Here is a 72,089-nt window from a genome sequence, read left to right as displayed (position 1 = left end):
CAATTCAGCTTCCTGAGTAGTTAGGATTATAGGCCTGAGCCATCAGTATTTAGCTCATCTCTCACTTTTGGAAGATTTTTTTTGTTTGTTTTAGAAAACTTGGTTTTAGCAATGTCTTTTTCTTTTATCACTTTGTATTTGTTTCCCTTGCTGTCTAATACTTATTCTTTTTCTAATGAGAAATTGCTCATGGTATCATTGAAGATCACTTTTGTGTGAGGAGTTGTGTCTCTGTGCTTTGGGAGGTTTGTTGTCTTTGAGTGTTTAATTAGAATGTGTCTTAGTGTGGACCTGTGGGATTATCCTAATTGACTTTTGTTGAGCTGCTAGATTCCTGCATATAAGGGTTCATACTTTCAATCAAACTTGGGAAGATTTTGGTCAGTATTCATTCAAATACAATGTATTTTTTCTCTCTTGTACATTTTATATATATACATATATATATATATATATATATAATACATACAAACATTATATACATATTCACATTGTATATGTGAATATACTAATATATACATATATCTCTAGATATTTATATTAAATATATAAATATTTACATTTACATACATATATTTATTTTTACATAGCTTCCATTTTGTGATTGTTTTTGGAAGTCTAGATTGGTACCAGCTACTTTGTCAGAGATAGAGGTAGAAGTTTCCTCTTTATAGCTTGGTGAAAATAAGCATTTCTTGGCAAGGATATTGAAACATATACAATCTAGCCCCCCCACATCACTCTCTGATTTACTACCTCTGTCAGGTCTCTAAGCACAGGGCCATTGCTTGTCAGGTTCTTCTACTGTGTGCTGTGATCTTTTCAGTGTCATGTTCAGCTTCAATGGCTACCAGTCCTGAAACTGGAAGAGGAGATTCTCCAAAGTCAGCCTGTATGGGAGTGGTCTTAGCAGATACCCCTATGCCAGGATTGCTGACTGCTGACTGTGGGCTGCCCAAGCACAGCTCTTTTTGGACCCAAGTCAGAGGACTGCAGAGGAGTGTGGGAGTGGTGCCTTGATAGTCGTTGCACTAGGAGCAAGGCTGGGGACACAGAGCTTCACTGTGACCTGATTTCTGGGGCAAAGGAGGTGCAATGGCAACTTCAGGCTTTTTCCAGAAGACATGGGCACATGGAGGGAGCAGAAGCTAAGCCCAAGAGGCTCCTGAGCACATGATGGGAAATCGAGCTTGGAGGGCCAGGCTGTCCTGGTTGGTAGGGAGGCAGGTTATGAGCCTATATTTGTAGTCTGCCGGCTTCCAAATGAAAAGCTAGACTTGATTGCTGTCCAGAAATATCTCATGATTGTGTGGGTCAAACTGCCAAGGACCACAATGAAGGAACCTGCTCATGGCTGGCAATGAAATGGTGAAACTGGAGTGTGAAGACATCATAGTGGGCTCTGAGGATTCCTTAACACTGCAGACCAGGGAGGCCAGAACAAAAGGAGATACCAGGCTCTGCTGGCTGGGTAGTAGATAGACTGATGGAAGAAGCCTTGCTGGATGGCTTAGTGGAGTCTGTGCCTACAGGCACATGAAGCTGCCTAGGATCTCCCCAGCAGAAACTTGGGGACAGCAGCTTTCCCAACATGGACAAAGAGTGTCCTGCTGGCTAGAGGCTGTGGTGAATGCTGTTCCTAGAGGGGAAATAGGCCTGCTGCTGGAGGGAGCCAATGCCCCTTCCAAGGCTCCTGGAGTAAGGGGAGCCCTCAGGAATAGGCTCATGGAAAGGCTGGTCTCCCCACACAATGAGAACCTCTCTAGTTGGTTTGATTCTTTGTTTGAGAGTGGGTCACTTCTTCGGAGGCAGTGATATTGAAAGAGGAGTGCCATTACCTTTCCTGTTCAACCTTATATGAACCTTGATTCTTACATCTAAGCCTCCTTAGTAGCTAAGATTATGGGTGAGAGCCGCCGGTGGCTGACTCCATCAAGGTTTTTAAGGCCATGGCTCTTCAGGGAAATCATAGCCCTGTGTTCCTAGGAAGAAAGATGCATGCAGGTAGTAAAGACCTCTGAGCTTCACGTCAGAACAGAGAGACCCCCATATCACTGGGTGTTGAATTGGTACAATTGTTGGTATGCACATCTGGCTTTTCTGAGACCAGAAGACAGTTCAAACTTGCTAGATAGGCAAAGATCCAGAAAAAGGAAGAATCAGAATGCTGGGTTTAAACCACAATTTCTGTGAAATGAAAGTTCAGATGAGACAAGTGACTTCTGACCGTCCCAATGGTGGCAGTGGAATAAAGGAGAAGCTTTAGTGCTCTGCACCCTAGGACATGGTATGCCTACAGTCAGATGGTAAGGAACCTAGGAGACCTCCAAGAAGGCGGTGGTATTAAAAGAAAGCCCTGGGATCATTCACCCTGTGACAGATGCAAGAAGCCGCAGGCTTGGACACCATCCTGTTTATCCCAGGCTTATTGCCTTATGTTTAGCCTAGATGTCATAACAGCATTTCTATAGATTCCTGGGACCAGAGACTGAATGACTCAGGAAACTAAGCCCAATTGAAATCTAAAAGGAGGACAACACCAATAATATCAAAGGAATGAAGAGCAGAGGCTTGAAGCTAGGGACCAAGGTAGACCCAGGCACTGGTGGCCCACACCAGCTACTCAGGAGGTGGAGATTTTAGGGTGGAAGTAAAATCCAACCCAGGCATGAAAGTTCATGACATTCTTCTCACTAATTAACCAGGGAAAAAAGCCAGGAGTGGAACTGTGACTCAAGTGGTAGATCACGAACACTAGTCTTGAACCAAACGGTCAGGCACAAACTCTATCTGACCCTCAGTAGTAAGGACTATATAGGAGATTGAGATTTGAGGATTAAGGTTTGCAGCCATCCAGGGCAAAAAATCCATGAGTCATCTCTAGTAAAAACTGAGGAGTGGAACTGTGGCTCTCCCAATAAAGTACTAGTCTTGAACAAAATCTCCAAACTCAATTCTGACTCTGAGTAGTAAGGATTACTTAGGAGAATGAGATGTGAGGATTAAGTTTTGCATCCAGCCAGGGAAAAGAATACATGAGTTATCTCTATAAGGAGCCAGATGTTTAACTACTTCTGTTATTAAACATCTTGCAATAGCTCAGTGACTTTTATCTAGAACTTCTCTGGGATTTTCAGAACTGACTGTTTATTTTCCTTAATTCTGCATTCGATGCATGTATAATACACAAATAAGGCCTCAGTGTCAGGCTTGACATAACTCTTGCAGACTTGAGTAACATGAAGTGCCAATGAAAGCATTCGAGCTCATTTTCAATGGGGAGACAATTGAAACAGAAGACGCTGACATTTTAATGAACAGTGATATTCTGCAACTTTATAAAACAATTCAATTTCTTTCACATGTGCCCAAATTGGAGGGCTTTTCCAAGAAGATAAAACAGAAAGAATAGGAAGCTTTTGGGCAGACTTCTAGGAACAAAAGAACATCTCAATGAGGAGGATATTCTTCAAAACAAAGCCTTCAGGGAAAGCTTGAATAAAGGAAAAAATGTAACAGAAGAGATTAATTTTTGCAATCCAATTCTAGGTTTATTCAGTACAATATCTTTATTGTACCCGGCAAAGCATAAACACAACCTTACCTAAAATACTACAGTTATAAAACTCAAAATTAATAATAGTATATATACAACACTATATAGTAGATATAGTAGATATACACAATAAAGGCAAAAGAGAGAAAGAGAGGGAGGAAGGGAGAGAGAGAGAGAGAGAGAGAGAGAGAGAGAGAGAGAGAGAGAGAGAGAGAAAGAGGGAGGGAGGGAGGAGAGTGGGAAGGAGGGAGGGAGCAATATACATATTGCCAAGGCAAACCTGCAAGAACACCATGAATGGCAGGCAAAATGTGGTGGGGGCAGTCTTTGGTAAACAGACCCATTCACAGCAAGGAACACGGTGTAGTATTCTCTCAGGGTAGAACGGGGCTTAGTCAGGGTCAAGGGCCAGGCCTAACAGGAACAGCAGCTTCATCCGTTTTCCCTGAAAGCCTATGCCTTGGACAAACAAGGGAACCCCTATGTTGCCAGACTATCCCCAGTAATCAGTGGCAAGCCTGGAAGCGCCAAACACTCTAGGAATGGAGAAGGAATGAACTTTCTAGCCAGAAAATTACAGGCCACACATATGAAGAGATCCTCAAATCCACAAATCCAGCCATAACTGGGCTGCAGATGAATTGTCTCAATAAGGGATCCTTTGTTACAGCCACTCGTGGACTAATGAAGTGACAAAACTGAGTTGTATTAGAAGGGGGGAGCATCAGGTACCTGCTTATCAGGTGGAGATGGAGCTGAATCAGGGGCTGTGGTCCAGGGACTAGAAGCCTTGTCTGGGGAATCCTGGGCTCCAGGGGCATGACCTCCTGGGTGTTGGATTTGTAGGGGACCATGGTCTGGTGTGATGTCTGAGCAGTTAAGGGCTGGGGGCTAGGGAGCTGGGGCACTGCTGGAAGCAGATCTGCAGCTGCAGGACTATGCTGGAGCTTCTTGAGAAAGAGCTGGAGCAGCTCCAGGAGCCAAAGCTGGAGGCTGAGCCAGAGCAGGACTCAGGGCCCTGGCTCATGCTAGAATCACTGCTTCATTCCTGAGTCTTAGCCCTGCTAAGGTCCTTCCTACTTGGCTCCTTAGTGGACATTTTATTTGTAGAGGGATCCTCTTACTTCTTCTCAGAGTGTCCTTGCCTGTATTAGAAGGAACCTTCTTCCTGCCGTCCCCAACTCCTCCCTCTCTCCTCATCCTATGAGGCTGAGGTAGTGCTCAATGGAACAGAATTTTGACCCTATTTCAAGACAATTCCTCATAGCACTATCACACAGCAAGAGTATAGATCTCCTAGAAGTTGAAAAGCTCCACATCTGTGAAGAGAATTGGCATGCAAAAAAAAGGAGACCTTTGAAGGCACAATTGACATGAGTCAAGAATTTCCCTTAGGTAGTGAGTTTTTTAATATTCTAGAAGTGATTGCTCCCTTCAAGCCCTTTATCAACTTTAGAGAATTTGTTCAAAGGAAGATTTCCCCAGGCTTTCCTGTAAACTTAGATAGACCTGGGTTTCCTAGGATCACAGCCACTGTGACTTTCAGGAGTTTTGAGATGATGTAGATGATGGCGTTATCTTTACCATGTCAGATAACTACAAAGAAGACACCCCAACCATTGTCCTGGCCTTTAACATAGTCACCAAGAACAAGAAGCACAGAGACTCCTAGAAGTAAATCCAAAATGAAGGGACAAATGTTTTCTGGGAATTACACATTGAAATGACACATCAGTAATAAGATTGGAAGAAATGGGCCTCTAATATGAATTTTATCAAGTATTCTGATGAGCCATTTCCAGTCTTTTAAAAACCTATACTTTATGTGTAATTGTTTGATCTGCAGCTACCAGAGATATGATTTTTTTTTTGTCTTTTCTTTTTTAGTACTGGGGATCAAACCCAGGACGTTGTACTTGCTAGGCAAGCACTTTGCCACTGAGGTACATCCCAGCCTGGTATAATTTGTTTTTAAAGATTTTTATACTACTTGTTGAAATATACATGCATATGCTTGTGTGTGTGTGTGTGTGTGTGTGTGTGTGTGTGTGTGTGTGTGTGTGTGTGTGTGTGTGTAATCTACATATCCACATATATTAAATCTCCGGACCATTAATGTAAGTCAAATGTCTTAAGAGATATGAAGACCTTTAAAACTCATCATCTTACATTCATTGGGAACAAATATTGCTTCAGTTGGTTTTCATAAAATGTAAACATTGAAACATTGTGTATAGTTTAGTAATTGGAATGTTTATTCAATATTATGAAATAGAAGGAATGACATTTTCTGGAGATGAATGAACCAAATAGTACTCATTATATAATAGTATTTATCTGTCACAATTTTAGAGTGTTTATTCACAATCCAGGGAATGAGGTACCTTTTTCAGCCCCTAAGAGCACTCCATTGGGGTGCTATTTGATTTTACCTGAATTCTTTCTACAATTGTAAATATAACTAATCTTCCTTTCATAGAAACTCTATCTTTTTGCTTTCTACATTAGGTTAAGTATCCCTGTTTATGATTAGATACATTGAGCATGCCGAAGGTTTCCTTCCAAGTCTCAGCACATCAAATAAATTCTAAATTTTAAATTTGCTTCTTCAAAGGTGCATATATAGTACGTTATTCAAGGAATATGAGTTCATTGATATCAATTTTTTAAAATAACATATTTTAGGCAGCATGGAATATTTAATCTTTTCACTTTTTAAAAACATCTAATTTGCTAAAAATATATTTTACAAATTATAAAGTTCAGAAATGCATATAAGATTAATAGTCCCTGGATTTCCGGGAAGATGGCAGAGGAAAAGCTGGAGGCTAAACAAGTTCTCACATAGAGAGCAGTTTTAGTGTTCCAGTGAACAGTCCTAGGCCAGAAAATCACACCAAGTGTGCCATTACAGAACAGAGAGTTGTGCCAGAGAGGGAAAATCCAGGCTAGGAGACAGATCTGAGCACTGCCTGTACCCACATCTGCGGCAGCTGCGGTGGCCATAGCCACCATATCTACAACACAGAGAGCCTGGGACAAAGGTGCCAGATGAAGCAGGCCAGAGGATTCTACTCAACACAGCAAGAACTTACAAGGAGCAGATATCTTCATCCTGCATATTGCAGACCACAGACAATCTAAGAAGCAATACTCTGGCATGAGTAGAACCCTGACATCCTCACTCCTTCTCAGGGACTAGAGGAGGGAAGGCTGCCCCCCCCCACCACAGATCTCCATCTTTGATACAGACAAAGGCCAAGCTGAGCAGCTAGTTCCAACTCAGGCCCTATCAATGCTTGATAAGAAAGGTACTCATCATCTTGCCCATGTAAATGTAACCCCTCTGTATGGTATATTTACAATATATATAAATAAATATTAAAATAGAACAAAAGACTCACTTAGCAGGTCACAGGAACCTGACCTGACCTTCCAGGCTCTACTCCACCCAGGGGAAAGTCACCCAGACCAGGAAAAGAAAGCTCCGCCCCTAGAGAAGTGTCTTTTGTCACTGGGTAAACAGAACCAGAGGCTGCCCCTCACTACAGCAGCCTAGTCAATCAACTGAAATTCAGTAAACATAAACCCTGAGAATGGGTCCAGGCTGGGCTCTGTGAGTGTCTCAAAAGCTAGCCCTTCAGGGAAAAGCTATTGTTTGCTGAAAGGCCTTATCACTACCCAGAACCTAGCCTCCTCACAGCATCTCCAAACTAGAGGAAACAGCCATCTCCCTCTTTTGTGATATTCAAAGCAGATCTCCCTCCCACTGAACTAGCCTGAGAGAAGGATCTGGATAATGCAGAGAATTTTTCTTCCTGCTCAAACAAACTGACTTAAGAAACCAATCAATCACAAGAAAGAACAAACATTTGAATCCTTATCTTTGTTCTTTTAGCCTAAAATCAACTTATCTGACCATTTCTGCTTGACTCAGACATATACTAGTTATTGCAAATAGGGGAAACAATGGGGCCTGGTTTCTTTGGGCCTGGCTTATTTTACTTAATACAATTTTTTCCAAGTCTTTCCATTTCCTAACAAATAGGGCAATATCATTCTTTCTCATGGAGATATAGAATTCCATTGTGTATATACCGCATTTTCTTGATCCATTCATCTACTGAGGGGCATCTGGGTTGGTTCCATATAATTTGTAGAGGGGAAGGAAAAAACAAATCGTTTACATAGGGATACAGGTAGACCCATTGCAACAATGAGATGTACAAGTCGTTATGTCAAAAACGAACTTTACAACTTTGGAGGGGGGGAAGGAGGATTGGGTGGGGGTGGCGGGGGGAAGATGGGAAGGGATGGGAAGCAGAAACAAAGGAGGAGGCTACCATGATTGATAAGAAATCTACTCAATATCTTGCCCATGTAATTACACCTCTGTACAATATTTTTACAATAAAATAAAATAATAAAAAGGAACCAATCAAGGGCCAGGAACATGGCTCAGTGGTAGAGCGCTTGCTTTGCATGCATGAGGTCCTGGGTTCGATTCCCCAGCACCACATAAGCAAAAAGAAAATAAAAGCCTGAAGTGGCACAGTGGCTCAAGTTGTAGTGTGCTAGCCTTGAGCTAAAGAGATGAGGGACAGTACACAGGCCCAGAGTTCACACCCCACGACAGGAACCCCCACAAAAAAAATAAATAAAAGAAACCAATCAAGCCACAGGAAAACCAAACGTTTCAAGCAGACCAAAGACTCCACAAAGAGACTGGTTTTGAACACAAGGGAGATACAGGATCTTCCCATGTCCCCCCTCAAAAAAATTAAAAGATTTTTCTAATTTTTAATTTTTTAAAAATTGTTTCTTATTAATCTTGTTTTTTCCTCTTATAATTTTTACTTTAGGTGTATATATGTGTGTGTGCTTTTTTTTTTTATCTCTATTGACCTTTTGGTGCTTTCTTTCTTCATTTTCTTCATTCTTTTCTCTTTCTTTTTTGTGTGACTTAATTGCTTTTCTGTTCATCCGCAGATATATTCCATCGTCGATTATTAGACCTTATCCCCCTTTGTGTACACATTTAATCCAGAAATTTATTATTCAACCTCTTTGGCTTAAATTCTTCAATAGCAGTATTGATAATAGAGACAATAGAGATAATAGCAGTATTATCTCTTTATATATAATATTTTAAGAATTTTTGTTTTTCCATTTTTTTCTTGTTTTTTTCTTCCCTTTTTTAATCTCTCTCCTAACATTCTGTCCAATTCATTTCCCTCTCTGAGATTAGGAGTTGGTTAAATCACTCTACTTTTACCTCTCCATATCCCTCTAATCCTATTTTTCCTCATATTTCTCCCAAAACCTAATAATTTCTGGCTTGCCAAATTCTTCATTGCTGTTCTTAGCCCATTAATCCATAGTTGTTTGATGTTGAATAGATTGTGTCTGTTGAACTAGATTATATCAACTGGCTTTTGACTGTGCAACTACAGGACTTTGGTTGATGTTTGCCTTAAAATAGTCTTCTAGCACAAAATTGGTGTTACTTTCATACCAAATGGGCAGAACAAGCCAGAAAAGAACAAGAAAAATGGTAAGTCCGGGTATTTCAACTCCCACTCATGATAATCAGGTGACAGAACAGTTAATGAATAATCCAGTGTACAGTTCCCAAAGAGCTCTACAAACACTTCTGGTAAACATTGTGAATGAAAAGATTAAAGACCTGTAAGGGACTCAGGGAGAGAGAGGAGGTAAACCAAAGATTAATACAGGAATCTCGTGAGTGTGAGGAAGCTACTCAAAGATTGATACAGGAATTGTGTGAGCAGGTTGAGAACAGTCAAAGAGAAATAAAGGAATTGTGTGAGCAGGCTGAGAACAGTCAAAACAAAGACATGAATTGCATGAACAGGCTGAGAACAAAGAGAGACACGGGAATTTTGTGAGCAGGCTTAGAACAGTCAAAGAGGTCTACAGGAATTGTGAGAACATGAGGAAGTTAATCAAAGAGTAATACAGGAATTGAGAGAGCAGGATGAGAATACACAAAGATCAGTAGAAGCATTCATGGAATCCATAAACAGAGAGCTGAAAGAAGTCAAGGAGACCACAAAGGGAATGCTGAAGGGAGACCAACAGAAGGAATGGGAGTCCAAGGAAACTATAACCAATCAACTAAGTGATTTGAGAATAAACACTGAACAACAAATTAAGGAAGTAAAAAAGTTCATACAAGATCTAAAACAAAGCTCCAACTAAGAATTTGAAGCCATCAAAGACGACGAATTAGAAGGAAAAGAAATAAAAACAAAGTGGAAAGTCTTGACAGTAGGTTAAACCATGCAGAAGATAGAATCTCAATTAATGAAGACATCCTAGATATTATAGAGAAAGAACATACAGCCATCCAAGACAAATCCAAGGAATATTATAGATCAATACAAGATTTAAGAGACACCTAATCTGAGGATAATGAGTGTAGAGGAGCACCTAGAGACAGAAGTTAATGGTCTAGGAAATTTGATTAACAGGATCCTAGAAGAGAACATCCCAAACATGCAGAAAGATAGGCCTATTCAGATACAAGAAGCTTTTCGAACTCCAAATAGACGAGACCAGAACAGGACATCCCACTGTCACATTATAACCCACACAGGATCAATTCACACCAAGGAAAATATCCTTAAAGCTGTTAAGGAGAAAAGATCAATTACCTATAAAGGCAAAACAATTAGAATCATCTCAGATTTCTCAGCAGATTCAACCAAAGCAAGAAGAGCCTGGAATGATGTATGCCATGCCTAAAGACAAACAATTATCAACCAAGAATACTGTACCCAGCTAAACTCTCCTTCATAACCTAAGGTCAAATAAAAACATTCCATAGCAAAGAAAAATTGAAACAAGATATCTCCACCAAACCAGCCCTAAAAAAGATTCTTAAAGATGTCCTACACATAGAAAACCAACAAAACCACAATAAAGACCAAGAAACCACACCCAAACTGAGAATCCAAGAACCATAGGAAGAATTCAGCTCTCGCAGCCACCAAGGTGGATAACATGACAGGAACTCCCAAATACCTCTCAGTCCTATCTCTCAACATTAAGGGAGCTAGCTCTCCAATTATGTGAAATAGACTGTCTAGTTGGATTAAAAAGCAAGATCCTTCTATCTGCTGCCTTCAGGAGACACCGTTCCCATAAAAACAAACACATTTTTAATGTGAAAGGCTGGAACAAAATCTACCAAGCGAACAGCCGCCATAAACAGGCGGGAGTTGCAATCCTAATATCAGATAAAATAGACTTCAAATTAAAATTAGTAAGAAGAGATAAAGAAGGTTGCTATATACTAATTAGCATATCTCTACTCCAGGAGGATGTTACAATTCAAAATATCTATTCACCAAACAACGGAGCACAAAATTTATGCAAGAAACACTACTTTCCCTCAAATCTCACATAGATCCAAAGCATTAATTGTTTGGGACTTTAACACACCACTATCTCCACTAGACAGATCAATTGAGCAAAAATTCAAGACAAACCGCAGATCTAAACAACTTCATAGATCACTAGATTTAACAGATATCTACTGAATATTTCACCCAGCAGCATCAGAACACATGTTTTTCTCAACAGCACATGGAACATTTTCCAAAACAGACCACATTTTATTTCACAAAGCCAACTTGTCTTAATTCAGAAACATTGAAGATATACCTTGCATTCTCTCAGACCACAATGGAATAAAATTAGAAGCCAACACCAAAAGCCACCTTAGAGAGTCCTGAAATACATAGAGGCTGAACAACACACTGTTGAGTCACCAGTAGGTCATGGAAGAGATTAGAAAGGAAAATCAAATGTTCATGATATTCAACAAAAATGAACACACAAATTACCAGCATCTCTGGGACACGGCAAAGGCAATACTCAGAGGCAAGAATATAGTTCTGAGTTCCTACATCAACAAATTGGAGAGATCAGAAACCAAATATTGAATGAGACATCTGAACATCCTTGAAAAAGAGCAGCAAGATAAACCCCAATCCAGTAGACAGAAAGAAAATTAAAATTATGAAATTAAAGCAGAATTAAACGAATTAGAATCCAAAAAAACATAGAAAGAATTAACAAAGAGTTGGTTTTTCGAACAAAATTTACAAAATTGACAGACCCTTAGAAAATCTTATCAGAAAAAGAAGAGAACATACCCAAATAAATAAAATCAAGGATTAGAATGGAAACATCAACACAGAAACAACCAAGATTCAGAACATTATAAGAAAATACTTCTCAAACCTTTATGCTAATAAGTTTGAGAAATTGGCAGAAATGGACCTTTTCCTAGTAGATATTGACATCCCAAACTAAACCAAGATGAATTAAACCATCTTGACAGGCCCATATCAAGCATTGAAACACAAACAGCAATAAGAGACCTTCCATCTAAGAAAAACCCAGGACTAGATAGATTTACAGCAGAATTATACAAGGCCTTCAAAGCAGAGCTCACACCAATAATCCTTCAACTCTTCAATGAAATTGAAAGGGATTTCAAAAGTTCACTACCGAACTCATTCTATGAAGCCATCATAACCCAAAACCAGGCAGGGACTCATCAAAGCCAGAGATCTATAGGCCCATTTCTTTGATGAACATTGATGCAAAACTTCTCAACAAAATTTTGGCCAATCGTCTTCAACAATGCATCCAAAAAATCATACACCCCGATCAAACAGGATTCATTTCAGGGATGCAAAGCTGGTTCTATATATGCAAATCAATTAATATAATTCATCACATCAACACATGGTTATCTCAATAGATGCAGAAAAAGCATTTGACATGATCCAACACCCCTTGATGATGAAGGTTCTGGAAAAATTAGGCAACCAGGGAACATTCCTCAATACAATAAAGGCTGCATATGACAACCCTACAGCCAGCATTATACTTAATGTTGAAAAACTAACCCCATTTCCTCTAAACTCAGGAATGAGACAAAGATGTCCACTCTGTACACGTCTCTTCAATTTAGTATTAGAATGCCTACCTACAGCAATAAGACAAGATGAAAACATAAAAGGGATCCAAATAGGGAAAGATGAAGTAAAACTCTCCATCTTTGCAGATAACATGATCTTTTATTTAAAGAATCACGGACACCACTCGAAAATATTCAAGCTGATTCAAAACTTTAGCAAAGTAGCAGGGTATTAAATTAACCCTCAAACATCAACAATGAGAAAAGTGTGGCTGAAATCAGAAAAGCAACTCTGTTCATAATAGCCCCACAAAAAATAAAATACCTAGGAATTAACTTTACGAAAGAAGTGAAGGACCTCTATGATGAAATCATTAAAAATCTGAAAAAGGAAATCAAAACAGAACTTAGAAAGTGGCAAAACCTCCCATGCTCATGGATTGGAAGGATCAACATCGTAAAAATGGCAACACTTCCCAAGGATATCTACAATTCAATGCAATACCTATCAATATTCCATCCTCATTCTTCAAGGAAATAGAAGAGGCAATCCAAAAATTCATGTGGAACAATAAAAGACCCAGAATAGCAAAAACGATCCTTAACAGAATAAAACAGTGCTGGAGGAATATCAATACCAAATTTTAAACTCTACTACAAAGCCATAGTAATCAAAACAGCTTGGTACTGGCACAAAAACAGACCTCAGGACCAATGGAATAGAATGGAAACCCAGAAATGAACCCATAGACCTAAAGCCATCTACTCTTCGATAAGGGAGCTAAAAACATAGAATGGAAGAAAGAAATCCTCTACAGTAAATACTGCTGCAAAACTGATTAATCACTTGTAGAAAACTAAAGCTAGAACCTTATATATCTCACTGCACCAGAATCAACTCCAAATGGATCGAAGACCTCAAAGTCAAAGTAGACACTCTGAAAACGTTATAGGACAGAATAGGAGAAACACTAGGTCTCCTTGGCCCAGGCCCAAATTTTCTTAATAGGGACCCAGAGACACAACATATCAAAGAAAGGTTGGACAAATGGGATTGCTTGAAGAAGCAGAGCTTCTGCATGGCAAAGAACATAGCTAGCAAGATCAATAGAAAGCCCATGGATTGGGAGAAAACTTTCACTAGCCATAAAACAGATGAGGGTCTCATATCAAAAATATACCTGGAACTCAAAAAATTAAATCCCCCAACAACAAATCTTCAAAGAAACAACTGCTCAATAAATAAGTGGGCTAAAGACTTAAAGAGAAATTTCTCTGAAGAGGAAAGAAGGATGGCCAATAGACACTTGAAGAAATGCTCAACCTAGCCATAAAAGAAATGCAAATCAAAACAACATTGATATTCCACCTCACCCCAGTTAGAATGGCTATAATCAAGAACTCTAATAACAACAGTTGCTGGAGGGGATTTGGTCAGAAGGGAACCTTACTGCATTGTTGGTGGGAGTGTAAACTTGTTCAACCACTTTGGAAAGTAGTATGGAGTTTACTCAAAAGACTCCACATAGAGCTCCCTTGTGACCCAGTAATCCCACTTTTAGGCATTTACCCAAATGATCAAAAACAAGACCATACTAAAGCTTCCAGAACAACTATGTTTATTGCAGCCTTATTTACAATAGCTAAAATATGGAACCAACCCAGATGCCCCTCAGTATATGAATGATCAAGAAAACTTGATGTATATAATATATATAGTATATATATTATATAATATATATATATATATATATATATATATATAATGGAATTCTATGCCTCCATCAGAAAGAATGACATTGCCCTATTTTTAAAGAATTGGAAAGACTTGGAAAACTTTATATTAAGTGAAGTAAGCCAGGCCCAAAGAAATATAGATCCCATGTTTTCCTTTATTTGTAATAATTAGTATATGTCTAATACAAACAGAAAGTGTCAGACAAGTTGATGCTAGGTGAAATGAACCCCAAGATAAGGGTTCAAATGTTTTTTTTTTTTTCTTGCAATTGTTTCCAACATATTTATAAGATTATTTCTTTGTTGCTTTGTATGTACCTTCCCCAGGCTATAAGCCCTGCTTTCACTCTATTTGATATTGATATAATTTGTGGAGGGGAAGGGAATAAACACACTGTTTAAATAGGATTACAGGTGGACCCATTACAACAATGAGATGTACAAAAAGTTATGTTGAAAAACGAACTTTACAACTTAGGCGAGGTGGGGGGTGAGGGGTGCGGAGGTGGTGGTATAGGGTGTGTGGGGTTGGCAGGGTTGAGAGTGGAATGGATGGTATGGGGAAACAAAGGAGGAGGCAACAATGCTTGATAAGAAATGTACTCACTATCTTGCCTATGCAATTGTAACCCATCCATATGGTGTTTTCACAATACTAATAAAAATGATTAATAGTTCCTATTTTATTCCAGTCCTGTTTGTTTTTGCCAGTCCAGGAGCTTGACCTCAGTGCATGGGCAGTGTTCTTGAGCTTCTATTGCTCAAGGCTAGTGCTCTAACACTTGAGACACAGCACCACTTCTGGCTTTGATGTAGTACTGAGGAATCAAACCCAGGGCTTTATGCATGCTAGGCAAACACTCTATTACTAAACCACATTCCCAACCATAGTTTCTATTTTCTTGTCATGGGAAAATATTTATTAGCTTTCTTTTCAAATCATGCACTCACTTTTACACATACAAATTTTCATATTTTTTGAAGGTGGTTTGAAGATCCAAGAATGAGATAAATTGGGGGGATTATGTGTAAGAGTTATACAGTGTCATGTCATATTGAGGAGCTTAGTTCAATGATTTCTTTTGATTTGTAGTAATGAGTGTGTCAAGAATTATTTTCTTAGTGACTAGTAGTTTAACATTGATCTGATGAGAACATGCTAGAACATAATTCCAAAGATGGGAGGTAGTAGATAATGGATATTTTCATTATTTAGTTTCTAGCTATGCACCAGTGGCTCATGCCTGTGAACCTAGGTACTCAGGAGGCTGAAATCTGTGGATTACTATTTGAAGCCTACACAGGCAGAAAAATCCATGAGATTATTATCTCCACTTAATCTCCCCAAAAGTGAGAAGCGGCACTTTTGCTCAAGTGGTAGAGTGCTTGCCTTGAGCAAAAGGGGCTCAGGGACAGTGACCTGGTGAGAGTTAGGGAGCCAGGACTATAAAATGAAATAAAATAAAATAGTTTCTTTGAATCTTTAGTTGGATTACTACACTAGAAATCATGTGGTTTGAGATAGCTGATCTCAGTATCCAGCTTAAAGTTGGAGAAAAACATCCTCTTTCTATGCCTCATAGCTGAGCAAATGTTGCCACCTCAGGCCATGCACAAGAGTAACAAGGCTCAGGACTCTTGCCCCAAGAGTTCATGTCACTGCCCATGGACAGGGTGATAAGACTCATGTCTCTCACTTTCCAATACCCAGATAACCCTCTAATATGGTATATACGTATAAGTTTACATATATATATATATATATATATATATATATGTGTGTGTGTGTGTGTGTGTGTGTGTGTGTGTGTGTGTGTGTGTGTGTGTGTGTGTATGAATGTATGTATAAACACACACACACACACACACACACACACACACACACACAGAAATCCCATTCATCCATCACAGAGTACTATAGACTAAAATTTGTAACTAAATGGAAAGACTGGAAATGCATTACATTAAGGGAAGTAATCCAGACTCAGAGAACATAGGATGCATAGTTTCCCTTATTTGTGGCAGCTAGGCTGCTCCAATAAATCCAGAAGCCAGTACACCGGATTTTGTGCTAAGGGTTACAGCTGAATTACCTGAAGCACAGTGGACTCTATGAAGGGGAAAATAGTATGACTTCCATGTTCTCTGAAGAAATGTTTAATGGTCTGACAAGAAAATAAAAACTTCAAAAGTTTTCAGTTGTCAATAACTTAGTAAAGAATCATGCTCTCATCTGAGTGGACCAGACTGAACATAGTCACATACATTTTAGCAACTAAAAATCCAAAGCCTACTGTCAGCACAAATAAACGTGTCTTGTTTAAAATTTTAATCTATTTCTATTTCCTGACTTTCCAGACCAAGAATTATTTTCTTACAAGGGAATACAATAACAAAAACATCCATTTCTGGAAATTTGCATGAGGTTAGTTGTTCTTTCCCAGAAGTTTGACTCAATGAAAACAAACAAGAAACTTAAATGCTGAGGAAAATAAATGTTATTTTTTCATCATACCATAAAAAGAATATAAACTCTGAGCAAGGTAAAATGACACGCAAAAGTAAGGTAAATGACAGAAGTTTCAGTGAAGTAAATTTCTTTGTTCACATTGCCATCTTAAATCCTTCACCTCTGTGTTCCTCTAGTACACAGCTGAGAATCTGGCAGTCCTCTCAAGAAGCAGAGCAGAATGGACAGTCTCCACACAGGTAAGATGAGCACAGTGAGTTCAAAGGTACCCAAGGTAGGTGTTTCAGTATGGGAAGCTGTTGGATTTACTATTCTTTCCTTATATCTTAACCGACACATGATCATGCCAAGGTCCAGAAATGTAGATGTAAGACTATCAAAGTCAAAGGTGAAAAACAAATAATCAAGCATGAAAGTAAGTTAAATGTTTCAAACATAAATGTGGTAGTGCATGACTGTAATCCCAGAACTCAGGAAACTGAGGCAGGGGCATTTATTCTCTTTCAGTCCAGCTAGGCAATAAAGCCAGGTTTTCCCTTATGAGGCTCAGGTATCCTATCATCACTTGCCAAAGAATAACTACTTGCACAAGAATCACCATCTGGGATTTCCATGGCACCCTCTCCACCTTCACATTCACTGCCTTTACTAGCTTCTTCTCTATCACTGCCCATTTCCCAGTCAATCAATTGTAATTAATCTCCCTTGTTCCCCTCTTTTGCACACAAAGTATTCCTGCCTATTCCAGTGTCATTCTCATTCTTTCTCTGTATTTTAGACAGTGTCCTGTCTTCATCTGAGTGATCATTTCACTGGAACACCATGCTATACTTGTGAGCTCAATGTACTAGATATGGTTGATTCTTTCTTTGGTCATGGAGCTAAATCAATATCCTGTTTGGTAATAGCTGACTTTAGGCAACTATTGGCAAAGTTTCAGAGGTGTTCTGAAATTCTCTCCACACGTGAGCCATGCTTTAGAGTAGGAGGAAGCCTCTGTGCCCACTGTCCTAAGATTTGCTCTTCTTACCACGGTGGACACTTCTGGAAAGGAGGGATACTCTATGTCCCACATCCTTTTCCTCTTGTGTCTGATGGTGCCTTCACCGGAGACATGTATCATCCTGTGCTAGAATAATGCTTTAGAAAATGTAAGACAAAACCTAATAAAGGAAGCACAAGGAAATTATACATTGTTCAGTGTGAAAATATAAAATTCACAGTGAAGCAAAATTTATGGGGGTCAAACCTCCATTTTCAGAGGCCTTGCAGGTCAAGCCATCATACTAGTTCTTCATGTCTGTGTGCAACATAGTCAGGCTCTTCTTGTGGTCATGTAGGTCCAATTGACCACCAGGAGTCATTGGAAGTCCAGTGTACATTTGTTACATGGGTGGAGGGGTTCTCCTAGAGGACCTTTTGGGCACTGACAGGCCAGGGATGAGGGTGAGCAGCCAAAAAGGAGGCCGCAGTAAAAGTAGGGAAGGCTGCAACAGTGGCTACAGTCGCAGCCTGAAACCTGAAGGGCTACACCATGGTCACTGCAACCTTTGGAACTCATGCACTCATGGGTAGCTCAATTAGCATGCACAGAGCAGGGAAAAGTGGAGTATCCTGAAGCCAACCTTCAGACAGCTGCGGCGGTGCAAATTGAGGATTGACGCTCAAACATACTGGACTGGACAAGGAGGCTCCAAGGTCACCAAGGGCCAGGGCAGGTCTATTGGTTTTGAAACTCTAGGAAAAGTAACACCCTTTACCCAAAAACTTAGGTAAAGCAAATCTGATCCATCTCAAGGATTGCTTTATGCCTTCCTTTCCTGCTGGGATTCTTCCATTCATTAGGCTCCAGTTTCACACAGAAGACAAGAACATGAATATGTCAAAGCATAAATCAAGATGCATATTGTCATCTGAATCCCAGACAGACCCTGCATGACATGGATTTAGTTATAAGTTAAAAATATGCCTGTGCTGCCATACGGGGTCAAGGCTCCCAGGGATCAAGGGTCCTGCCTGCTAAGACACCAGCTGTAGTGGAACAATGTGGAAGCACTGAGGACAACATAGCATGTTGTACTCCCACCTGATATTCAACAAGAAATGGTTGTTAACAAAGTCTCTGAACAGGTTCCAATTGACCCCAATTGTTCTCTTTTTCCTCTGCTGAGATTTTATAAAGCACTAGATCTGTAAGATTCTTTTGTGTGTGTGCCAGTCATAAGGCTTGAACTCAGGTCTTAGGCACCATCACTGAGCTACTGTGCTCTAAGCTAGTGCTCTTCTACTTGTGCCACAGCTCCATTTCCAACTTTTTGGTGGTTAACTGGAAATAAGAATTTTACATACTGCCTAGTTTGGCTTTGATCTGTAATTCTCAGATCTCAGCCTCCTGAGTACCTTGGACTATAAGCATGAGCCATTGACACACAGCATAGATTTGTAGCTCTTAAGGAGTTATTTACTATTACCTTTTCAGAAACATATGACTTTGTTTTTTTAAATCTTATTTTTGTTTCTACTTATTGATTGGATGGTTGCAATATAGGAAATGGAACACAGAATATTGTACATATATGTATCACCTACCTATCTCCATGACCAGAGATAAATGAGCCAAACAGACATAGTGGCACATGTCTATACTCCCAGCAATTTGAGAGGTGGATTTGGGGATGTTCAATGCCAGCCCTGGACAAAATTTAACAAGAGACCCCATTTCAAAAAGAGGTTGAACATGATGGTATATGACTGTTACCCTAGCTATTTGAGAAGCAAGATGATAGAGATTAGAAGTCAGTCAGTGCAAAAATAAAGACCTTATAAGAAAAGAAAATAACTAAAGCAAAGGAAATAAAAAGATAAATAGGCCCACTATTATACTAAAACAACCTATTCAAGACAAAATAGGAAGTTCTGGTTTCTCTCAGTAACAACCCAACACATTTTAAGATCTTCGGTATGAGGTTTTAAGACCTAGATTACATTTGTTACATTCTCATTTATTTTGGTCATTAAAGTCAGTTGGATTAAATAGTATATTTACAACCGAATTTCTATCAGTATTTATCTAATTTCTCATTGAATTTCAGATCTCATTGTTTATAATGTGTGGTGTGTGTGTGTGTGTGTGGTGTGTGGTGTGTGTGTGTGTGTGTGTGTGTGTGTGAGTGTGTGTGTGTGTGTGTGTGTGTGTGTGTGTGTGTGTGTGTGTGTTTCTGGGGATTGAGACCAGGACCTTCAATTTGCTAGGTTAGTTCTCTACAACTCATCTAGCAGGGATTGCAGGTATTCATTACCATATCCAGGATAATTGTCTCATAACAAATCTTCAGTGCTTTCTGGAATCCATACCTAAGCAGTCATCTTCAGGAAGTGTGGGCAGGGATGGTCTATGTGAGACCCTGCTCACCTCACATATAAATGGGAAGGAGGAAGTGATGACATCTGATGATTACCATGGTAGGTAGCATCTTGGTTATTTGTCAGCAATCACTCCCCGAGGTAAACACGTCTCAATTAACCCTCACAGAAACTCTGTGAGACTGAGAATCATATCCCAGTTTGGGAGCTAGAAAACTCAGGCCCAGAGAGGTGAGGTGAGGAGCTACTCTAGGTCAAATAGGATGTGACGAACAGGAAAAAATAAGGCTTCTCTAACAGAGAACTTGAGTGGATTAAAATTAGAATTCTTGGGTCCCCATATCTTGGGGCATTTAATGAAATCTAGAATGTGGGATGCTCAATATGGATTCTGTTTCTGAGTATATGATTCCTGAATTCTCATAGAAGTGGTAATTGTATTTTTTTCTTTTGGTACTCCTGGGGATTGAACTGAGGATTTCCCACTCACTTAGCTTGCTCACTGCCAGATTGTTTGCTTCCTCTTGAGTCATGCTCCTAACCTTTTCCTTGTTATTTTATGCATGGTGCCTTGAAGATTTTTCTTACTAGGTTAGCTTCAAACTGAAATCCTTCTCCTCTCAATCTATAGAGGAGCTAGGATTACAGATGTGAGCCATTGGCACCTGCCTCCTGAAACACTAATTTTATGTTTGTAATTAAAAGTAATGATGGGCTGGGCCTTGTTTTAAATCCATCACTAGGTTAATTTAATCTGGAGCATACTATACATATTTTGTTTTATATTTTGAAATCTGTTTTTGAATGATTTCCCCTTTTTAGAGTTCAGATAAATTTTCCGCTACTATGTTTTATTTCCTTTGTCTTTCTTCCATTTTTTTCCTTCCCTTTCCCTTTGCATGTCTCCTCCTCCCTTTCACTCTGGGCCCCACCTTCTCTCCCTCTCCCTCTTATTCTCATTCTCTCCCTCCCTCTCTCCTCCTCTCCGTGGAACCCAGGAACTCACACATACTAGACAAATACTCTGACACTGAGCAACACCCACTTCCACCCATAAGTTCAAAAGTTTTAGTTATGCCGAATGCTGGTGACTCAAGTTTCTAATACTTGATGCTCAGGAGACTAAGATCTAAGGGTTGTGGTTCAAACCAGCCTAGGTAAGAAAGTCCATGAGAGTCTTATCTTCAATTAACCAGCAGAAAACCAGAAATCGAGCTATAGCTCAAAGTGGCACTGCATTAGCCTTGAGCAATAAAGCCCATGGACAGTGCCTAGGTCCTGATTTCAAACACCATGGCCCATAAAAAATAAAGATGAATGGATAAAATTATTATTTTCCTTCTTTAACTGCAAGCCTGTACTGTCCCAAAAGGCCCAAGTCTCAGATGATTTCTCCATGACATTGGCTTCTCAACTGAGACAAACCTCATTATCTATTGAATGTTAATTATTAAATTCTACTAAAGTCCATCTCCAGGGTCTATCCTCAAGCCTTCTCTCTTTTCTTATTTTTGATAAATAATTACTCTGATTACATTCTTGTTTTCCTTTTTTGCAGTGCTGGGACTGAGCTATGGCATTGCTTATGCTAAGCAGGGGGGCTCTACACAGAGCTAATATCCCAATCCCCACTCTGATGACTTCAGATATCTCCTTTCATCAGATGGATCTCTGTGAGGTCCATAATTCCAGACACCATCCACTCTTCCTGGGAGCAATTCAAGTCAGCATATCTGCTGCCATCAACTCAGGCTGTCATGACAACTGCCACAGGAAGGCAGCCTAAAGCATCAGGAACATATCTGTGCTCAGTCCTAAAAGGGTGCAAGGCAAGATCAAGGTGTGCTTTCTTCTTGGTCTCTCTTCTTGGGGTATGGTACCTATCCTGGGTCTTCCCATGGTCCCCTATATGAATGTGTCTGTGTCCATCTATTGTCATTTTCATATAAGAACACCAGATGTGTTAGAAGACAACCCATCCGGATGGTCTCATTTAACTAAATAGTGTGTGTGTGTGTGTGTGTGTGTGTGTGTGTGTGTGTATGCGTGCATACACATGGGCTGGTAGTGTGGCTTGATCTTAGACTCACAACCCTTGCTTGACTTTTTGCTTAAGGCTCATACTTTACCACTTGAGCCACAGCTGATCTTCTGGTTTTTGCTAATTGGAGATAAAAGTCTCACAGATTAGTGTGGCCTCAAACTTGTATATTAGATTTCAGCCTTCAGGTCCATAGCTAGGATTACAGACATGAGCCACCAGTGTCCATCTAAATTTCTCTTCAAAGACCCTTTTCTGGTGGTTGGGAATATGTTTTAGTGGAAAAGTGCTTACCTAGCATGTGTATCACATAAACAGAAAAAGCATGAGTTGACACTGGGGTTCAAGTAGTAGAGTACTAGATGAGCAAAAGAAGCTCAGGGACAGTGCCCAGGCCCTGAGTTCAAGCCCTTGGACTGGTAAAGAAGAAGACCCTCTTCCCCAATAAAGGCTCATTCAGAGATATTGATGTTTAGAATCTCAAAATGTGCATTTTGAAAAGGACACAATTTAGTCACGAACAACATCTAACACCACAGCCCTTACATCCATACTTAAAGAGGAACTAGTACTATGTTTTTCTTCTTGGGTCTAATACTTGTTTACCTTGCTCATTTTGCAAAAGATGGCTAGTTTGTCCCACACCATATTTGCAAACCAACTTGTCTGTCCACATGAATTCCTAATTAATCTCACAATGATTCTAAAATCTGTTCTATATTAACTTTTGGAGAACTTTCCTAGAACTCCCTACACTTTTTGTATAAAATTTGAATAAAAAACAAAATGACATTTAAAAATGAGATGAGAAAATACCTTGTTCACTTTTTGTCAATCATGGGGCCAGAACTGAAGGCTTGGGCACTATCCCTGAGAGTATATTGCTCAAGTCCAGTGATCTACCACTTTGAGCTATAGTGCCACTTCCACTGATTGTGTGTTTGTGAAAATCTTTAAGACTACTTGAAGCCTTCAATTTGCTTTGACCTCATCACTTATATAAACTGTCTAATATGCTAACCAGAACTCTTTCCTGAGTAGCAGTGAGCAGCTAAGTACCCATACCCTCTTTAGTTCAAGCAGTTGATTTGATAGTTTCTAAAAGTTTAAAAATCTCACCTCTCCTAAAATGAACCGTATTACATGTGTGTGTAAGGAAGCCCAGTAATACCCCTGCTGTTAGGCTCAGATGAGGTGTTACCCAAGGAAGAGGAGAAGCCTTTCAACAGACAGACTAATGATCTGGAGGAAGATGGCAGAGGAGAAGCTGGAGGCTAAACAAACTCTGGCATAGAAATCGGTTTTAAAAATCCAGTGAGCAGTCATATGCTAGAGAATCACATCAAGTGTGCCATAAGAGTACAGAGAGTTGGCCAGAGAGAAAAAATTCAAGCAGCTTGGTTAAGGAGACAGATCTGAGCACTTGCTGGTCTCCGCAGCTGTGGCTGCTGTAGCTCCTGCAGCGGCCTCCATATCAATAGAGAAAGCCCGGGACACAGACAACAAACACTGTGAACTAGTGGATTCTACTCACCACCGGCAAGAACTGACAAGGAAGACGTGAAGGACTTCTATGATGAAAACTTTAAAAACCTGAAAATGGAATTAAAAACAAAACTTAGGAAGTAGAAACCTTCCCCCCCCCAAAAAAATGCTCCTGGATTGGAAGGAACAACATCGTGAAAATGGCAATATTTCCAAAGGCTATGTACAAATTCAATGCGGTACCTATCAATATTCTGACCTCTTTCTTCAATGAAATAGAAAAGGAAATCCAAAAATTCAAATGGAAGAATAAAAGACCCCAAATAGCAAAAATGAGTCTTAACAGAAAGAACATTGCTGGAGGAATATAAATACCACACTTCAAACTCTACTACTAAGCCATAGTAATCAAAATAGCTTGGTACTGGCACAAGAACAGACCTAAGTACCAATGGAATAGAACTGAAAACCCAGAAATGAACCCACAGACTTTCAGCCACGTAATCTTTGATAAAGAAGCTAAATAAATAGAATGGAAGAAAGACAGCCTCTACAGTAAATGGTGCTGGCAAATTTGGTTAATTGCCTGTAGAAAACTAAAGCTAGATTCTTATATATCACACTGCACCATCATCAACTCCATATGGATCAAAGACCTCAAAGTCAAAGCAGGCACTCTGAAAACATTATAGGACGGAATAGGAGAAATACTAGTTTTCCTTAGTACAGCCCAAAATTTTCTTAATAGAGACCCAGAAACACAACAAATCAAAGAAAAGTTGGACAAATGGTATTGCATGAAGAAGCAGAGCTTCTGCATGGCAAAGGACATAGCTAGCAAGATCAATAGAAAGCACATGGACTGGGAGAAGATTTTCACTAGCCATACAACAGATGAGTGTCTCATATATAAAATATACATGGAACACAAAAAACTAAATCCCCAAACTACAAATCTTCAAAGAAACAACTGCCTGATAAAAAAGTGGACTAGAGACTTAAAAAGAAACTTCTCTGAAGAGGAAATAAAAATGACCAATAGACACATGAAGAAATGCTCAACCTCCCTACCCATGAAAGAAATGCAAATGAAAACAATACTGAGATTCCACCTCACCCCAGTTAGAATGGCTATGATCAACAACTTTAATAACAACAGATGATGGAGGGGATGTGGCCAGAAGAGATCCCTACTACATTGTTGGTGGGAGTGTAAAATTGTTCCAACACTTTGGAAAGCAGTATGGAAGTTCCCCAAAGACTCCACATAGAGCTCCTCTCTGACCCAGAAATCCCACTTTTGGGCATTTACCCAAATGATCACAAACAAGGCTATTCTAAGGCTACCAGCACAACTATGTTTATTGCAGCATTATTTTCCATAGCTAAGCGATAGAACCAACCCAGATACTCCTCAGTAGATGAAAGGATCAAAAAAATGTGTCATATATATACAATAGAATTCTATGACTCCATCACAAAGAATGACATTGCCTCATTTGTTTGGAAATGGAAAGACTTGGAAACAATTATATTAAGTGAAGTAAGCCAGGTCCAAAGGAACACAAGTCCCACAGTTTCCCGTATTTGCAATAACTAGTATATGTTTGGGACAAGCAGAAAAAGTCAAAAGCTATGTACACATGACCATACAAGATGATGTTAAGCGAAATGAACCCCAAGATAGAGACATAAATATACTCTTTCTTGCTTGCTATTGTTTCTAAAGTATTTATAATGTACCATGTGATTTTTTTGTTTCTTTTTATGTTCCTTCCCAGGGTCTAACCCCTGTTTTTACAGTATTTGATGTCAGTGTCCTGCATCTTGTATATACACTTCTCTAATACAGGGAGTGGAATGGAAAAAACAAAATGCTTAAATAAGCATACAGGTTGATCCATTGTAACAATGAGATGAACTTTACAACTTCAGTGGCAGAGGGTGGGGGTGGGGGGTTTGGGCAGTGTAGTTATAGAGGTGTGAGGGAAGGAATGGTAATGGAAAAACAAAGGATGAGGCAAAAATGCTCTATAGGAAATGTACTCATTATCTTGATCATGTAATTCTAACCCCTCTGTACAGTATTCTTACAATAAAAATGTTCAAAAAAGAAATGTTCTCATAACATTATGTATTAACTGTATCTCCTCTGTACATTATCTTGATGGTAAAATTAAATTTAAGAAAAAGCAAAGAAAAAACAGACAACACTTGTCACCATCTGAACAATAAGAGCTGAGCCCCATCCCTCTCATTCTCCTCTCTGATTAAGGTTATTTCTAATTTTCCTTAAATGTGAACAGTTTTCCCTTATTTGCAATAACTAGTGAATGTCTGAGACAAGCAGAAGCGGACAGATAAGTTGATGTAAGGCTAAATGAACCCCAAGATAAGGATTCAATGTTTTTTTTTTCTTTCTTGCGATTGTTTCTAACATATTTATAAATGATTTCCTTGTTGCTTTGTATGTCACTCCCTCATAGCATAACCCTTGTTTTCACTGTACTTGATGTTGGTATAATTTGTGGAGGGGAAGGGAAAAAAGAAATTGTTTTTAGGGATACAGGTAGACCCATTGCAACAATGAGATGTACAAGACGTTATGTCGAAAAAGGAACTTTACAACATTGGTAGAGGGGGCGGTGAGAGGGTGGAGGGGGGCGGGTGGGGGAGATGGGAAAGGATGGGAAGGGGAAACAAAGGAGGAGGCAACAATACTTGATTAGAAATATACTCATTACCTTCCCATGTAACCCCTCTATACGGTATTTTCACAATAAAATATATGTATAGGTATTTAAAAAACAAACATAAAAATCTGAACAGACGGTGCATCCAGTGCTGTTTCTGTTAAGCATGCTGCTGCCTTCTAAAACTACAGAATTTTAAGGAATCATGGAGAAGCAGGGATCCCACTGAAAAGGAACTCTAACAAAATTAAAGCCCCTTTCTAACATTGGAATTTTAGGAAATTTCAGCCTCCTATGGGCAGATGACAGACTTACAGGAGTAAGAATGTGCATGTTCTGTGCAAATATTATATCTGTCCTTAGCCACCATCTTGTCCTCCTCCACAATGTGCTGCCTCATGTTGTTCTACATAGTTAGAAGTTCTTTGAAAGTCAGAATCCAGTAAGCCAGTGACTTTTCTAATTCCTACATTTAAACACAAGAAAGAGGGTATAAAGAAAGTCTTCACTCTATTTGATGTTGGTATAATTTGTGGAGGGGAAGGGAAAAAACAAATCGTTTAACTAGGGATACAGCTGGCCCCATTGCAACAATGAGATGTACAAGTCTTTATGTCGAAAAACGAACTTTACAATTTTGGTGTGTGTGGGAGAGAATCAGGGGGATGAGGAGGAGAGTATGGGAAGGGATAGGAAGGGGAAACAAAGGAGGCAACAATGTTTAATAAGAAGTGTACTCGTTATCTTGCCCATGTAATTGTAAATCCTCTGTACAGTATTCACACAATAAAAAAATAAAATATAAAAAAAAGAAAGCCTTCAACTCCAGCTGCTTCTTTTCCCATACCTATAAGATAATCCTTTGATTAGACTCAAGGGGAGAAGGACCAGTCAAGGAAAGGAACCATAGGAATGAAGACCTACCTTGGTGGCCAGCCTCAAACCAAGTTGTTCTGAAAAGAACATTCCTTCCTGCTTTCCTTTTCATTGCCTCAGTATTTCTCTAATGTTTATACAATTCACTCTGATTTAAAATATAGGTCAACACCTCAATTTAGAGAACAGTGAAGTTAATATTTAGTTGAAATATATTTAATAATGCCATTTGTATTTAAAAGGTGTAAATAGGTGGCATCTTCTTTTAAAAATCTGAGGAATGTAGTGCTGAAGTCGTAATCACATGCAATTTCTCTTCAACTGGCATTATTTTTGGCTAACTTTTGAAATGAAAGAGTGTAAAACTTTTTTAAAAATATAATTAGTGCAGATTTATGAGCAAAAATATTCATCTGGCTGTGGATCCATAATTTGTTGGTTTTTCTATTTTTCTTTGTGGTGGCTATCAAACAGAATTTTAGGAAAACATAGGCAAACTATCAGTAGCCATACCCTTGATGATTTGGGTTCTATTTAATTTTTTGTGCTGATCCTGGGAATTGCACTCATTGCCTGTGCACTGTCTCTAAGCTTTTACTGCTGAGGCAACTACTCTAAAACTTGGGCCATATTTCTACATCCATATTTTTGGTTGTTAATTGGAGATAAGACTCACAGACATTCTGTCATTGGGCCCAACTTCAAACCAAGGTTCCTATATCTCAGCCTCCATAATAACAAGGATTATAACCATGAGCCACTGTTAGCCACATTGTATCATTTTTTAGAAGCAGCTGTAAATAATAATAATAGAAAACTATCACTATAACTAAAGGCTCAAACCTGTAATCCCCTAGCTATTCAGAGGCTGAGATCTATAGGATCATAGTTTAAAGCTAGACTGGTCAGAAAATTCAGAGTTTTTTATTTTTTTAACCTGCTGGCCCCAGAGCTTAAATTCAGTCCTTGGCACTGTATATGAGTTGCTTTTCATTAAGTCTAGTGTTCTACCTCTTGAGCCACAGTGATACTTGCAGCTTTTCCTGAGTAGTATATTAGAGGGAAGAGGTAAGGAGACTGCCCAGTCTGGCTCCAAACTACCATCTAAAAACCTAAGCCTCCAAAGTAGCAAATCAGATATTATTATTTTCAACTAAGCAGCAAAAATAAACAGACTGGAGGTATGGTTCAAGTGTTACAGTTTCAGCCTTGCATGGAAAAAGTTAAGGAAATTTAAGCCCCAGTATTGGCACATATGCACACAAAAGCATTTAGATGCATACATACACAGGGTCCTATACTCAATTCCCCGGGATGAAAAAAGATTAAATATTAAATTAAATTACAAGGACAAAAATGAGTAATTTAAACAGTTTAAAAAAAAAAAAACAAAAACATGATAGCATGATAGCCATGTGCTGGTGGCTCATGCATTTAACCCTAGCTACTCAGGAGGCTGAGATCTGAGGATCATGGATCAAAGCCAGTCCACACAGGAAAAGTCCATGAGACTCTTATCTTCAATAATCCACTCAAAAACCTTGAAGTGGTGCTGTAGCTAGAGTTGTATAGTGCTAGTCTTGAGATGGAGACCATAGGTACTGAGCCCAGGCCCAGAGTTCAAGCCCATGACCAACAAAGAACAAACAAACAAATAGAAAATTAAAAAAAACTGCCATAGCTGAATTGTGACTTAGGTGTTAGAATACTTTCTTCCCATAAACGAGGTATGAGTTCAATCCCCAGTGTTGTTCATACCAAAACAACCCAATAAAAGCACACCAATAACAATTTAACAAAAAATATATCATACTTTGTAAAGAAAATTAAAACTTACAAAAATAAATGAAGTAGAGCTAACATGTGACTCATATCCTATTAAACACCAAAAAAAAAAAAAAGGCGTAACTTGAGCTGAGGCTTAATAGCCTGCTAGCTTCGAAATAAAAAGAAAATACCAAAAACAAAACAACCCTCAGAGAGAGTCCACAGGCCCTGAATTCAAGCCTCTCCCAACTCCCAAAAGAAAAAAACCCTCAGGAGTTGAGTTTTTGTTCCTGCAAGCTTTGAGCAAAAAACAAAATCCAAAAATCTCATGGGCAGTGAAGTAGTGTGGCATAAATTGTAGAGCCTGCTAGTTTTGATCTAAGAAAACAAGCCAGGTTTCTCTGGCTCATGCCTGTAATACTCACTGCTCAGGAAGCTTCCCACAAAGGGAAGCCAGTCCAGGCTGAAAATTCCCCTGGTGACTGTTTTTTTCAAATTAAGTGGAAGTGGCACTGTGGCTGAAAGGGGCAGTGTGACTGCCTTATCCCTGACAGACAATACCCAGGCACTGAGTTCAATCCCCACAACCGACAAAATAAATAAATAAATACTGAGTGTGAATAGCTAGGCCCTAATAATAAAGGACATGAACTTTAAAAAGGGGGGAAGGCAAATCAAATAAATGAAAAGGTGAAAAAGGAGCATATTAAAGATTTCTAAATCATGGCTCAAAACTGCAATCTTACTTGCTCAGATTGCTGAAATCTAAGGATCGTGTTTCAAAGCCATCCTTGGAAGAAAATACAGAAGACTTAATTTACTGTGTTCAGTACTGGGGCTTGAACTTGCTATGATTTCCTTATGGCTAGAGGTCTACTTCTTCCTACCTCTTGGTGGTTAATTAGAGATCATTTTCTCATTGATTTTCTTGCCCAGATTGGCTTCCAACCATGATTCTCAGATTTCAGTCCTCCCTGTAATGCTCTTGGCTTGCTGTTGATATTCTAATCTCCTATTGACCACCGAAAAGGCAGAAGCTGAGCTGTGGCTCAACTAGTGAAACCTGCCACCATTAAGGTAAAAATAAAAAAATCCTCAAGGAGAGTCATCAGGCCTTAATTTCCAGAACCAACAAGCAGCACTCAATTTAAAAAAAAAAATTAAAAAAGAACCTCAGTCACCATTACCTGAGTTTGAGCCCTAGAAGAAGAACTACAAAAAAGAGAAACAGCCTGTAGTTTACCTGTGGTCAAATTTGTAAAGCATTGTAGTTTCAAGAGGAAAGAAAAAACTAAGAATGAAAGCTAGCCCCTAAGAACAATTGTCAAAAAAGAAATAATAAATAACCGGAAAAGGTGAAAGAAAAGGTAATTAAAGATTTGTAAATGTTGACTCACACTTATAATCCTGAGTGCTAAAGTCACTGAAGTCTGAAGATCATGGTTCAAAGCCATCATGGGCAGGGAAGTCCATGAAACTTGCTTCAGTTTGTTCAGTCGAGGGACTTAAACTTGAAGTGTTTTGCTCATGGCTAATGCTCTACTATCTTCTGCCTATTAGTGGTTGATTGGTGGTAAGTCTCATAGACTTTGCTGCCCAGGCTGACTTTGAATAGTGATCCTCAGATTTCAAGCCTCACTGTACTGCCCTTGACTACCCATGGGACTCTTGTCTCATATTAAACACTTAAAAAAAAAGGCAGAAGTTGAGCTGTGGTTCAAGTAGTAGAGCCTTCTACCTTTCAGTTAAATAAGTAAATCAATAAAACCTCAGAAAGAGAGGGGCAGAATGAGAGTGAAAGACAGGAAATCCTACACTAAACAAAAGTAGAGAAATGTAAATATCACCCGTTGTGGAAGAAATAAATTGTATTGTCAAAGCTTATAGAATTCACAAAATTTATAGTCCATGATAATGATAATTTGACTTGTGAAGGTTAAAATATGTTTGTGATTTCAACTAAATATCACTATTCCACAATTCTGTGAAATAAGAGAAATTAAGGTAATCATCTAATCTCAATAATAATAAAAACCTCAGAAAGGGTCACCAGTCCTTAATTTCAAGCCCTAAGTCACTAACATGCCCCAACTCTGACCAAAAAAAAAAAAAAAAGACACTCTGACTAGGACCTGAGTTCTTACACTAGGAGCAGATGCCAAATGAAACAAAAAGTAGACTGTAGTAGTCCTATAGCCCAAGTAATAAAGCAAGCTACTTTTAAGAGGAAAGAAAAAGAAAACCTGAGAATGAAAGCTAGACCCTAAGCCCCTGACTCTTCCCATAATGGAAAGTGAATCAATCATGGAATCTAAGTTTGTGCTTGCTCTTGGGATCACAGCTGAAAATGTCCCTTCAGTTCTAGGCCCTCCAATCAAAAATGGAAGGCAGGCTTGTTCTGGGCTTCTGGCACACAAGGACCTTGTGTAGAGGAAGTTCCTCCTTTTCTTTCCTGGATCCCAGGGTTCAGCCTCTCTTGTGAGTCAGAGTGGGTAGTGGATGGCAGGGTGACCAGTGGATCCAAATAGAATGGGAGCTGTGCTAATGGACTTGCAGCTGGCAGCTGGATACCAGGGTAGGTGGGAACTGGTAGGGCCCTCTGATTACCCAGCAATAGGGAGATTGAGTTGGAGCACCTGCTGGCTCCACCTGTAATCAAGTCCGCCCCACCTCCTCTGCCCCTGTAACAACCAGAGGTATAAATGGGGATCTGAGTTCACTGTGTCAGATTCCTGCTTCCCAGATCTACCTGTTTGTCTCTGTGGGCACCACTGCTGAAGACACACATCCATCTGTTCTGCAGCCCTGCACCATGAGGGAGATTGTGTACATACAGGCAGGCCAGTGTGGCAACCAGATTGGCGCAAAGGTGAGCATGGCACTGGCCTAGGATCCAAGTCTCAAATTTAGGGGAAGGAGAAAAAGGATGGGGTTGGAGTGTGGAGGTGGTGGTGGTCATGGCTAGGCTGAGGTAGGTGGGGCTCCATAGTGGTCCCTAACCTTCTGCAAATGAAGCCCCCCAGATAGCTTCTCCAATTTCCCTAATTTGTGTGGCCCTGGTGGGTGTGGTTTTTAAGCAAGGCTGGGGTGGTTTCAAATCCCTTGCATGTCTTAGTCTTACCTGAGACTCAAGGCTTTGTATTTAGTTTCCTGGGAATAGACTAATGCACGTTTGGTCTGGTTTGAATGAAAGGAATGCAGTGTCTTTGAGCTGAAAGATACAGAGAATTCCCTTTGTGTCAACTGATGAGTGTCAGATAATTGAGAACAGTTCTTCTACCTTAATGCAAATTTCTCTGAGTTTCATGCTCCATCTCAGCTCCCTTAAGTTGGGTGTTTTCTAAATCATTGGTTGTCATGTATGCTCTGAGGACACTTGGGGTTCTGGAGACCCTTCTAGCTGAGTCTTCAAGTTACTGCTTTGGTAATTTCATGTCCATGGAACGCCAGTTACTCATCATAGAATACAAACAGAATATGGTACTGCATAAGATGGAATACTCATAGGAGAAACCAGATGTCTTCTATTCAGCCAGATAAAAGAGATTAACAAAACTAAAATACCACCATTTTCTGTGCTTTTTTTAATTTAGAAAATGTAATTATTTTTTACAAATATATTTGTGTCAACAGGACATGAGTTTCATAGTTACTTTAAAATGCATTTTTTGGACAGTTAACATTCTAGGTAATAATACACTTCTATTTCCATCTCAGTTTTGGGAAATGCTAAGCGATGAGCACAATATTGACTGCACTGGCAACTACTATGGCGACAGCCATTTACAGCTGCAGAGAATCGAGGTGTATTACAATGAGGCAGCTGGTAAGTTTCTTCCATCTTGTTTCCCATACCATGGCAAAATAGTTCCCAGGGGAATACTAATGAAAAGGAAGGAGTTCCTGCCTTTCTTATGGTAGTATTGTAGTTTTAATTTGGGACCTTGATCTTATAAGTCAAGTGCTGTACCCAACTGAGCCACTCCACCAGATACTTTGTTTTAATTTTTGAGTATACTCTTGTGAATTACCCCAGGAAAGCCTTATACCTGAGTTCCCCGTACCTCTTCTTGCTGACTAACCACACCTGGATTATTTTTTTCCGGTCATGGAGCTTGAACTCTGGGCCCAGGCACTGTCGCTCAACTCTTCAGCTCAAGGCAAGCAGCTCTACCACGTAAGCCACAGTGTCACTTCCAGTTTTCTGGTGTTTTATTGGAGATAAGAGTCTTGCAGGCTTTTTGTGACCTGGCTGGCTTTGAACCATGATTCTCTGATCTCAGCCTTCTGGGTAGCTAGGATTAAAGGCGTGAGCCCATTTCACATAATTAAAAATGAGACTGCCTAAATATGCATTCTAAAACAATTGATAAAATATAATCCAATGCCATTTGGTTGTGTGCTGATCATCCTAAGCTCAAGCCTGGGCACTAACTATGAGCTTCTTTTATTTTGGGTAGTTTCTTGGAGATGAGTCTCCCAGCCTTTCCTGCCCCAGCTGACTTCAATCTGCGATGCTAAGGTCTCATCTCAGATTTTTGAGTAGCTAGAATTACACCCTTATGCAACCAGAGCCCAGTTACATTGCCTCTTTAAAATACAGATTAAATTTCTAAAACAATATTTTGAAAAAGAAAATTTAAAAAATTTTAAAGAGGGATGTTCAGTCACTAATATATATGAGAATAGTCCAAATCACAAAGCATAAATAGTCTCACCCTGAAATCTATAACATTTCTGGTCTTGAGCATTTTGAATATGAATACTTAGCCAACAGTAAATTATTTTTAAGGTTTTTAAAGTAAGAAAACATTCTTGTGATGTAGAAAAAATCAATACTAATTTGTAAACATGGCTTTTAAATGATTCATATTGTCTTTCCTAACATAAACAGCCTAATTGAAGTCTACAGAGTAGATTTTCAGTTTTTGTAACTGTCAATGTAAAGTTCATTTAATTTTATATTGAGTTTCCATTCTACATTATTGTATACAAACAGAATCATGGATAATTGGCTTTCCTGTGTATTAATCCAATGAACAAGTACAAACAAAATTCCAAAGCTATTTAATTTATGTGAGTTTTATAGATCTACATTTTGGGATGTCCTCACCTTGGTATTTTGTGTTAATATTGTTGAAGTAACATACAAGGTTTTAATCTTCTGATTCCTTGGTTGAGAGTGGTTGGGTTGGATTGTGTCACTCCTATGAACAGAATTTTAGGTTGTGTCTTTATTAGATCCTGTATATCCAGCAGGATGGTCAGTTTTCTTCATGTGAATGTTTAGGAAGGGGGTATTCCAAAACTGGTGTTTACATCATGTTAACTGCTTTCCCTTGGGCCAAATCATGTTAAATGGGAAATTGCAAGTCATTGCCCAAGGTTGCTCTGAGTATTTGAATAAAGGGTATGTGCTATTTGATAACCATTATTGAAACATTATAAGACAAGAAATATATATATTGTATATATGTTTTCTCCAGGAAAGCCTTACACTTGAATTCCCTTACATCTACTTGGTGAATAGCCATACCTGGCTTTTTTTGGCCCGGGGGGGGGGGGGGGGGGGGCGGGGTCGGTCATGTGGCTTGGACTCTGGGCCTAGGCACTGTCTGTCAACTCTTCAGTTCAAAGCAAGCAGCTCTACCTCTTGAACCACAGTGCCATTTCTGGTTTTCTGTTAGTTTATTAGAGATAAGAGTCTTAAGGACATTTCCTGCCCCAGCTGGCTTTGAATAGTCATCCTCTGATCTCAGCCTCCAGAGTAGCTAGGATTACAGGCATGAACCTGGTTCATTTCTTGAGAAAGGTAATTGGGGAAGGGAAGGGATAGTGGGAGAACAACAAAGGAGGGGGTAACAATTTTTGACAAGAAACGTTCTCATTTCCTTACTCATGTAACCAACTCCTTTATATAGCACCTTTACAATAAAATAAAATTAACAAAAAAGAGGAAGTTTCTTGCTGATAGGCACTGGTGACTCATTCCTGTAATGCTGGCTACTTAGGAGGCTAAGAACTGAGGATCATGGTTCAAATCTTGCCTGAGCAGGAAAGTCCCTGAGACTCTTATCTCCAATAAGAAAACTGAAAGTGGGGTTGTGGCTCAAGTGATAGAGTGCTAGCCTTGAGCTGGAGAGCTGAGGGACAGTGTCCAGGCCCAGAGTTCAAGCCCCACGATGAACCAAAAATAAAAAGGTGTTGTCACCTTTCTTTTGCACCATTAGACTCAAAGCCTGATGCTCATCTTTGCCTCCTGTGTAGCTGAGATTTCAGCCACCATGCCCAAAGCAAAGGAATGAATATTCATGGAAATAGACAACTGCAAACATCCTTAAAGTTGCTGAAGCCTCTTGCATGGGGATTCATGCTCAAGATATCTTTTCTGTTTCCATGTCTTAAATGCTGTAATTTTTGTAATGAATGCTGAGAGTCACTTAGAATCATAAGCTCTGCCCTAAGTTCCTTGTCAAGTATAGGCCTAAGTCAACTCTTTTTCTCACAGGCAACAAATATGTTCCTCGGGCCATCATGGTGGACCTAGAGCCTGGCACCTTAGACTCAGTAAGATCGGGACCATTTGGCCAGAGCTTTAGGCCAGACAACTTCATATTTGGTATGTCATCATGGTCCATGGGTCCTAACATCCAGGCACTCCAGTGCTGGGCTGAGCCTTTATCCACCTAGATATTCTCCTCAGCTAACCCACCTATTCCAGTCCACGGGAGTCATGCCCCTGGCCACTCAGACAGCTCAGATCAGTGCAACTCTGTAAGTTCTCCATGACAAAGAAGCCTCTGAAGGGAAAGAGCAGCAAGCAGAGAAAGCCACCAACAAGGTTTCAGCACTGCTGGTCATTTTAAAGGCCTGGCAATAACAGAACCACTTCAGGACACCAGAAATCAAAGCACAGCTATGTGTGAGCAAGGAGCAGACAAGTGATTGCAGTTTAGCTTCCCTCTGACCACACTGTGCTTCTGTCCCTGTTGTGAAAGTAATTACATTTCCAGTATTGAGGCAGGCTCAGTTCTTCATTTCTAGAAGTACTTGATTTGGGTTAAAATGTATTTTCCTCCACACTCTCTACTTTTCTTTAGAACCTGGGTGATTTGTAGGGTCCCAGATACATTGAAAACATTTCCTTTATTTCACCATAGTGTATCTAAAATAATAGCAAAGGTTGGCTCACAACACTCCTTTGTCTTCACAATAGGACAGGCACAGTCATTATTCTTGGAGTCTGTGTCTCATCATGTCTTTATGTCTGATAGGCCAGAGCGGGGCAGGCAATAACTGGGCAAAAGGCCACTACACGGAGGGAGCCGAGCTGTTAGAATCGGTGCTGGATGTGGTACGACGGGAGTCAGAAAGGTGTGACTGTCTCCAGGGTTTCCAGCTGGCTCACTCCCTGGAAGGTGGCACTGGATCAGGCATGGTCACCCTGATTCTCAACAAGATCCGAGAGGAGTATCCAGACCGCATCATGAACACCTTCAGCATAATGCCCTCCCCCAAGGTTTCAGACACCGTGGTAGAACCTTACAATGCGATCTTGTCTATCCACCAGTTGGTGGAAAATGCAGATGAAACTTTCTGCATCGACAATGAGGCCCTGTATGACATCTGCTTCCGCACCCTGAAGCTGCCCACACCCACCTATGGAGACCTGAACCACCTGGTGTCAGCCACCATGAGTGGAGTCACCACCTGCCTGCGCTTCCCCGGCCAGCTGAATGCAGATCTGCGCAAGCTGGCCGTGAATATGGTGCCCTTCCCCCGCCTACACTTCTTCATGCCTGGCTTTGCACCCTTGACCAGCCGGGCCAGCCAGCAGTACCATGTTCTCTCAGTGCCCCAGCTCACCCAGCAGATGTTTGATGCCAAGAACATGATGGTCGCCTGTGATCCCCGCCATGGTCGTTACCTGACAGCAGCTGCCATCTTCCGAGGCCGCATGTCCATGAAGGAGGTGGATGAGCAGATGCTCAACATGCAGAACAAGAACAGCAGCTACTTTGCAGACTGGATTCCCAACAATGTGAAGACAGCTGTATGTGACATCCCCCCGCGTGGCCTTACGATGTCGGCCACCTTCATCGGCAACAACACAGCCATCCAAGAACCCTTCAAGCGCACCTCAGAGCAGTTCAGTGCCATGTTCCGGCGCAAGGCATTCTTGCACTGGTACACGGGAGAAGGCATGGATGAGATGGAGTTCACTGAGGCTGAGAGCAATATCAACGACCTGGTGTCCGAGTACCAGCAGTACCAAGATGCCACTGCTGATGAACAGGGGGAATTTGAAGAAGACTTGGTGGAGGAAGAAGTTTAAGACTTCCCATTGGTAGCAGTGCAACAGGACTGTCAGAACCTGCCTACTACTTCTCAAATGAATGGTGCTTTCCTGAGATCCTGTTGTCATGCATTGAGGTCCCTGCTGTGTATCATCATGCACAGCCTTTCCGGTCAGGAACTAACTGATGGTGAATGTAAAAATGCAGATTTCTTTTAAATAGTATTATTTTAAAGCCCTATTTATATAAATAAAGAAGTATACATTTTGTACTCTTGAGTCCTTATTCTTTAGAATCCCTTTTATTCTTTCAATATATTTGAAATATAAAGTTGCCCAGCAGGATTTAATCTTAGCAATATAGGACTGGTGCTCAAGAGGAGTTTCAAATTCATGGTGTTCCTATTATTTTGAACAGGAGGATGACAAGTGCCAATGTTGTTTATTTTCCCTGGCCCAGTTTTAAAGTTTGCAGTCTCTCAAAAGCATGCCAGTAGCATAAAAGCAGTTTGAAGAGAAAGTAAACCAGATTCAGATGTTAAAATTTTCCTAGTACCAAAGTGATGTTTGGAATACTGAAGGGATTAATGTTCAAGACTTGTCTGGGCACTGAGGTAGCAGGGCCTCTTCCTCCTTTATTCTGACACGGGACTTGCTTTACCTGCCCCCTAGTATGCATTCCTCTTTGGGAATGGGACCACAAAATGCAGGTATGAATACTGGCCATTAAGGATCTACTTCTCCTTCAGACAACCACAGGTTCTGGTCTCATGCCCCATCAGAGGGATTTCATTCACATTCCCCAGAAACAGTAGCAGGAACCCCAATCCCTGTGCTTACGGTTCAGTTGGCAGCGAAGCAGCACTCACAAGATGAGTGCAAGATCCTCGTTGCCAGGGTAGTTTCTCAAGTCATCTGGCAGCTCTAAGGACACAAGTGAGTCTAGCTGTTTGAGGGAGTGAGTATCTGACCAGTCCCATAGTGTATCAAGATCTGCTTGATTCAGTACTTACAAGTCAAGGAGTGGAAGGGAGACATGGCCCAATGACCCATTCTCATACTCATTTTCCAGCATTCGAAGCTGTCTGAGGCCCACAGAGGGTTGTAAGGGAAAAAGATCCAGCCTGTTGGGTATGTTTACTTTACATGAGTGAGACAGAAATCTCAATTGCTTAGAACCTACACAATGGCCAGGAAGAGGGTGAACACTTCTGTTTTCACCAGAGGCCAAAATCATTCACTGGTTCTTTTTGCCAGAATCTTTCACTCTTCTTGCAGTGAGGCTCAAGGTAGGTTGTCTGTGTCAGGCATTCCTCCATGGCCACCAATAACTTGTAAGAGCCCCTTTTTCTTCAGAAACAGGACCTATGGGAATCCAGCAACTTTTAGGAAGCTCTAAGGAAAGATACTACTGGGTGAGGTGCAAGTTCCTTGTTTCTAGTAAAGTTGGGAGATGGTAAGTTCCCTAAGCTTTCCTATACCAGGCCTGAGGTTGGGGTAGGTTGGGGAGGAGTGGGGTAGAGATCTTTAAGCCAAGTTGGTCTTACTCATCAGAAAGTAAACTCCCAGAGAGACTGATCTGTGACTAGAAGCCTCAGGGCAGATCAAAGTGCAAATAGCTTCCAATGTGGGAGTCCTAGGGAGTAGGTGTGGGCCAGGAAATTGACATCCCTGCGTCTCTAGTCCTGGAACTGACCAGATTGGATGACTCCAAATCCTTTAAGGCTGCTGGGTCCAAACTGAAGGCAGGCCTGGCCAAGGCACTCTCATTCTTCAGTGGGTTAAGGATTGAGGCCAAGTTGTGGTGGAGGCCCCACCCAGCCTATTTACCAGTGTTTGACTAAGAACAGTTTTGTTTTCTCTTAAGTACCCATTTTTGAGTATTTTCTGGTGGCTTTAGCTTATTTCTTTACACTTTTGAAGAAGTAGTTCTTGGTTCATAATTAATGACTCATGCCTCATCCCTCAGAAAACTCCTGTTGATAATTTTACCAGTAGATTATCATGTATTTCTCAGACATGGCTTTTGTTTTCTCCTAGCCAGAGCTCTGCACACATTGCCACACAAGCTAATGTTGAAGTGACTCCTATAGACAGGGTGATTATTTTGTCCAAATGCTAAGTGCAGCATCTCCCTTATTCTCATGTGCCTTGGTAATTGTATCAAATAATTGAGTCCTTGACTAGTATAAGCAAAGCTCTGGGTAAAGATGCAGCTCAGTGGTAGAGTACATGTCTGGCATGCACAAAGCTCTCAGTTCAGTACCCAGTACCAAAAGGAGGAAAGGTAACAAATGTTAGGCTCTGCAGATGATATATTAGGAGTCAAGGCAAAACACCCAGATTGGCATTGAGGAGTTGTGTCATGAGGGAACACTGGTAGAATGTTTGTAGGTGGAAATAAGAGAGTCCCTTGATATGTGTACCCTTTTAGAAAGCAGAGGTAGGAATGGGGGATGAACCTCTGGTAGAGAGCCTAGGCCATCAAAGGAAGAAGCTGTGACATGTATGTTGCCCTAATGGGACCAGAGTCTAAAGTGGCACCATCATACCAGGCCATGGCTCTACAAGAACAGGTTTGTCAGAAGAACCTTCTTGCATTGGAGTGATTTATTTTGACCACTTTGGCCTTGTTAATCATATTTCCTTATGCTGTTTTCTTTTTTCTTCCAACTTGTCATACCTATAGCAGATCTTGTCCAGGAGACCCATTCTCTCTAATTTCATTCTCTAAAAGTCTCCCAGTTTATAGCTGTACATATCCTAGACCAAAAAAGTATGGGGTGGATTTTCTGTCAGACATAGATTGAAACTGAAAGGTATTTTGAAGTAGACTTTGACAAGGTTCTGATATTGACATCGTTGTGTTGATAAATCCTGGAACTGACCAGCTTCTGGTCTAATTCTGAGGTGACAGTGGAAGAGAACTGGTGATAGGAAATCACGGACCAATGTGATTTCAAACCCTTGGCAGGTACATCTCCATTCATGGATGTGCTATCAGCCAACATACAGATGTCTGTTAAGGAGAGATGGCTGGGAAAAGGAAATATATTGGCGACAGAGGAGACCAGCCTTTGGACAAGTGGTTGCCTTTCAGTGTGAGGCAGACAAAGAGTGCCTATGGATACAGAGATATTTTCAGGAAGCAAGACAGCTTCACTCACATCTTGTTATCCACAAAATCATCTGAGAATAACTCTGTAAACTCAGAGGTGAGAGACATGTGCTTTGTGCTTCTGCACCACTGCTTTGCTGCGTGGCTCTATACGTTCTTCTGAAACCTCCTTCTGAGCTGGCCCACAATGTGCCCAGGAGGTGGGAAGTGGAGGGGACTTGGCAGCTTGGCTGCTAATCACTGTGGCCACACTGACATGTGGCAGTACACATGTGATGGGCATCGGCTCCATGCTAGTTGTATGTGCCCAGTGGGAGCTTTGGCTATTACTAGGAGAAAGTAACAGTTCCTCTGTCGTTGGGCCATCTCCCAGGTCAGGATGTCTTCATCTGCAGAGGCTGGAACTTTGCCATAGCTCTCATCTTGACAGGTTTCTTTCTGTTTTTCAATTTTCTCGTTCTTTCTTTGTTTCTTTTCTTTCTTTGTTTTTTGTTTCTTTTCTTTCTTTGTTTCTTTCTCTCTCCCTCTCTGTCTCTTTTTCTTTCTTTATCTCTTTGTTCCTTTCTTTCTTTCTTTCTTTCTTTGTTCTTTTTCTCACCATGGGTCTTGAACTCTAGGCCTAGGAACTATCTCTCAGCTCTTCAGCTCAAGGCCAGCTCTCTATCACTTGAGCCATAGTGCCACTATCAGTTTCCTGGTGGTTTATTGGAGATAAGTATCTCAAGGGCTTTCCTGTCCAGGCTGGTTTTTAACTGCCATACTCAGATCTCTACTTCCTGAGTAGCTAGGTTGACAGTCAGGGGCCATTGGTGCCCAGCTTGACAGGTTTCTTATTTGTGCAAGATAACAATGGCCATGTTCTGTCCTGTGAGGAGTTTCCCTGTCATCCTACAACACTGATGGTCTTAGTGTTGTGGCAGAGCACACAGTAAGGGGGCTTTCTATGCATGCACATTGACTAGTATCTGAAAAGGCAGCTTGCAATGGCCAGGAAAGCTCCACAATTGCATACATCTCAACTTGGACTGGGCATGAACAAATTTTAAGTTCTAGTGTTGGTTCTTTACCTTTGTGCACAGCTTGAGCAGGTTGTTTCCAGATGCCTGTCATTTAACTCAGTTACTCAATTAAGTCATCTGCTCTTTCTATGAGTCTGACTTAAATGACTGCTTATCAGAGGCCAATAACTGATTTTAAGGCTAAGTGAAACACAGCTAGTGCTCAGGCATGTTGAGTAAGAGTGCTATATATATAATGTACAGCTGCATGGTACTTGTGTTGTACACTTCTCATATCTTCACTGAATTCTAACTATTTCTTTTTGGGTCAGGGTCCGGTTGTGGGGCCTGAACTCTGGGCCTGGGCACTGTCCCTCAGCTCTTCTGCTCAAAGCTAAGACTCTACCACTTGAGCCACAGCGCCCCTTCTGGCTTTTTTCTTTTTGCTTATGTGATGCTAAGGAATCAAACCCAGGGCCTCATGCATGCAAGGCAAGCACTCTACCAATGAGCCACCTTCCCAGCCCCACTCTAAATATTTCCTATACAGAAGAAAGAAGCCATTCATTTTTGGCTTCTTTGCATAGGTATCTGAATCCAGCTAATGAGCCCATCTTACATTTGTTGGGGTTTTTTTGGTAGTTTATGGTTTGATTGAACTCAAAGCCTCATACATACTAGGCATGCACTCTACCACACCTCCAGCCCCCTTCTTGCTTTAAGTATTTTAAGTAATTTTTGGGCATTGCTCTTCCCTCACATACACCTCCCTCAGAGCTGGGATTGCAGGCATGAAAGACCTAGCCACAAGTATTTGGTTTGAAATGTTGTAATCCCATTGTTATTCTGGGTTCTCTAATTGGAGTTTTGTGGTATAGTACTAGAAGGCAGTGCCTTCTTACTTGACCTGAAATTATAAGCCTTAATCAGTGGACATAATTCTGCTCTAGACAATCAGAACCTCATATAAATGTGTGGACACTGCTCATTGTTGAACCATAATTCAGGATATGTTGCATGATTTTAAGCCTCACTTTTTATACGCACTCACTCGCGCGCGCACACACACACACACACACACGCACACACCATTGTCTTCTCTGGTGACTTTGTACATTTTCTGTGAGACCACCTGTGTCCTCTCCTGTGCATCTTGGAGCTTCTCTCACCAATCCTGCTATTCTCCAGCCTGTTCCCTCCTCCACTGTCCAGTCTCTGACCTTGAGAGAGGCTGAAGTTTTGTAGTACTGGGATTAGAAAAAGAGAAAAGTTAGATACACACATTTAAGCAGAAACCGCATCTCTTGAACTTTTAGGTGATTTTAGATGCACGTTTTCATCAGATCCTCACTCCTACTTCTTCTACTAGCCTCCCACTGCCATGTTCTTCTCCTGGCTCCCACAGAAGGCTCAGCTGATATTATAGGAAACAAAAACATTGTGCTTCTGCAAAACCTGCATTGCTGCTGCTTTGAGTGAATCTATTTTTGTCATGAGAATTTTTCTTAATGGAATATGGGAGAATCAGAAAAAATAATTATTTAAAGCAGTTTCACTTAAAACCTTTTTCTTTCTTACTCAGTTTATTTAAATTAACTTATATGCCTAAGAGGGACATTACACAAAACCATCTTTCTATGTATATTTTTTTTGCTTCTTTCTGTGGTGTCATGTTTCAAATTCCTTAAACTTTTTGACACTAAGATCCTCATTGTTGCAAATATCCAGAATGGAAGGGAAGGGAAATGAGAATGGAGATCAACTAATATCTTACATTGTCCACTGTCTGGGGCTGCTATTTCCACTATTGGAATTGATGATGGCCAGATTGCAGATTCATTGTCATGAAACAGCCCTTACATCATTGATAAAACTGAGTAGCTTGGGTTCCAATTATAGCATTGGGCTTTTGGTGTCTGCATGAGTCTGAAGGACCCAAAAGCAAGCTCCTCTGCACAGAAGTGAGGTATCCTCTCCTGATACAGTGAGATAGTGTGGGAAGTTTTCAAAGGAAGAGGCTATTACTCAGCATTCCTATATTAGAGAATTTGGAGAGAGAGAGCAAAACAAACCCATAAACTGCCCCTAGAACTTGACTTCTTCCCACTCAATCCTTCCTCTTTCAGATAATAAAGCTGAGTATGCTGAGGAAGGCAGCACACTACTACCTAATTCAGATCTTGTTGCCTGGATTTCCTAGACAATTCCTACTCCCTTCTGTGATGGTCTGACTTAATATCTGACCTTTTCAAGTGTCTTCTCAGAAGGAATTCTGTCTTCAAAAACTAACTTTGTGGCAAATCTTTAACTCAGTTCACAGATAATCCAGTGGGAACAAATACTAATTGAGTATGCTGCATTCTACATCTTTTAATGATTATGGGCTTTAATTGTAAGTTTTAAAAGTTATATATAAAAACCAGGAGCCAGCTAGTGCATGCCTGTAATCCTAGCTACTCAGGGGTCTGAAATCTGAGGACTGCAGTTTGAAGTCAGCCCAGACAAAAAAGTTCATGAGACTCTTATCTCCAATAAACTACTCAGAAAAAGCTGGAAGTATTGTTGGAACTCAATTGGTAGAACACTAGCCTTGAGCACAAAGAGGCTCAGAGACAGTGCCCAGGCCCTATGTTCAAGAACCATGGATAGCAAACAAAATCCTATATATACTTAACAAAGTTTTACACATCTTCCTCTTTAGGTCCATCATAATCTCCTACCACAAGACACACTGCAGCTGGAATTTTGTAGTTCATGTTTCTCCAGCTTTGTGGCCTGGGGAGGTCTCTCCTGACAGGTCATTTCTACAAAGTTTGATGGGTGGCTGTGTTTTAACAAACTGAGTTCCTGTTCAACTCATGTTTACAAATGAATACACACACCATCATGGCACCGTTCCTCTGAGCAGGGCTGCTGATGAATTTAGCATGGATCTCTGAGACACAGACATAATTTCATTTGGCATTATTATTAATCCAGGCAAAATATAAATTGCAGCTGTAAAACATTATATCAATCCCATTGAAAACCTGGTATTGATTTTCTTCATAGATTTTTGAGACCAGAATTTTTTTTTTATATTGGTACAAATATATCATGGGATAAGCATGGAATAGTGGACAGTTTTTGATTCTTATGTGTTTATGTACAACAGTTTTATCATTAAACCCCAGCTTTCTAACAATGCCTTGGGATATCTCATTTAGAATCATGAGAAATTAGTGTAGCTTGCTCATTTAAAGGAATCAATTCTCGCATAACACAAAAACATTACTAACCTTGGGGGCAAATGACAAGGCTGCGATGAGGTCAGCCTCACCTAATGGACTACACCTCACACCAGTTGCTGGAATCTGCATCTGCAAGCCCTGTTGTCTTGTGTTATGTACAAACCTCCCAACCTCCCTCATTACAATATAATCTAGCAGGAGGCAGATGTCTACATCTGTAATCCTAGCTACTCAAAAGTCAGAAATCCATCCATACAATCTTGACCAGCTCAATTAGAAAAGTCTGTTAAAATTGAGCCTCCAAGTGATTAGTACAAACAGGACTGAAAGTGTGATTCAAATAGCCAAGTGCCAGTCAACTAAACAGAAAACCCTGAGTTCAACCCTCAGGACTTGTAGGGGGTTGGGGGGTAAGGGGAGAGGCAGCACTATATTCCATCTTGATAGTATTCAGAGGACGGAGAACTAGTAGGAAGTGTCTCAATGACTGTTGTCAGTCAAGCCCTGGCTTAGAACTCTGTGTATGAAAAGTTGTAGTTGTTCTTCAGTGGTCAGACTCAAACTACATAAAAAGAATAACTTTGTATGTAGGTAGGAATAAATTTATGCTTTGGCCTACTGCGTGAAATCAGAACAAGAAACCACCTTTGAAAACAGAATCAGCTTTATGGGAGGAGGCTGAGGAAGAAGCTTATTCCCTATATAGTATAGCATCAACCTCCCTGGAACTACAAAGCCTGTAAAAATAAACTCCAGCAAAGCATTGGCTGCGCCTTATGGCAAGTTTTTGTCCCCTGCTTAGACCACCTCCCCCCATGGCTGCTTTGCTCTCCAATTTCCTGTGGCAGTAGCATCCACCAGCACATAATGGGATACCGGCAACGGGATGCTTGCTGATCTTTCTTTCCAACCTCATGTCTTAAATTAGTCTGGCTCCATATCCCTAAGTTAATTTACTCCAGTTTATAAGACCTTAGAAAATACCTGTTGTTTCCAGATTCAATGTGTAAAGTCTCCTAGCAGGGGCAGGTTTTATCCGTTAGTCAATAACCGTTCAGTCAGTACCAGACAATCTTGGTGCTAAGTTCACTCTAAATTTTCCCTTTCTTGGACACAAGAAATCCCTCAAGTCACTGTGATGCTTGGGTCTTCAAAGAGAGAAAGTTGGAAATGCTACATATATTGATCAGAATGTCCTAGAGGCACTGTAAATACCAAAGCAGTTCTGGCTATGTAACCTACAACCGGTGGCAGCAGTCACCCTTGTATGATATCCAGGCTGTAGGTAAGCCTTTGAAACCTGCAGCAAGTAGATCGACAGACTACATTTTCTTGGAGGAGGCTTTTTAAAAAATCTTAGTTTTTATGATTTGCAAATTTTCTCTTTGGCAACTTGCAATCTAGAATAGATTTTTGTCATCTGCTCACACATGCAATGTTTTTACTTGTTCCCCATTTACTTTTTTAACTTTAGAAACTTGGTGAATACTTTAATTCAGTTTAAGAAGCCTAATATTGTAGCAGTAAAGGGCCCAGCCATTGGAGTAGGAGCATCCATATTGCCTCTTTGCGATGTGGTTTGGGCTATTGAAAAGGCTTGGTTCCAATCACCCTATACCCCCGGACAGGATCCAGATGGCGGCTGTAATGTTATTTTTCCCAAGATTATGGGAGGCGTGTCTGTGAGTACCTTCGTTGAAAAATTATTTTAGACAATGTCTTAAGGACCTATGGTTTGGATGTTGTTCTACTCAGAGTATCCGGTGTGTTCTTTGGGAACATTTCATCAATGTACTTGGTTGATGTACTGCTGTGATCCTTCCCAGGGGAAGGCCATTCCTCCCATGAGGAGCCTCCAGATCTGCATAAATCACACTGATATCCAGTTTTCAATCAAGAATTGTTCTCTAACTTCACAAGCTAAAAGCTGCCCTTTTAAAGTGGCAGTGGGAGGCCATGCACCAGTTGCTCACACACACCTGTAATTCTAGCCTTTTGGGAGGCTGATACCAGAAATGCAGTTTGAAGCCAGTATAGGCAGAGAAAACCAAGAGATTCTTATTTTAGTTAGAATGGAAAAAGCCACAAGTGGACCAGTGACTGGAATGGTAAGAGTGCCAGCCTTGAACAAATAATCCAGGTTAACAGCCAAGGGACCTGAGTTCAAGTCCTAGTATTCACAACGCCACCCCCTGCAACTGTACCAATACACCTCTGCCAACAAACACACAAAAGCAATTAGGGATCAAACTTGCATAAATAAAAGAAGTGAGGAGATGGGTTCAGTATAAATTTGTGGTTCATTTTTTCCCTATTGAAATTAGCCCAATCATGATGAGAGATTGTATTTGCATTTTCTCAATTACATACACCTGTTCCTTAGTTCTAGAGAGAGACTGAGAGAATTGGTAGAGAAGGGCATCCACAGAGATTGCACTCTGTTGAAGGGAGGGACTGGATGTCAGATTGGATAGAGGAACAAGTGAAACTCCTTTAGCTCCATCATTGAGTGCCCATAGTTTGGCCTGGCCAATTATCATGATGCTGTCTTCATACCCATCAATGTGGGGAGTGCTGGAAGACCACTATATCATGGAGAATGGCTGTAGCTGAGGGAGTTGCAGAAGGAACTGAGAGCCCACAGCTGGAGTAGCAGTACCTCCCTTTGGGGTTCATAACTACGTTTACCTCTGTGTCACTGGGACCTACCTCCTCATGCAGAAACATCCAGGACCTGGGGGTATCACTTCCTTAGGGAGCCTACAATGAGAGGAGATAGACAGTACAATTTCAGGCAGTCTTGGGAGCAATGAGAGTACAATGAAGAAGAAAATGTGTGTATCCTCTCTGAAATTTCAGAGGGTAAGAGTAACTGAGGAGAGAGAGCTGTCAGTCACTGCTGAGTGGGTAGGGTTGAGAAGGAAGGAACATTGGAGCTGGGAGTGGCCTGTGCAATCCTAACTATTTAGGATGCTGAGATTTGGACTATCATTATTCAGGACCAGTCCAGGCCAAAAGGTGGGTGACATCTCCTCTTAAGCTAGGGATGCATATCAACTTCACTACAATAGGAAGCCTAAAATAGGTGAGTCCAGGCCCTATAATGTACCTGGATAGGAAGCAAGACCACAACTGAAAAATGACCAGCACAAAATAGTAGTGTAGCTCACCTACCTACCAAGTCCAAGACACTGACTTCTAACAGGTGTACCATGAACAAGTATAAGGTTGGGGACCTCGGTGTCTCAGTGTTATGCACAGAGATGGCTGTAGCATCTGTTGCTCTGTGGACTCCTGGCAAGGAGGAAGAGTCCTTCCACATCCCTCAATCTATGCCTACCAAGACAGCAAATGCTGAGTGGAACCCCTCATGATGTCTAAGCATGGAAGTTTGGTGGGCACTTTTGTTCCTCAAAGGAAAAGAGAGCAGGGATCTGCAGGACCAGACAGACTCCTGAGTGAGAGAAAGGCAGAGGGAGGCAATGTTGAGGTTAGCATGGGGTTTGTGTTTAGTGACTAATATGACTTCAATGGAAATGTTCTGGCTTTGATTATGACATGTGCATCTAGGGAGAGCTGGGGTAGTCCAGGGAAACACTTGTGTAAATTTTCCATAGGTTGAAACTTACTCTAAAGTCTAAGTTGTTTTTGAAAACTGAAATGTGGAGAAGTTGTAAAAAGCACACAGCCCCCCAGTACTGGCACTGTTCTCTGTAGATGTACCTGCCCTATCCACCCTTCTACTGGTGGGTGCTTGTCCCCAGGGTGCCTCATGCCCTGTCCCTTTGTGCTGCTCAAGCCAGAATAGCTGCTGTTGGGCAGGGAGGATCAGGAAGCCCTGTTGCACCATGTACCAACAGGGCCTCCTTCCCTTGGAGGCATAACACATTACAGAGCTCTGCAGCACCCTATCATTGCTATGAATTGGAGCTTACAACACTTGAGCTTTGCCTGCATTAGGCCCCGACAACTTCAGAACAGCCTTTTGAGGACTTCTGAGACCTGGAGGGAGAGGCCTGGAATGCAGCACCTGTTCCCATTGAGCAGTGAGTTTTCCACAAGGAGCTAACAGGCTGAGGACCTTGGGAATGAGCAGTGCAGGGTGGCTAAACCTTGGTACTCCCTGCTAACATGCCAGGCATTCACTGACCTTTATATGCTAGCCCTCTGTGCCCACCAAACCATGGCCACTTGGTGTATTGTCTGATAAGCCAGGAAGTGATTGGCCAGCAACCAAGAATGACCAGTGTCAATGGGATCATAAAGTTGAATGTACTGTCCCTTTATGAGAGATCCCTGGTAGATGTGAATGTACTGTTGCAATTGACAACTCTTTCCATCAACTCATCCCTCCATTTATAACTCAATTCACATCCTACACCCTACGCCTAGCAGTCCAGGTTCACAACCAGTACTGTTCAGACCCAATACTTTGACATCAATTAAATGTCCAGTGCAGCCCCATTTGGGGTTATTTTCTTTTTTGTCACTATAGGATGATAGTGTAAAAAGTTACCAGTCCCCTCATTGGCCTGCATGCCCACACTCTCTGAACACAACCAATCCTGAGCCATTTCTAAAAGCTAAAATTCTTAGTATAAAGGTGTCTTCTCAGAAATTCCATGCCAAGTTTTAGGCTCCTGTCTTTTCTTCACTTGTAACCTGACATACCTTCCTTGGGCAGATTATTAAGTTTTTCTGAAACTTGGCCAGCAAACTGAGAAGTGTAAAGTTTGGGCTCAGTCTCAGCCTCCTGCTTCCTTGAAATCCAAGAGTCCCACAAGGACAAGAAGGTATTCTGCCCTCACATGTGAGGACCATGTTAAGCACATGACAGAATGGGGGTAGGTCCCATAGTGCTCCACCTGACATTGAAATGCTGTTTTGTCCATTTTACTATGCTGTGTGCACCTGGCCCGACCAAATTAATGGTAGATCTTTAAGCTCATTGTGAGTTATTACTGAAGAAGTTGACTTGCTAACAATTAAATGCTAATTCTTTCACTAAAGAATCCTTATTTCAGGAACAGGTTATGATCATTGCAAGCAATAATCTGGGGAGTGTGTGGATGTGCAATGGTATGGGAGGATGAGGGTAAAGTAGAGGAAAGACTAAGTAAATTTGGATAAACACCATCTAGCCAAATGGCATTTTGGAAGTGGAATCTTTGTACTGAATGTTGACAGTGGTAGAATTCTTGATAGTTCATTGTGTTTAGAAAGATTCAAATTTGTTTGAAGTCTCTGTAGTATAAGCACCTGCACCTTGATTAATATTCAGTGTACACAAAAAGTGCATGAGTGCATGAAATTGTACACATACACACACATACACAAATTTGGAATTGAAGAGAGGCTATTAGTACAGACCTGGGACTAAAGAGCCTGTGCTACACGAAGCACAAAGTGACCTATAGTATGACAGCTGTTGCTCAGATTGTATGATCACCTTAAGCCATACTTCCAGCCATTTTTGTGATTATTTTGAAGGTGGAATCTCAAGACTTTTCTGCTTAGGCTGGACTTGGAGCCACCATCCTCCAGATTTAAGCCTCCTTAGTAGCTAAGATTACAGGTGTGAGCCACCAATCCTGGCCTACTGCTTGTGCATTTAAGTGGGAAACGGTTAACAGCCTTGAATCAGTCATTCACACTCTTGGGAAAATTCAGGAATTCCTTTCATTGTCCTGCACATCCAGCCATTTGGAAAAGAGAAAAGCACAAGTCAGGAATGACTCCCTAGTAACAAACAGATGTGTATGGAGCTAGCTTGAAAGAAGCAAGACGGGCCACCATACCAGTATGATGGCTAGAAACAGATGGCTCCAGTGAGACCAGATGAAGAGAACCAGGTAAGGGCATGAATAAAGGCAAATGGTAGAGAGCCATGTTAGAGCTATTGACTGACAAGGGCAGAAAACATAAAAAGTAGTAATGAGACTAGGCATGGGGTACGTGCCTATGATCCGCATACACATGTAGCTTAGCCCAAAGGCCTACTTAGACCCTATCTTAAAAAAAGAGAAAAGTGACTGAGGAGAACAGAGTGGAACCACTATCACTGGGTTCTCTGGACCTGAACATGTTGCCATATACTGTGTTGAGAATATACCTCCTGCTTGACTGGAGGGACTAGGATGTGGTTTCTCTAGTGTATGTTGAGAAAGAAAATGATGCTCTAAGATGGGCAAATTCAGTGGTCCTAGGGCCCCTCTCCTTTATCCACTCTCACTTTTCTGCCTTGAAGCACCGAGTTAATAAAAAGAACAATGTTTAGTGAGATTTCCAATAAGTGTTTACTTATACACCATCTTTTTACCCTAAGATGTTACTTTGTCAACCTGTGGCTAAGCAGGACATTCCACAATTTTCAGAAGCTCATGACCTGTCCAAGACTGTGCTTAAATGCCAGCCTCACTTAGGGTGATGTTGTGGAATCTTGCAAGGCTTTCTGCTGAGGAACAGGTTCCTTGCAACTGTTTTCATCCCGCTTGCTTCTCTTGAAGGGTGGTGAGTCAGCCACACCTGTGCCCTCCAGCATTTGCTCATGTGCTCTGGGCACTGTGTGGAATTAAAAAAGCAGTGGAAACTGTAGTACCCTCTGGGCAATTTTCATGAAGATTGCATCTCTTGAGAAGGGAGACTCTATCCACTGCTTGTTTACCTGAAGCCCAGAAGCCCTGGGTCTGGTTTTCAGCACTGCCAGGGAAACACAGAAGGAAGTCATCATTTCAACCCATTCTCCCCTCCTCACACTTCATGAGCATCTGGGAGCCTGTTGCTGGAATGGTGCAATCCACACACTTTCCTCTGGAACCAAAATGAAAACCTGGTACAAAATTAAAGCCAGTGTAATGTGAATAAGCTTGCATTGATGTATACACTATTACATGTTGTAAAAACAAAAGAATGTTCACTTCCTTCATGCAATCATTCGAAGTCATGTGTCAGACTCACCCCGCATGACAATAATTTTGGGAACATCAAAGTCCTGGCTGCTTTGTCTCTTATAGTTATATCCATATGGTGAAACGTGATGTCTAAGATGATATCCAGCAGGAAGAGCCTCAGCCATTAGAACATGGGCTCTGTGTCTCAGGAACAAGTCACTTTTCGTAACTCAGAGAGGAAAAGAAACCCCAGAGAGCCATTCCATGCCTGGTTCACTTCCATAAGATTAACAATTACTTGGCATTATTAATGGCTCATTGTCTTGCATATGAAGAGTTCACACATGGGAGCTGGCATTAGAGGACAGAGTGCAGATAAAGGAAGTTAAAATAATAACCTCAAACCAAAGCAGACCTTTTTTAGTTCATATTTTTGGATTATCAATGAGGTTATGTCTTTCTCTTAATCACCCAGCCCATCTGCAAATTGGATCATGACCCCACACAATTCATACTTGGTGTCTACTAGCACCCCCCCCCCACAGGATCGGGGGTTTGTGAGTACCCATCCTCAATGTTGACATTGAGGAATGAGGCCCCCTCTGTCTGCTTGCATCATGTTTCACATCACATCACTCTGCTTTCTTTCAGGCCAATGAAATGTTGATCAGTGGATGGAAGCTCACCGCACAGGAGATATATGGAAAATGCCTGATGTCCCAGGTTTCTGGCCAAGGATGTCATGGTTCTAATCAAGGAGCTTGCTTCCTGTAATACAGTTGTTCATGTAGTTGGTTCTTTTTTCCTTCATGTTTTTTTTGTTGTTTATTTTATTTCCCATCCCTTCCTCTTCCCCTTCACCCCCCCCAACCAAAGTTGTAAAGTTCATTTTTTGACAAAACATCTTATACATCTGTATCCCTATTTAAACAATTTGTTTTTTCCCTTAGTTGGTTCTTTTACATGTTAGTTTAAAAAATAAAATCTTAGGCTGAGAAGGTGGCCCAGTGATAAAGTGCTTGCCTAGTATGCATGAAGCCCTGGGATCGATTCCTCAGTAACTACAGACCCAGAAAAAAGTCAGAAGTGTTTCTGTGGCTCAAGTGTTAGTGTGCACAAGCACTGAGTTCAGGCCCCAGAACTTACAAAAATGAATAAATTAATAGTTGATCGGCTATTGCCACTTAAGGCCATAAAAAATGGGCAACAAGGCTCAGGACTTTTGCCCCAAGAGCTTATGTCTCTGCCCACAAACAGGGTGATAAGGATCATGTGTCTCACTTTCCAATAAATATAAAACCCTGAAATGATGAATGGATTGATACAATGTGGTATATATGTATGAAGTTGCACACACACACACACACACACACACACACACACAGAAATCCCACTCATCCATCGGAGAGCATGATAAATACCATTTGTAACAAAGTGGAAACACTGGGAAAGTATTATATTACGGGAAGTAATCCAGACTCAGAGAACACAGGCTGCATGGTTTCCCTTATTTGTGGCAGCTACAATGCTCCACTAATTCCAGAAGCAAATACACTGGGTTGTATGCTAATGCTGACAGATGAATTAACTGAAATATAATGGACTCTATGAAGAGCAGAAATAGTGAAATATTTTTTCCTTTAAGGAAATGTTTAATAGTCTGCAAGAAAAAAAAAAATCCAAAAGTGTGTCAGGCAATCCATTCACTTGTTAATATCTTAGAAAGAAGGGTGCTCTCACTGCAGTGGGCCAGACTAAACATAGTCACACACATTTTTGAGACTAAAAATCCAAAGCCTACTGACATCACAAATAAATGTGTCTTGTTAAAAGTTTTAATCTATTTCTAGTTCCTGACTTTCCAGACCAAGAATTATTTTCTTACAAGGGAATATGAAAACATAAACATACATTTCTGGAAATGAGCATGAGGTTATTTGTTCTTTCTCAGAAGTTTGTCTCAATGAAAACAAACAACTGAACTTAAATGCTGAAGAATATAAATGTATTACTCCATCATACCATGAAAAGAATGTAATCTGTGAGCAAGGTAAACATGACCAACCAAAATAAGGCAATTAACAGAAGTCTCATAGAAGTAAATTTCTTCTTTTTCATTGCCATCTTAAACCCTTCACCTCTGTGTTCTTCTGGTACACAAATGAGAATCTGGCAGACCTCTTAAGGAGCAGAGCAGAATGGACAGTCTCCACACAGGCCAGATGAGCACAGTGAGTTGACAGGTACCCAAGGTAGGTATTTCAGTATGGGAAGCTGTTGGAATGATCCTTTCCTCATAATCCAAACAGTCACATGCTCATGGCAAGGTCCAGAAATGTCGAAGTGAGACTTATGAAGGTCACAGGTGAAAAAAGGCAATAATCTAGAATAAAAGATAAATGTTTCAAACAGGACTGTGGTAGGGCATAACTGTAATTCCAGAACTCAGGAACCTGAGGCAGGAAGATCTTCAATTTTAGTCCAGCTTGGCAATAAAGCAAGGTCTTGCCTTATGAAGCTCAGGTTTCCTATCATCACTTGCTAAAGAAAAACTACTTGCATGAGAAGCACCATCTGAGATTTCCATGGCACCCTCTCCGTCTTCACATTCATTGCCTTTACTAAGTTTTTTCTCTGTCACTATCCATTTCCCAGCTAATCAACTGCAATTCATCTCCCTTGTCCTTATCATCGGCACACAAAGTATTCTTGCCTATTCTAGTGCCATTCCCATTGTTTCTCTGCATTTTAAACAGTGTCCTGTCTTCATCTGAGTGATCATTTTCACTGTAACTCCATGGTATATTTGTGAGCTCAATGTACTAGATGTGGTTGTTTCTTTGGTCTCGGAGATAATTCAATATTTCAGGTGTCCTGAAATCCTTCTCCAAACTTGAGCCATGCTTCAGAGAGGGAGGGTGGCAGCTGTGCTCACTGTCCTAAGACTTGCACTTCTGACCTGTGGTGGACTCTTATTGAAAGCATGGATACTCTATGTCCCACTTCCTTTTCTTCTTGGGTCTGTTGGTGCCATCACCATAGACATGGTATCAGCTCGTGCTAGAATAATTCTTTGGAAAGAATAAGACAAAACCCAATAAAGGAAGCACAAGGAAATTATATATTGTTCAGTGTGAAAATATAAAATTCATAGTGAAGCAAAATTTATGGGGATCAAACCTCCATTTTCAGTGGCCTTGAATGTCAAGCCATCGTACTAGTTCTCTATGTCTGTGTGTAACATTTATAGTCAGGCTCTTCTTGTGGTCATGTAGGTCCTATTGACCACCAGGAGTCACTGGAAGTCCAGGGTACATTTGGTACATGGGTGGAAGGGTTCTCCTGGAGAACCATTTTGGCACTGACAGGCCAGGGATGAAGGCAAAAAGCCAAAAAAAGGCAGCAGTAAATGTAGGGGAGGCTGCAACAGTGGCTACAGTCACAGCCTGAAACCCGAAGGGCTACAGCATGGTCACTGCAACCTTTGGAACTCATGTGCTCATGGGGAGCTCAATTAGCATGCACAGAGCAACGAAAAGTTGGGTATCCTGAAGCCAACGTCCAGACTGCTGTGGCGGTACAAACTGAGGATTGAGGGCTGAGAGTGGTCAGTCCAGAGGCCCAGTGGTTGGAAGGTAAGTACACATAATGGTCGCTTAAGCCCTGGAGTCATTTGACAAGGAAAATTTGTTGTTTCTTTTCCCCCTGTCTAAGCTGCCTTCCTACCATCACCCACACACCTCGCTTCCTCTATAGCAAGAGCATAGTCAAGAGGCACCCCACTCAGCTTAGAAGAGATTTTGCAGTGGGCCCCTAATGATCCCTACCTCTTCAAGAGGCTGCAGCTGGAGCCGTCATTGGAAAGTTACATACAAACCCAGTGGGCACTCGAAAGGATGCCTGTGCTGCTGAACAGAAGTATGAGAAGCTGAGACCATTTGAATGTGGTGATGGAGGTGTGGCTCAGTTGGTAGACTGATAGCCAATGAACCAAACGGTCAGGTCCTGAGTTCAAGTCCTCATCTAGAACCAAAGAAGAAAGAGTAAAAAAGATCCTTTGTAGCATTTTTTACATTTGACATTCGTCCTATACTCTCACTAAATATATCTCTATATACCTATAAGAAATAAATTTATTCCTTTGTTGTTGGGCTTTAGCTTCATTTTTACATTACTGTATTTTGTAACCCAGGACATCATCAGTCATACTTCCACTCCATTTTTCTTTCTTGGTTCATTTTTTTCTTATCTATTCTAAGAGACTGAAGTCCAGACAAGGGCTCTGGCCATCATCTCTTTTTGCCCACATCCCTACTTTTTGCCTTTGTATCTTGTGTGTGTGTGTGTGTGTGAGAGAGAGAGAGAGGGGGGGGGAGAGAGAGAGAGAGAGAGAGAGAGAGAGAGAGAGAGAGAGAGAGAGAGAATAACGTAGAGAGGGGTTACAATTACATGGGCAAGGTAATGAGTACATTTCATATCAAGCATTGTTGCCTCCTCCTTACCATCCATTCCCATCTCTTCCTCATCCCATCCCCACCACGTCCCATAGTTTCCCTTATTTGCAATAATTAATATATGTCTGACACAAGCAGAAATGGTCAGATAAATGAAATGAACCCAGAGATAAGGTCTCATTTTTTTCTTGCCTTTGTATCTTTATTGGAGTCTTCAAACCTCATGCAATTTCCAGCCAGAAGTGATCTCCAATGGCGGTTCTCAGATGCAACCTCTAGACATATGTAGTCATGAGCTAGCAGCAGCCGACTTCTACTATAATTTATGCTGGTGATCTTCCAAATCATTTCTCAAAATCTAGGCTGTTCCTGATAGCTTGTAACCCATATCCTTCAGCTCTCACTCTCCTCAGAATCAAGGGTTTCAGGTTCAAACCACCAGCCTACAGCTTAAGACTTGTTTCATCTTCCTTTTTACCTTTTTTATCTTGATGATTCTTTAGAAATTAAGAGTTTCAATAAAACCATGGACTGGGGGCCTAGGAATGTGGCTTATTTGTAGCGTGCTTGCTTACCATGCATGAAGCCCTGGGTTCGATTCTTCAGTACCACATAACAGAAAAAGCCCGAAGTGACACTTTGCCCCAAGTGTTAGACCACCAGCCTTGAGCAAAAGAAGCTCAGGAACAGATCTCATGCCCTGAGTTCAAGCCCCAGGACTGGCAAAAACAAAAACCAAAAGCCAAAATCAAAAAATAAAAAAAGCAACAAAAACAAAACAAAACAAAACAAAAAACTATGGATTGCTGGTGCAGTTGACTCATACCTATACTCCTAGCTACTAATGACACTGAGATCTGAATGTTCCCATTTGAAGCCAGCCTGGGCAGAAAAGTCTGAGACTCTTATGTCAAATTAATGACAATAATCCAGAAGTGCAGCTGAAGTTCAAATGCCAGAGTTCTAACATTTAATACAAGGAGCACAGGGACAGCACCCAAACCAGAATTCAAATATCTCTAATTGTTGGAGATTGTGGTTTGGTCAATTGAGCACTAGTCAATGAGTGAAAATGGCAAGTATTGAGTTCAAGTCCTGGTTTGAGACCAGAAGAAAAAACAGAAAGTAAAATCAAAGAAACAGACATTATAATAATAACTGGGGGGTGGTCACAGAGCATAAGCAGGCCCTGCCTCCATTCCTCCCTCTTCCAGCCTTCTCTGACTAAGCAGATGGGCAGCCTGGCCTGACTTGCTGGCAGTGGAAGAGGCTGCTGGTTTTGGGGAATAGTACCAATGCCCCCAGTCCCCAGCTCAAGTAGTCAATGAGGAAAAAGATTGTGTGGGAGAGGCCAGTGTTGCTGCTGCCTTAGGCTTCATCTCATGGCTGGCTCTCTGCCAACTTGGTCATACCTCCCAACTCCCTTAATGTCTATTTTTTTCAACATATATTTTATTTTACAGTTTTGTATTTTAATTTTTTAATGAATTTATTTATTTTGTTTTTGGTTCTAGATAAGACATGAATTCAGGCCCTGGCCATGTCCAAGACCATTTTTTTTTGTTGGTCATGGGGCTTGATCTCTGAGACTGGGAACTGTCCCTCAGTTCTTCAGCTCAATGCAAGAGCTCTGCCACATGAGCTACAGTGTTACTTTTGGTTTTCTGGTGGTTAATTGTAGTTGAGTCTCACACACTTTTCGGCCCTGGCTGGCTTTGAACCATGATGTTCAGACCTCAGGTATGAGCCACTGGTGCCCATCCTAGACCATTTTTGTTCAAGGAAACTGCACAATAACATTTCAGCCACAGCTTAACTTCTGGCTTATTTTCCTTGTTGGGTTATTGGAAATAAGAGACTATCTTTTAAATATCTGGTTTCCTGGATACTGTTGACTCATGTGTCTAATCCTAGTTAAACAGAAGCTAAGGATTGCACTTTAGAGCCAACCTTGATAGAATCGTCTGTGAGACAGAGCCAACCTTGATAGAATCGTCTGTGAGACTCTTATCTCCAATTAACCACCATAAAAGTGAAAGTGAAGCTGTGGATCAAAATTGTAGAGTCTTAGCCATGAGCAAAAATAGTGCTGGAACACCACCCAGGCCCTGAGTTCAAGCTCTGAGACATAAATAAATAAATAAATAAATAATGGCTTTCCACTGTAGGTGTCTCACACCTATAAACTTGGTAGTCAGGAGCTAAGATCTGAGGCTCACAGTTTGACGCCAGCCTGGACAGGAAAATTTGTGAGTCTCTTATCAGAAATTAGTAGAAAAGCCAAAAGTAGAACTGTGGCTCAAGTGGTAGAGTGCTAGCCTTGAGCAAAAGAAGCACAGTGATCATTAATTCTATCTCAGGGACTGCCTTTCCCAATTAAATAAATACATTAAAATGTTTAGGGCTTTGAGGAGTGACTAAGACTGCTGAGCATTAGCAAATGAGCATGAGCACTAGGTACCAAGCTGGAGTCCTGCTCTGACTAGGGCATGTGTGGGTCCTGCCACCCCACACCTTCACCATCTGGCTTACAGCAGGGGCAGGCCAAGCGAGATGGGGAGGAGGAAGAAACTGCTGGGTTTATGGAAACTTAAAGATGCTCCCAAACCCCGGCTTCAGTGGGAAAGTGAGTCAGGAGTTGATTTTCTGCAGGGGCATCTAGTGCTCCAGGGAGGCAGGTGATGTAGGAGCTAAGAATAAGGTTGATGTCTCTGCCTCTGTAGGGCAGGAAGGGAGCTTGGGCTGGGCACCTAGACCTAAGGAGCCAGCAAGTTAAGGTAGAGTAAAGTCTTGATGTAAGGGTCTGTTCCACATGTTGCCGTAAAGCAGCAAACCATGGGGTACCTGGAGCAAAGAACGTGCTTCTAGGCTCTGAATCCAGTTGGGGAAGGCTTGGATTTTGTCTTTGGTTCTAGGTTGGCTGGGGAAGGTTGTCTGCAGCTAGGCAGGGTCCAGCTGTGCTGCAGGCATAGAGCTGCTGCTGCCTGTCTGCTGGTTGGAGGAGGATTTTCTTTCTGGGCAGACTGTGAATCCAGATCCTCAGATTGCTGATTTTAAATAGCTAGGATTGCAGATGTGAGCCACCACCTCCTGTCTCATTTTAGAAGCCTTAATTCCTTTTTTTCCCCATATTTTTACCTCTAGGACCAGGACTCCCACAGGCCACCTTATGCTTTCATTCAATGGCTCTACTAATTTAGCCAGGCCTCCCCACCCCCTTAATGCCTCTTTTCTTCCAAATTTCCTTTTATTTTTTGTTTGACATTGTTAAATTTTCATTAATGAATTTATTTTTCTGTTGCTTCTAGCACTTGAACTTAGGGCCTGGCCACTATCCCAGGGTATTTTTGCTCCAGGTTAACATTCTCTATAACACATGAGCAATAGCTCAACTTTGTGTGTGTGTGTGTGTGTGTGTGTGTGTGTGTGTGTGTGTTTTAGAGACTTATTAGGAATAGGAGTCAAATTGAAATGACTGGCTTTTGGTGGGTGTGACTCACACATAAAACCCTAGCTATTCAGAAGATGAGATCTGAGGGTCAGAGTTTGAAGCCAGCCTGGGCATGAAAGTTTTTGAGACTCTTAGCTTGAAGTAACTACCAAAAGCCAGAAATGGAATTGTGGCTCAAGTGCTAGAATGCTTGAAAAAAAGCACCTCAAGGACAGAGTATAGGCCCTGATTTCAACCTCTAGGGATGCTCCTCACTAATGAATTATTTCAGGGCTTGGAAATGTGCCCCAGTGGGGAGAGTGCTTGATAATGAGCAAGACTTTTCATACCGATTTCAAGTGCAAGCCTGTGAAAGATAACTAGTCTGAAGAGGAGTCTGAAATTCATTTTCTTTTTCTTTTCATCTGTCTTCTGTCTTAACTACCTTAGACTTCTCTGCAACTCTCACTCGACCTTCCAAATTCAGACAAGTGACTTCAAACTCTTCCCACTGAGCAACATTTTAACTCTTGACAGAAGCATTTAACTTAATTAATGAGCTAATATTAAAGACACAATTATTTATGTTCTTACAATCCAAGAGAGTAACCGTGTTGGAGAAAATTCAATTTTCTACATGAAAAAGTGGCTTAAAATATTTTCCAACCAGGAATAAAAAATAGTGAACAGGGAGTCATTTATTCAAATTAGGAAAAGTGATGATGAAGCTTTCAAAAGTGTCCAAACACATAGGATAGAAACTTAGACATGTTATTGGGAAAACAGATACTCTACTTGCTCTAGCTGGGAAATTGTGTGTTTGTGTATGTGTGTGTGCGTGTGTGTGTGTGTGTACCTGCCGGAGCCTGCCAGCAATGAAAAGGAATCCTGATTTAGGGGGCGAGGATGAGGGAAAAAAAAGACATAAGACAAAGGATGGGGTCAAGATGTCTGCATTTCAAGACTGAAGCACCGTTTATTTTTAACTTTTCCTAATATATACTGTTAGAAGTCAAGAGGTAATATAAGGTTACTACAGTCCACAAAAATAAGAAAAATTTTGGTAAAAACAGAGTACAGTAAAAACTAGACAAGGTCAACTGGTTGAATGTAAAACAAACTCTGCAGACATAGCAAAGCAATCCCAGGCACCTGGTGTTATTCAAGTAAGCCAGTTTCTTGTATGTGACTTCAAGTGAGCACAAGGGTCAAGATGACCTTTGAGCTTTTCTGTCGGCTCCCAACATGTACCCACTACAGGTCTTCAGCTCAGGCCTTGGATCCTATCATCTGCTTATTCTGTGCAAGGATGGCAGTAACCACTGAGCCACAGGTCTTCTTTTGGCTTTTTAGTGGTTAATTGGAGATACATATCTCATAGATTTTCCTGTTTGGACTTAATCTTCTGATCCCCAGCAATCCTTGGATTAGTGTTACTGTGATGCTACCATAAAGTGACAGTTCATTAAAATGGGAACAATATGGAAGTACTTGTGCAAGATGCAAAGTAACCAAATTCATTAATTTGGGAATAACACAGGATCACATTAGAAGCCCAAAGCATAATCAAAACCTATTAGCTACAATGTATGAAACATCACATATTTATGGTGTAGAATATATACAATGAATTAAATCCTGAATCAAAAGTCTTTGCTGGGTTTTCTACTTTAAAAAAATCAGAAATAGAGTGTCATTGAAATGAAGTACAGACTGGAGGTTTGTAGCAAGCAGCAGAGCATCAGCTGAGTGAGCATAGGCCCTAAGTCCAAGCCCCAGGATCATAAAGAAGTAGAAGAAATTGAAAAAGAGGAGGAAAGAGAGCAACGGGAAAAGGAGGAGGAAGGGATGAGAGGAGGGAAACAAAAATAGAGGAGGAAGGGTAGATCAGGAGAAAGAGGAGGAGGGGAAGAAAGGAAGGAAGAAGAGGAGAGGAGTGAAGGAAGAGGGAAAAAAGACTGGGGGAGGAGGAGAGGAGACAGGAGGAGGAAGAGAAATGCAATATAACAACAAGAATTGTCGGCAAACATCTTGTATAAGTGATCTGCATCTGCATGGCAAGATTATTTTCTCATCAAAGAGATAGCTAACACAGTGAAAATGTGGGTGATTACCTGTGGCTCATTTTGTCATCAAAGCATTACATTGAGTTTTTACACTGCATACTCACTGAATTTAAAGTTATCACAGATGCATTCAAATGAAGGAGAATGAGTGTGAGGACTTCCATGTGCAGGGTGGTGTGAAGATCTCTCAGGAATATGTTGGCGATGTTGGAAGGCAATCCGTGATAAGCCCATTCCTCCTGACCCTTTCCAGGGAATATGTAACTGAGACTTCTTTTCAGGAGCAGGAAATAGTATGCACACTGATAAAATTAATTAAGCTCAAACAAGACAAATTTGATACACACTATTTCTTCACGGCTCAGCGGGTGGTGGAGAAAGGTTGGAGGCAGTGGCCGCGGCCTGCAATCTGGAACATTGGCCAGTTATGCTGTCTCCTGCACAACAAAACAGATCAGGACAACTCTGAGGAGGCACAGGCACTGTGGGTTCAGAAAAGAGAAACAGTGATGCCACCACTTCCATGTGCTTTAAATATATTACTATCTTATTAGCCATTAATGTTTTTATATTCTTCAATAATACTTTTTGGCAGCAATGCTCTCTTTCATTCTCTCTCTCTCCCTCCTTCCTTCCCCCCCCTCTCTCTCACACACACACACATACAATTTTTTTAAAAGAAACTAATTTGTTACCAAAAATAGGAACTTTTAGCCAGGTGCCAGTGGCTCATATCTATAATGCTAGCTACACAGGAGGCTGAGATCTGAGGATCGTGGTTCAGTGCCACCCTGGGCAGGAATGTCTGGTTGTTTGTAACTCTGGGTTATTTTTCCAACTTTGCTTTTATATAAAGCTATTCTTTTAAGAAAATATAATTTACAAAACAATAATAACAACCAGATAGTCAATATTTACAAATAACCAGCAAAGAGGAATTTGAAGGTTCCTAATACAAAGTAATAAGAACATAATCAGTACATATTGTTCACAAGCATTGAAATATAAGACCATATGCCACAAATATGTACCATATGGGCTAAACAAACTTAAAAAATTAATGATCTATAGGTAAGATGTGGAACCATCTCAGATGCCCCTCAAGACAATATGGAATATACACACAATGGAATTCTATGCCCACATCAGAAAGAATGACATCTCCCCATCTGTAAGGAAATGGAAAGAGTTGGAAAAAATCATATTAAATGAGGTCAGACAGATCCACAGAAACAGACTCCACGGTTTCCCTCATTGGTAATAACTAGTGTGTGTCTAGTATAGTCCTAAAAGAGGATCACAACAGCTCAATAGCTATGTACATATGGACCATATAAGATGATGCTAAGTGAAATGAATTCCAAGATGTGGAAACGAGGTTTTTCTTTGTCGGTGTTCTTTTTAAGGTGCTATGATTTTTTCTTTTAACTTTTCCCTATGGTTTATCCCTTGTTGTCACTCTATTTGATTTCGGTAATCTGTGTATTGTATGTACGTTTACCTGAATAGGGAATGGGAACAACAAAATGGTGAGAAAAAAGACAAAGAGCAAACCTACGCAACAGTGATACTCATGAGACAATATGTTGGAAATGAATTTCATAAGTTGTGGGGGGTAGTGAGAGGTGGAGAAGTGGGAGAGAAAGGAGGGAGGGTATAACAATATTCAACAAGAAATATAATACCTTACTTATGTAACTGTAACTCCTCTGTACATCACCTTGGCAATAAAATTAAAGAATTTTTCAAGGGAAATAACATTTGAAGGGGAATAACCATGTCTTGCTTTTGAGGTTTCTTCAAAATTTTACCCAAAAAATTACACATTAGTTTCCAAAAAAATTAATGATATAGAAATGCAAATTATCTTGATTTAATCATGACAACCATGTACATGTGCTGAACTGTCCTTCCGTGCCCCATAAATTTGTCCAATTAAAAAATACAAATAAAATCATAGAATGGCACATAGAATTGACAATATGTATAATTTAATTTAAACACTTGATATTTTACCAACTGACTAAAAGCTATAACTGTCATGTTAAATAAATAGAAGAAATATGTCCATTAAACGTGTTCTTTCTTTACTGGGATTCTGGAAGTTTTTGTTTGCATCTTTGAAAATCTATTTAACAAAAGATCCAAAATATCTTTGTTGTTTGTAAATTAGTCTTCTTAAATTTTTATTACATTTTGTTCAGAGTCACTTGGAAAAGCTTATATCACTCAACAAAGAGAATTATCAAGTTTACCTTCAGGTCTTAAAGCTGAAGTAGATTAGAATTGTAAACAACTGAAAAACAGAAAGATACAGAGGAACTACAAGATCTAATGATGGGAACTCAATGTACAATTTAACCATCGAACTGCTCTTGTGACCAGGGATATCTCAACTAACAAGCCTTTCTTGATGCATGCCCTATCTTGTGCTAATGAATACTGTATTTTATATCAGAATGATATGTTTTATAATTTTGAAGCATCTAAATGTAGGGAACTTTCCTAAGAATTGTCACAGACACATTTTGTTTGCCAAGTCTCATTTATATGAAGTTGAGAAATGTGTCAATATATTTGACAAATGATGACTTTGAAAGTAGTAATAACATTGTAGGTTAAAACATTAGCCAGGTGCCAGTGGTTCATGTTTGTAATCCTAGCTACTGATGTGGCTGAGATTTGAAGATCATGGTTCAAAACTAGCCTTGGCAGGAAAGCCTAAGACTCTTATCTGCAATTAATAACCAAAATTAAAAATAAAACACAGGAGGTGAGGCTGGGTCTCATGTGGTAGAATGCTGGCCTTAAGCAAAAAAATTCAAGGACAACACCCAAGCCCTGAGTTCAGGCCTCAGGACTGGCACATACAAACATAACAAACAGAAACATTATATATGCCAACATTTATACATTATGAAACAAAACACGAGAATGGAGAGTACCCCTCATTTTTCAAAATTGTTTTATGCTTATGCATTTTAACACTAGAGTGTTGTTCTTAGTTTAAAACATCATCTACACAGAACTATCAATTGCTAATGTCTATAATATCCAATTAATTAATCAGGAGACCTAACTCTAAAGGTTATAAACAACACTGTAGGCAAGGAAAGCAGAATATGGCCACTTAGACCCAAGTCTCATTATATTCTTGGACCCTCCAAAATCTGAATAAGACAAACTTGGAAATCAGTAAAGTTTGTCACGCGTGTGTGTGTGTGTGTGTGTGTGTGTGTGTGTGTGTGTGTGTACACTGGAGCTTGAATCAGGGTCCCGCACACTAATTTTGGTTCTTCATTCAAGGTTGGGGCCCTCCACTTTGATCACAGATTCAGTTCCATAAAGATCATCTTTTCTTCCTTTATTCAACTCTCTTCTCTTCCTGGGTCTTTTCAACCTTTTTCAGAAATTCCAGGTGCTATGTTTCTATTTCAAGCTCTCCTTAGGAGAGCTCCACACACAGGAGACACACAGGGACCTTGTTTAGATGCCAACTCTTCAGCAAGTAGTCGGAGGACAGGTGTCTTCAATTCGGGGAAGCTCCTGGGGGAACTAAGGCTGCAGGTCTCAGGTCCTTGATTAGCAAAGACTGAAAAAAGATGTGATCTAAAACCAGTGCCTGCTGAGCTCCTGGGAACTGAATAACCAATCTCCCTCTCCTGTGGCTGTGTTTTAGGACCTATATCTGGTAGAACACTTTTGAGACTCTATGCACTCAAATTATATCCCTAACATTACATATCAACTCAGAGACCAAAAATAGTAGGTGGGACAGTTGAATAAGAACTCATTTTTGTTCTGTGAGTTTCTTATGCTCTTCAACAAAATGCCAGCCTTGATTTACTGGCACAGTGTGTTTATTTCACAGAAAAAGGAAGGAGGAAAGAAAAGAAGGAAAAGGAAGGAGATGAGGAAAAGAAGCAAGCCAGCAAGAAGTTAGTTTGCCAGGGAACATACAGTCATGGGAATGGCTGGAAGGACTTGCCAAATGGTCAAAGCAACCCATATCAAAAGGGCCTTCTCTGAGGGATGCTTACTTTGGAGTCATGTATATTTTGATGAAGACTGAGCTCACTGGGTAATGATTCCTGGAACCAGGAATAAATAATAAGCTCTCTTCTAGGTGGGACTTCAGAGCCATACACAGAGGTAAGCCAGCCATTTCTTGACAGAGAGAAACATGTTCCAAATTTTAAAGCAGCTACAGAAATGAGGTACAGTGTTTTGGAGTGTTTAGTCATTTGAAGGAACATGGTTCTGGGGGAAGGTGGGAAAAGAGACAATGCATAAGGATTTTTTTCGCATATAAATAATTTGGAATTTTCCTGCTAAAATCATCCCTGAATTTCGTGAAACTGACCCCCACAACAGAGTATTCTCAAACTCCACGCTATCTAATAAAGTCTCTAAGTAACTTTCTAAGTTACTTTTATATATAGTCAACTGAACTAAGCTATGGTACCTAGTTATTTGTTTCAGTTCTTAGGTATGTTAGTGAGAAGCATTAGCCTTTAAATCCAGAGACTCTGAGTACAGCAGATAACCCTCTGTACGTAGGCAGTGCTCATGTAAGAGAGACGGCCCAAACAGAACAGACTGAACTCTGACCTCCCTGAGGAAGCCTGCAGATTTTTTTTATGGTGGCTTTTTTGGTTGTGTGGGATTTTAATTGTAGTTGCCTTTTTCAGCATTTGAAGTAAAGTATTTGTGCTGACTAGGCAGACACTCTACATTTTTTGAGAAATGCCCCAAGATTTTGGCATTTTTAAAGAATAGATCTTTGTTTTTTCCCCCAGGCCAGTCTAGACTTTAGCCTTACTATTTATATTTCTCACATAGGTGGAATAGCAGCATATACCACCGTGCCAGATGTTGAGTTTGTAAACATTTTGTCTTGGCTGACTACTAATCATAATCCTCCAGTCACTGCCTCCCAATGCTGAGATTATAGAAATGAGTACAAACAGCCTTTTTTCTCCCTATCAGCAGCTCTCAGGGTTTCCAGCCTGTCATCTTCCCCTGTAGCTCTACAATCGTGTGTCAATCCCTTAACATCAACCCGACCCTATGTAATATATGTTTGTATATATATTACATGTGCGTGCATATGCACATGCATATGCATGCACACATCAATTATTGGTCACGTTTCTCTGAGGAACTCTAGTGGCAGTGGCTGAAGTCATTTCACTTGTTAATCTCATGTAAACTAATGTACCAGCCTGACAGGAGAGATGGCATTGCCAACACCCCAAAGATACAAGAGAACTCTAGTTGTTGCTGAATTTAAAGCATTCAAGTATTATTCAGTGGACCAGGCCACTTTCTAAAGCCTCAGATGTTCAGCAAAACTGTCATATTTTAACTCCAGACAGTGGTTATTATGGTACACACGTATGAAAATATTTCCAAATACATTTAAAAATTAGACAACCTGCCTAATAGATCAGTGGACTTTATTAATCAAATTAGAATGTACTCACCATATTTTCTTAGGAGACAGGTGATACATTACCCTTTAGGCCACACACACACACACACACACACACACACACACACACACACACACACACACATATCTGTATACAGATTCATAATACACAAATCCATGTACACAGAACCAAAGGCAGTCTGCCTGTACCTTGCTGTAACTCCCTACAATGTCAGGGCCTCTGTATCCTAATGCAAGTTCCTGGGGCGTTTGTCAGCTCCTTCCTCAGGTTAGCAGGTGACAGACATTAACGTAGAAATGACACTCTCCTGTGTTTTGCCAGGTATGTTATTGTGTCTCTCCCTGTCACAGCCAAACAATGCAGGGATATGAATATAACCAACTGCTCTGTAAGTAAGAAGCAGAGCTAGTGCCATGCTTTCCCTCCAGGCACAGACTGTCCACAGGTTTTCTCTGTGTTCTCTCCTATCTTTGCATACCCTGTCCTTGTCACTATAACTAAGCAGTTACAACCCACACACCACGTTCTCTCAAGCTCACTTCACTTCAGGAAAACAAATAACCCTATTTATTTTCAGTTAGTCAATTATCTACAGATATTTCAAACTGTTTTGTTTTCTATGTGAAGAATCTTACATGACTTCCTTATGGTGCTGGTGTTTCATCTGGATTATCTCTGTTTGAATCTTATGGTTAGAGAATTATACATACACTGAGAGGTCTGTGCTTTTTTCCTCTGCTGTGTGCTTGCAGTATATTGGTTTTTCTCTGAATGCATCTGTTATATTAGAAGAGAGCTACCAGCACTGTGATTCCTTCCTTCCTCCTTCCTTCCTTTCTACATTTGCATCTCTAGCTAACCAAGCAACAGTGGGAAGCAGGTACTAGGCCAACAGATCCCCGAGGAATATAAGAAAAGTATTTTGCATCCCAAACACTCATGCTAGCAAATGGTGTCTCTGTCAGAGAAGATGACACAGGAAGATCCTGAGACATTCCCTTCATAAACAAATATGAGCGGGTGGTTCTGGAATTATTCCACCTCAATCCAGAGGAGATTACAACTCTTGGTTACAAAAGTTACGAATTACAAAGTAACTTATCATGTATGAAAAGGTGCAGTCTGCCATGGCTGCTCAGATCAATACTCATGGGTACTTCTCCAGCCTCCCTGGAGTCTTCTGCCAGAGCTTTTGCCAGTTGCTCCAGGCAACCAACCATGTAACTATACTTTTGCCATTTCAGATTCCAGGATGGAGAACTCCCTGCTAAGAGCTAGTGATCTATCACTTGCTAACCCATGATCCTTTCCCTTTTTATTTTAGTTTATACTCCAGAAAGGGTCTGGCAATTTTCCTCAGGCTGGCTTCCCAAAGATATACCCATTAAGTAAGGCAGCAAAACTTAGAGCAGAAAATTTTTTACAAAATTTCTTGAAGCTGGTGGCTCATGGCTGTAATCCTAGCCACTCAGGAGGCTGAGATCTGAGGATTGCAGTTCAAAGCCAGCCCAGGCAGGAAAAGTCAGTGAAACTCTTATCTTCAATAAACCACCAGAAAACCGGAAGTGTCACTGTAGCTCATGTGGTAGAGCACTAGCCTTGAGCTGAAGAGCTGAGGGACAGTGCTCAATCCCAGAGTTCAAGCCCCATGACCGACAAAAAAAGAAGACAAAAAGAAACATTTGTTGAGCTTGGTCAAAGTAATTCTGCAAAGTCAGACAATATTTAAGAAAAACAAAAATAATAGCAAAGACACACAAAGTCTGCTTAAAAAATTTTAACCCCACCCCTGTAAGAGGAAAGCAGATTTACTCAAGTTTTAAGTCAGTCTGAAAAAGAAGCTCAGATCAATAGAGATCTTCAAAATGGGACCATCCCTGACAAGTGAGTCCACAGAACATACTCACAGGTAGGAATTGGAGGTGGCAACAAGAAATGCCCTTTCGTAGCGTCTTCACTGGAGTTTCACAGCATATATAAACTTAGAAATGTCCCCCTTAAAGTCAGACGTCATTGACAGCAGCGGTTTTATCTCCTGCAGGGCAGTAGGCTGTCCTGAGCCGAGAAGTAGCAGAACTGTATTGAGTTGGAGATTCTTCCTGGCACAGGCAAAGGGCAATTGTCCCTAGGCTTCAGGTGCATAAGGCCTATCCAGTTCCACTGCACCAAGTGCAGCCCACAGGTGGTGAAATCCTCTCAAAGGAACTCTTCAGCCACCACAGGAAGATAGGGAAAGGTGGCTGGGTCAGAGAAGAGAGAAGATGTCATTTCTCTTTCATAGGAAGAAAGAAACTCTAAAATCAGCGGATCTTGCCTGATTCCTCATCACCAATACGTGCTGGGCCAAGCCATACCCTCCTGTGATTCATCCCACTTGACTTCCTTGCTGTTGTTGTCACCTTCTGAATAGAGAGAAAATTTCCAGGCAATTTTTCTTTTTTTTTTTCTTTTCTTTTTCCCCCAACCCTTCCTAGGCATTGACCTCTGGGCCTAGGCATTGTCCTTACGCTTTTTGCATTCTACCACTTGAGCTACAGCACCACTCTGGCTTTTCTCTGATTAAATGGAGAAAAGAGTCTCATGGACTTTTCTGCCCAGGTTGGCTTCAAACCACAGTCCTCAGATCTCAACCTCCTGAGAAACTAGGATTACAGGTGTGAGCCACTAGCATCCCGCTCAAATTTTGACCTTTCACAGGATACTGTTTTTAAGGACTCAGTGTCTTGTACAATACCAGGTTCATAGTAGATACACACACACACACACACACACACACACACACACACGAATTTAAGCAAGGAAATGAATGAATGAATGAACAAAAACAGCAAATGAAACAAGAGTTTCTGGGGGAAGAGAAGAGATACTTTCTTTGTTTATGATTTCGTAGCTGAAGAAAAACATCTTCCACAATTTATGGAGATGATACAGCTGGACAAAAATTAGATTAATGTCAAATCTATACAGTTCTTGAAGCCTTCAAGTCCCTTTAGAAGAATATCTCTTATCCCTGATCAACATGTAGAACTTATGAAAAGAAGTATCTCCTAAAGTTGCAGAGTTGGCTTAATTTTCTATCACATTTCTTTTCAATGAACAAATAACCAAATACAAAATCTTTATGCTGTATTGCCAATACACATTTATAAAAATCAGTGCAGTTGGAATTAGCAGTGTCCAGCTAACTTGACAAAAGTTACAATGGCAATATCAGGATGGTACTGGCAGTTTGCAGGTGACTTTCTGGAGCACACTGCCAAAGACAAAACCCATTCCTCTCATCACTTTCCTATGGATACCACAGAAAATTCAACCCTTTGTGCTTTTCTCAGTTCATGAGAATACATCAGGCCTGCACCAAATGTTCCTTCCTGTCATCTTTCTTAGCCTGTGACAACACAAACAATGCCATGCAAACACAAAGACAAGGTTGGAAACTGTGCATACAAATCTGAAATGCAGGAGTCATAAAGAGAAATCAGGATGTGCTTTTACTATTTTGTCTTAGATTATTATTAGAACAAAAACCCTCCAACACAAAGGTAATCATCCTGAAGTGTCTTTGATGTCACATTTGAGAATAGACAGAGATGTGTTCAAGAGTATCCAAACTGTGGTATGCAAGGAAAGCATCACTGTTCTACTTGTTATTCTGTATCCCAAGTCTTTCAGGTACCAGGGACTCCTAAGTATTTAAAAAGGTTGAAGTCAAGGTTAGTTCTACGTTGAGTTCTATGTCAAAGTCAATGTCAATAGTGAATCAGGCTGGGTGCCACTGGCTCATGCCTGTAATCCTAGCTACTCAGGAGGCTGAGATCTGAGGATCAGGGTTCATGATGACCATGGTTTAAAGTCAGCCCCGGCAGGAAAAGCCCTCGAGACTCTTATCTCCAATAAACAACCAGAAAACTGGAAGTGGCACTGTGGCTCAAAAAGGTAGAGCACTCTCCTTGAGCTGAAGAGTATAGGGACAGCACCCAGGCCGTGTTCAAGCCCAACGACTGACCAAAAAATAGTGAACCAGAAAAAGAATTAGAGAACTGTGTTGGTAGTATAGAATCAGCTATCCTGTTTTTATAAGGGGAAATGGACAAGGGTTAAAATTAGATTTTCTCCTTTTATAATCAAGAGATTATAAGAAAATTTCACTTAGAAGATCCTGAATCCTTACAAGATGAAGCAATGAACTTGTTCAAGAAAATGATTCCAAGGAAATGCTAAACATCATAGAGAGATTTCACCACCACAATTTTCCACTGGGAGTTAGTGTTTACTTTCCATTTTGTTACCTGATGCAAAATCAGTACAGTGGAAGAATGCAGTCTGAACTCAGGATAAGTGATTTCATACCATTACTTCATTCCAACTGCATCCTATATTCAAGTGCCACCTATATTGTACACAGTTATGTGTGATGCAGTGATGATGACTTTATCTACCCTCTAATGCTAGAAAGAGTAAGTACATCTCCAACTTTTCAAGCCAGGCACTGGAGGTTCATATCTGTAATCCTAGCTACTCAGGAGGCTGAGATTTGAAGATCACAGTTCAAAGCTAGCCTAGGCAGGAAAGTCCAACTAGTCTTATCTCCAACTAGCCACCAGCCAACTGGAAATGGAGTTGTGGCTCAGAGTGGTAGAGTACTAGCCTTGAGTAAAAAGAGCTTGAGAACAGCACCCAGATTCTGAGTTCAAGCCCACAACTGATAAAAAATACAGTGCACCTTTCATCGATCCACCTGTCTATTCAAAGTAGAACAGCAGGATGGAGGTGATGGAAAAGATGAAGTAATCCAGGCTAAAAGGATGATAATAGTAAAGATGTTAAATGCTTAAAATAAGAAGACTAATAGAACCATGAATTTGAGGTATAATTTGGGAGAAAAGTTTATGTTAAAAGAAAACCTAGGAGGGCAGCTGCAGCAAGGGCGGGGGCGGGGCTGGGGCGGGGCCTGGCGCAGCAGCCAAGTGAGCTGAGAAGGTTTGTTTATTTTCCCGGTGGGTTTTGAGGCAGCACTGAAGAGAGGTTCAAGGTCCATGGGTGAAGTGAGCATCTGAACCTGGGTGGGAGGAGGGGTTCGGTGGAGGGGTCAGAGGAGTGAAAGGACCAGAACCACCTGCTGGAAAAGAAGAGCTATGGAGGCCAGGCAGTGTCCAAACATTTCCTGTAAGCAGCTGCGAGGCAGACTTGGGGGTCACAGGGAAGAC

The 72,089-nt window shown here is 40.7% G+C and overlaps 2 protein-coding genes across 6 annotated transcripts; both read left to right on the top strand.

Annotated features, from left to right (window-relative positions):
- Positions 1-31,756: 31,756 nt before the first annotated feature.
- LOC122096962 (tubulin beta chain-like) lies at positions 31,757-37,279 on the top strand. 5 transcript variants are annotated; one of them, XM_042667423.1, is made up of 5 exons: positions 31,757-31,813; positions 32,662-32,770; positions 34,239-34,241; positions 35,453-35,563; positions 36,219-37,279. In XM_042667423.1, the coding sequence occupies exons 1-5, from the start codon at positions 31,757-31,759 to the stop codon at positions 37,277-37,279; spliced, it is 1,341 nt and encodes a 446-aa protein (XP_042523357.1). The 5 variants fall into 5 exon arrangements, with proteins under 5 accessions (XP_042523357.1, XP_042523358.1, XP_042523356.1 ...); XM_042667424.1 differs by lacking the exon at positions 34,239-34,241; XM_042667422.1 differs by lacking the exon at positions 34,239-34,241 and having other exon boundaries at positions 32,662-32,774; positions 35,427-35,563.
- A 2,993-nt stretch (positions 37,280-40,272) lies between these two features.
- LOC122096961 (chromodomain Y-like protein) lies at positions 40,273-63,710 on the top strand. The gene is given in 7 exon segments (XM_042667421.1): positions 40,273-40,455; positions 40,556-40,731; positions 46,061-46,268; positions 52,128-52,201; positions 52,203-52,263; positions 55,315-55,432; positions 63,631-63,710. Coding segments are annotated over 7 exon segments (900 nt in total).
- The last annotated feature ends 8,379 nt before the right edge of the window (positions 63,711-72,089 follow it).

Source organism: Dipodomys spectabilis, unplaced genomic scaffold (assembly GCF_019054845.1).
Source record: "Dipodomys spectabilis isolate Male_0828 unplaced genomic scaffold, ASM1905484v1 ptg000408l, whole genome shotgun sequence".
Classification (NCBI taxonomy): Eukaryota; Metazoa; Chordata; class Mammalia; order Rodentia; family Heteromyidae; genus Dipodomys; species Dipodomys spectabilis.
Note: the sequence above shows the minus strand (reverse complement) of the source record. Positions and strands in the feature narration are given on the sequence as shown.

Coding starts and splice junctions, on each gene's coding strand:
- LOC122096962 (XM_042667422.1), top strand. CDS start 31,757: ATGAGGGAGATTGTGTACATACAGGCAGGCCAGTGTGGCAACCAGATT. Junction 31,814..32,661: donor GCAACCAGATTGGCGCAAAG/GTGAGCATGGCA, acceptor TTTCCATCTCAG/TTTTGGGAAATGCTAAGCGA. Junction 35,564..36,218: donor GCCAGACAACTTCATATTTG/GTATGTCATCAT, acceptor TATGTCTGATAG/GCCAGAGCGGGGCAGGCAAT.